This window comes from Zeugodacus cucurbitae, chromosome Y, assembly GCF_028554725.1.
Source record: "Zeugodacus cucurbitae isolate PBARC_wt_2022May chromosome Y, idZeuCucr1.2, whole genome shotgun sequence".
Taxonomy (NCBI): Eukaryota; Metazoa; Arthropoda; class Insecta; order Diptera; family Tephritidae; genus Zeugodacus; species Zeugodacus cucurbitae.
The window spans coordinates 3,411,837-3,483,925 of NC_071673.1; the positions used below are offsets into that span (position 1 = coordinate 3,411,837).

General features: G+C 29.7%; 4 protein-coding genes and 4 pseudogenes across 4 annotated transcripts; 6 read left to right on the plus strand and 2 right to left on the minus strand.

Annotated features, from left to right (window-relative positions):
* LOC128923444 (phosphatidylinositol 5-phosphate 4-kinase type-2 alpha-like) overlaps positions 1-65 on the plus strand; it is a 4,664-nt pseudogene extending 4,599 nt beyond the window's left edge.
* Positions 66-19,703: 19,638 nt separating this feature from the next.
* Positions 19,704-21,169, plus strand: LOC128923453 (putative nuclease HARBI1). The gene is made up of 3 exons (XM_054235722.1): positions 19,704-20,054; positions 20,105-20,488; positions 20,547-21,169. The coding sequence occupies exons 1-3, from the start codon at positions 19,821-19,823 to the stop codon at positions 21,087-21,089; spliced, it is 1,161 nt and encodes a 386-aa protein (XP_054091697.1). The 5' UTR covers positions 19,704-19,820; the 3' UTR covers positions 21,090-21,169.
* An 89-nt stretch (positions 21,170-21,258) lies between these two features.
* On the minus strand, positions 21,259-22,401 carry LOC128923463 (uncharacterized). Its single transcript, XM_054235735.1, has 2 exons — positions 22,301-22,401; positions 21,259-22,203 (listed from the first exon to the last, which is right to left on the minus strand). The coding sequence occupies exons 1-2, from the start codon at positions 22,312-22,314 to the stop codon at positions 21,408-21,410; spliced, it is 810 nt and encodes a 269-aa protein (XP_054091710.1). The 5' UTR covers positions 22,315-22,401; the 3' UTR covers positions 21,259-21,407.
* A 5,675-nt stretch (positions 22,402-28,076) lies between these two features.
* LOC128919797 (putative nuclease HARBI1) lies at positions 28,077-29,542 on the plus strand. The gene is made up of 3 exons (XM_054235721.1): positions 28,077-28,427; positions 28,478-28,861; positions 28,920-29,542. The coding sequence occupies exons 1-3, from the start codon at positions 28,194-28,196 to the stop codon at positions 29,460-29,462; spliced, it is 1,161 nt and encodes a 386-aa protein (XP_054091696.1). The 5' UTR covers positions 28,077-28,193; the 3' UTR covers positions 29,463-29,542.
* An 89-nt stretch (positions 29,543-29,631) lies between these two features.
* On the minus strand, positions 29,632-30,564 carry LOC128923486 (uncharacterized). Its single transcript, XM_054235745.1, has 2 exons — positions 30,464-30,564; positions 29,632-30,366 (listed from the first exon to the last, which is right to left on the minus strand). The coding sequence occupies exons 1-2, from the start codon at positions 30,475-30,477 to the stop codon at positions 29,781-29,783; spliced, it is 600 nt and encodes a 199-aa protein (XP_054091720.1). The 5' UTR covers positions 30,478-30,564; the 3' UTR covers positions 29,632-29,780.
* An 8,137-nt stretch (positions 30,565-38,701) lies between these two features.
* LOC128923434 (phosphatidylinositol 5-phosphate 4-kinase type-2 alpha-like) lies at positions 38,702-43,433 on the plus strand (annotated as a pseudogene).
* Positions 43,434-48,314: 4,881 nt separating this feature from the next.
* On the plus strand, positions 48,315-51,346 carry LOC128923443 (phosphatidylinositol 5-phosphate 4-kinase type-2 alpha-like; annotated as a pseudogene).
* An 18,723-nt stretch (positions 51,347-70,069) lies between these two features.
* LOC128923439 (phosphatidylinositol 5-phosphate 4-kinase type-2 alpha-like) overlaps positions 70,070-72,089 on the plus strand; it is a 3,135-nt pseudogene continuing 1,115 nt past the window's right edge.

The following is a 72,089-nucleotide window of genomic DNA, read 5'->3' on the forward strand; positions in this document are numbered from 1 at the left end:
GAATTAATGTCGATGAAATTTCTACTTATGATCCCGAACAATATGCCAAAAGATGTCTAAACTTCATGGAATTTAAGAGAATTTTATTTGAATTAACAATATAAAAAATAATAGTAACATTTGTAAGGTTCGCAATGTTGCTTTGTTAAGAAATTATTTGTCACTGTATTGAAATTGTGATTTGAATCATAAATTGAGTACGTTTTCGTCTTTATGCGTAAGAATTTTTCAGTATATTGAAAATTTTACTCTAATATAATTTAATGTAAACGTTAGCCACAGAAACGAGTGGAGGGGTCTGCTGGTATAAAATAAAGACTAATATCTGAAAATAAAATATTAATTTATTTAATAAAATAAATGTCACCATAGCCCTGCATCGATAATGATTTTTATCTAAGAAAAATATATATGAAACTCCCTAAATAATTATTGAAGTTGAACAATACAAATAATTGAAGGAAAAGCTAAGTTCGGGTGCAAAAAAAATACTTATAGTCCATAAAATGAATATCTTAAACTTTCTTAATATTATCTTTATACAACCTTTTTAGAGGGTATTTGTTTTATGCATTTTGGGTATTTATTTATTTTGGTTCTTTTCATTTGTTTGCAAAATATCTGATATGTTCACAGCCGGTGAGTGGGCCACGCCATTTGTTTGAAAACATCTGTGTTTGAAAAACACCCGACAAAATGAAAATATGCAAACAAACGTGAATATATTCAAACACTTGTACAAATACTCAAAGCTAACTACAATAAATTATACAAAAAAGAACTTTATACCTCAAAGCCGAAGAATACTTTTCCTTAGTAGTTCGAAACTTGCGTGAACAATTCAGGGTTTATGTTGACTATCGCGAGTCATTAACTCGTTCACAGTCAATTCGTATTGAATCGTCGAGTTGCACAATTTTACCACAGTTATAATACATTTTTTATCATAAAGAGCTTGACTTCGGAAGAGATCGAACTTATGCAAATTAATTCCCGTATCGCGGGAATTTATAAAAAAATATAATTTTCTATCTGCAAACGCGCAGAGAAATAAAATACGTCATATCGGTACGATTGCCGGAGACAAAATCTATCCTTTATTTTCAAGTTACTAATATTTATACATTTTCTTATTATTTACTTAGGGTTATTACATATTGAAGCTGAGTTGGAAACAAAGAAAGTGTCAATTTACATTAATATCATATTCAGCATTTTTAGGCAGAACGTTAAGTGTTCTGTTTTAATTTTATTATGCCTTCTTGTGAGGTCTACAAATATTGTTTGTATAAGAATGGATTATTCTAATGCGAACGGAAAAAGTATATCGAATTCTTAAATAAGCAAAGATTTTAATTTACGATCCCGCACAAGTACAAAGTGTAAAGATTCAATATTGTTTACAGTTATGTTCAAGTGGCTCCTCCCCCCTTCCTAAGATGAATCGTTCCCGATTCACTATTATTTTGAGTTAATTTATATATTTGATCTAAAAGAGCATTATATGTGACTTCTTGTAGTTGCACATTTTCTATTGGTTTGGGAATTTCGCGAGATTTTTTTAATTTTAATATTATGTAAATTATGAAAAGTATTCCCAAGATTAAAATGATGTACCAAAAATATGAATAGACTTTGATATCCTTATTCCGTTCTGCTAAAATGTTTATATTATCTAATTTTAACAGTTTATTAGTTGTTTCAATATATTCTAAAATTTCAAAATTATTGATATGGTTGTTTTTAAAATAATTCCAGATTTTTGTTTGTATATTTTCATAAGTTTGATTATTAATCACTGTATTATTTTCAAATGTTATTAAATATGTTCCATTTAATGTTTGATTGTCTACAATATTTTTTCCTGAGATTAATATTGCTCCTGGTTTTATTTCTTCTATTTTCAAATTTTTCTCTTTTAATTTTTTACATTTTCCTTGTTTTTTATTTAATATTTCTGATAAACATGTACTTTTTTTATTTAATTTGCAATATGTTTTTGTAATTTCAGTTTTACAATTTTGTATATTAAAAAAATTATTATTACAATACGTTATGTTCTGATCAATTATAAGCTTACCATCTAATTGAGCTATGGCTCTTACATCATAGTATTTACATGTTAATTCTATTTTAGGGTATTTGATATAAAGTATAATTATATCTCCTTTTTGTGCTATTTTAAATTTTGAAATGTCCATTAAGTCTGTAATGGTCATTGTACCATGTTGGTAATATGTTATATTTTTTAATTCATCAAAATGTAAAATTGTTGGATTTAAAATTCCTATTTTCCCAAATGTTATTGTATTTATTATATTTTGTAGTTCATGTATAATGTATTGATTTCTTCTTCTTTTGATTTTTCTGGCTGTGTTATCACCTTTAATATTATTTATTGTATCAGTTAATTCTGTTATTACTTTAAAAATTTCTGAATTTGTAGTAAATTGTTTATTGTTATTTATTGTTAGATCATTTAATCTATCATTTATTTTTATGAAATCGTCATGGTCTGGAGTTCCTGCTATCCATTTCCAAAGTGTACCTAATTCATTTATTCCTCTTTTTTGTCTAATATGGTTTTGTTTTAACTGTCCTAATAAAGTTTCAATTAACAATATTTCTGATTCTGTTTCTTGAGTGGTAATTTCTAAATTATCATTATTATCTATTCTATACTTCATATTGTTATAAAAACTTCTTTTTTCCTCTGCTATTATATTTTCAAAGATTGTTAAATTAATGATGTGAAATATATCTCCATATTCTTCATAAATGGAAACGTCTCCATTTTCAATAAGTACGTAGTCCTGTCGGGTATAATCTATGATATCAGCTGTCGTTAAGCCAATTAATAATGTGAAAATTGAAAGGATCATTTTGAAAACCTATAAATAATTATGATTTTATGTTATCTTTATGTATAATTCTATTTCTATTATTTATTATTATCTTATTTCCCAAGTTTTCTTTAACTTGTTGTTTCTTATACCTAGGTTCTAATTTATTTCTTTCTCCTATTATTTTTTCATAAATAATTTGTCCAGGATGATATTGCTTATCTGTCCTATGTTTATTATGAGACATTAGCATTTTTTCTTGTGCTTGCTTTAAAGTGGTTGGTAAATTTTCATGGCTTACCTTATTATAAAGTACTTCATTTGGTTTAAATTTCGTTATGAAGCTGTTCTCCTTCTTTCTCTGGAATTGGGGCTTTACCTATTGGTATTTTCTTAGGATGGCGATCATATTTATTTTTATTGCATATCATACAATTTCGAATGTATTCTTTCATTCTTTTCCTCATTTCGGGCCAATAATACAATTTCTCTATTTGTTTAAGATTTTCATTATAGCTTCGATGAGCTCTATTATGGGTTTGTTCGATTAATCCGGACTGATCTTCTCTATTAATAATATCCATTGGAAAAAGTTTGGTAAATACAAATTTGTTTTGAAAGGTTTGTTTTAGAGCTTCTTGGATTTCGTGCAAGTCTTCAACAGTGCAGTGAATCGCCGTCACTAACTTTGGTTGAATATATTCTTTCAAAATCGTCATTAAATTTTCTATTGTATCATACTCTATTAAATGCCTTTTATTCCCAAATGTTTCGATTAACTCATGAATCGTGAACCTATTTTTACTTAGTACAATTTGCTGTTTAAACTGATTTAATGGTTTTTGTGTTTCCTTTATTTGATTGTTTTCACTACTCTGTGCTGAGTGTTCTGAATCTTCCGATTCGTTTGTTAAGTGGTTTAATTGAAGACGGGAAAGTGCGTCTGCTACTACATTGGTTTTACCGGGTTGGTATACAAATTTAGGAGAGAATTCTTCTATAATTGCGTGCCATCTTTTCATTTTTGGATTCGGGTTACGGGGTGATAAAGCAAATGTTAATGGTTGATGATCAGTATGTATTTCCAAATTGGTTACACCGTAGAGGTAATTTCGTAGATTTTTTAGTGCCCAAACAATGGCATAAAGCTCTTTCTCATTAGTTGCGTAATTTCTTTCAGTTTTATTAAGAGTTTTTGAGATGAAGGTAATTGGTTTACCTCCTTGTGATAGTACCGCACCCATTGCAAAGTTAGATGCATCGGTAGTTAATACAAATATTTTTGAGTAATCAGGTTGTGTTAATTCCATTTCTGAAGCCAAATGATTCTTTAATTTATTTAATGCAGATATTCCTTCGTCATCTAGAGTTATTTCAAATTTTTTTGATTTATTTTTAGAAATCCTACCATTTTCTCCCGATAGGTATTTTGTCAAAGGTTTGGCTATCGCTGCATAGTCTTTAACAAATTTACGATAATATCCTGCAAGCCCTAAGAAACCTCTTAATTCCCGCAAGTTTCTTGGTATTGGATAATTTAATATTAATTTTATTTTATTTGGGTCTGTTTTGATAACATTTTTAGCTACTACATAACCCAAAAACTCTATTTCTTTCGCGAAAAATTTTGATTTTTCTAATGAAATTTTCATATTAGCATTTTTTAAAATTTCTGTAATTGTTTCCAAATCCTTTAAGTGTTGAGTTATATTTTTTGAAAAAATAATTATATCATCCATATAAACGTGACAAATTTTTCCAATATGTTCTCGCAATATGTCATCCATTGCTCTCTGAAAAATTCTAGGAGCATTTTTTAAACCAAAAGGCATTCTCAAAAATTCATATTTCCCATTATTAACGGAAAAGGCTGTTTTCTCAATATCATTCTTTGACATTAAAATTTGATGAAATCCTGATTCTAGATCGATGCTTGAAAAATATTTTGCTTTGCCTAAATTAGACAATATTACGTTAGTATCCGGAATAGGATAACGATCGGAAATTGTATGCTCATTTAGCTTTTTGTAATCAATTACCATTCTAAGTTTTGGTGTTCCATTCTCATTTGTACCCTTTTTTGGTACCACCCAAATAGGTGAATTATACGGACTTTTACTCGGTCTTATGATATTTTCATTAATCAATTTTTTTATTTCTTCATTAATAAATGAAATTACAGATAAGGGATATGGATATTGTCTGCTCCATATCGGATCCTCATTCTTCATTCTTATTTCCGCTTTTACTTTTGTCATAAAGGGAAAGTTTGTATTAATTCTTGAATGCATGTGAGCAATTTTTTCTTTTATATGTGTTTTAAGATCTCTCAATTCTTCATCTTGATTTTCATTGTTTGAACTTTCGGAATTATTTTCCGAATAATAATTGTCATTATCACCATTCATTTCTGAGCCACTTTCACCCAATATTGAATAGTTATCGTTCATGTTGCCGGTAAATTCATCGGCTGGCGCTTTAGAGAATTTTTCCTCTAAAATAATTTTGTTTAGATAGTTTTCCTTTTCTATATTGTCGGTAAATACATCGACTGGCGTTGTAGAACTTCTTCGTTCCACAATATTTTTTGTATATTTATTATTTTCATTCTGCTGGTATAAATCTTCAGCTGGCGTTTTAGGATCTTTTTGTCCCAAAAAAAATTTTTTTAATATAATATTGCCGGTAATTGCTTCGGCTAGTTTTACGGAATCTTTATGTTCCTTACCTTTTTTATTTATACCAATATTTTTATCGGTTGGTTGAGCGGAAACTTTTTGTTCCTTGACTTTTATATTTTCTCCATTTTTATTTTCAAAATAAATGTTCATACTGTTTGCTTCATTTTTATTATTATTTTTTTCCATATAATTTATTTTCCCATTGGGCACATCGATAAGTGCCTCAATTTTTTTAAGGAAATTGTATCCCAAAAGGAGATTCGATTCTAAACCTTCTATTTCGTAGAAAATTCCTTCGACCCCAAATATGGTTATTATATGATAATACTTTATTATGGAATAGCCGTTCACGGTTTTTATCCGTTTATAAATGGCTAGTTCGTTTTTGTTATTATAAACCCCAGGCTTAATGTAGCAAGAGGTTGCTCCTGTATCGATTAGAGCTTTATGTTGTTTATTTTTTGGGTTTTTTCTTGTGGGCGAAAGCTATAATTGCTTTCCCTTGGTCGTTTTATTCCTTGGTTGTTTTTATTTGAAATATACCTGTTTGATTGGTCCATATTGGCTTGATGGCTTGTACTGGCTAATGGTTTTCCAAAATTTTGGTATTTATGGTTATTGCTTTGTTGGGGCTTTTGGTAAGTTTCCCTTCGGTATAATCTAGACATAGATGGATCTATGTCCATTGGTTCTGGTTTTGGCATGTTGTTCCTTTGAGGAAATCGTAAATTATTACTTGGATATAACTGTTTTACTCTTGTCCTTTCATTTGCAAAATTTTGTGCAAATCGAGCTCTCTGATTATTGGACTCTAATTCCTGAGCTTTGGCCAATGCATCTGGCAAATCTTCCGGACAGAGGGAAAATATAATATCTCTTAATGGAGCGTTAAGTCCAGTTATAAAGATTCTAAGAGCCTGGTCTCTATTCTTTTTATTCAATTCTTTTGTTATTGGTGCGGCCCCTCCATAAGTCATAATGGTTTTATTAGTCATCAACGTTAGTTTTTTGTTGACTAAATTATAATATTCAATGACTGTCATTGAGCCTTGTCGTAGAACACTCATTTCCTGTTCTATGATATGTATTGGACGTTTGTCCGAATATGCAAAGTCGAGACGCGCGATTATTGCGTCAAAATTTAACACAGTACCATGGTTGGTTAATGTGTCATTTGCTTCTAGTGTAATTTTGTTACGCATAATCGTAAGGGCTGCGAAGTACTTTCGGCTACCTCTTATATATAGGCTCATAGCGTTATGTGCTGCTTCTCGCCAGCTAACATAAGCGTTTATCCTTCCCGCAAATTCTGGTAAGGATTTTATAACATCCAGTGACTCATGACACTGAATATTGTCATTTATTATTTCCGTCTGAAAATCTGTTACTCTGTGTGATTCAATTTCAACCTGAGTTTTTAATCTGTCTATTTCTTGCCTTAATGTAATATTACTTTCCGCAATCAGGCGCGTAATTAGATCTACCGTTAATCCTGCCTCATTAGCCATGATTAATTAATATTATTTTTTCTAAAGTTTAGAGAAAGAATTTTATTATTATTTTATATTTGTATAATCTCTTCTAGGAAGAGATGCTCTTCTATTCTGGAGGGTCCTTTTTTGTAGGATTCGCAGAATTGAGCTAAGTTATGAGGGTCTTTTAAATTTGTTATATGGCTGGTCGAGCCTTAATTTATATTTTTACTTATTTTTTATATAATTTTATATCATTGCGGTCTTTTTGATCTCTGTATCATAGCTATAGTTTCAGTTTCTCTCGTATCCCTATTATAATAATCTTCTAATGTGGCGTTTGGCTTTTTCCCTATATAAGAGAACACTTTGTTCATGCAATCTATCTTTTGTTTTTGTTGATAGTAATAATTAAAAACAAAACCTTCTGTATTCTCTTTATTTCCGTAATCGTTTAAATTGTCTACTATTTTGTTTATTAAGTCGTAACTCAGATGATCGGGTAGGGCGTCCGAGTCAGTCATTTCTTTAAAACAAATTTTATATAATTAGTCGTATAGACTTTAAACATTTTTATGATTCTCTGGAGGGTCCCCCCGAAGGTGGTGAATCGCAGCTTTATTTTATTTTATTATTGGTTGTACAAACCATAAATTATGTTTTATTTTTTTCTGGGGCACTTTTTCTCTTTGTGATCCCCACCGCAATTTTTGCAGTAGTATAATCTAATATACTTAGGTTTAATTTGGGTGTTCCCCATAAATATATATATATATAATTTTAATGTTATTAATCTTACTGTTTTCTATAAATTTTCCGGAACTTCCCACGTTGTCTTTTCTCCAATGTTGTCCTCTGAGTATAATTGTTTTCTTCAATGTTGTCTTCTGAGTATAATTGTTTTCTCCAATGTTGTCCTGCACTTCTCACGTTTTTTTTTTTTTTTTTTTTTTTTTTTTTTATCGGTACTTTTTATTTAAAATATATTTTATTTTAACATTAATTATTATTTTTTGTTTACGCGGCACGACCCGTGTTATATTAAAGATTTAGTTAGTTTACGTGATATAGCACGTTTTGGTTTTAACTTTTTAATTTTTAATTTTTCTCACTTTTATTGTTATGCTTTTTTTTGCATATTTATTACTTTTCTCACAAGGATTTTATTTTTTCGTTATTTGTCCTTTATAAGGATCTTTTATGTGTGAGTTCAATTTAATGACCACGATCACATATCCTTTCCTAAGGATATTTTGTTTTTCGTGGCCCCACGTTGGGCGCCAATTAATTCCCGTATCGCGGGAATTTATAAAAAAATATAATTTTCTATCTGCAAACGCGCAGAGAAATAAAATACGTCATATCGGTACGATTGCCGGAGACAAAATCTATCCTTTATTTTCAAGTTACTAATATTTATACATTTTCTTATTATTTACTTAGGGTTATTACATATTGAAGCTGATTTGGAAACAAAGAAAGTGTCAATTTACATTAATATCATATTCAGCATTTTTAGGCAGAACGTTAAGTGTTCTGTTTTAATTTTATTATGCCTTCTTGTGAGGTCTACAAATATTGTTTGTATAAGAATGGATTATTCTAATGCGAACGGAAAAAGTATATCGAATTCTTAAATAAGCAAAGATTTTAATTTACGATCCCGCACAAGTACAAAGTGTAAAGATTCAATATTGTTTACAGTTATGTTCAAGTGGCTGTGTGGAGGCTGTCGTTAACTTGCATCCATTTTTACAGCAATATCATCCATATGTGGTTAAAATGCAAAGCAAAACTCTTCTACCACAATATTTGGGAATGTATTATGGATGGGAAATACAGTTTTTGTCACAAAATGCTGTGCTCGGGTATAAAAATTTTTGGATTTCGTTATCTGCTAGACTTTCCTTTTGATAAATGCTCGCACTCCATCGACGGCTCCTTGCAAAAAAATTATATTCTAAAAAAGAGTATTTAGTATTTAATTATTTTATATAATCAACCAGGCTTTATAATATAAATTTGATTTTAAACTGAGAGCAGTTACCTTAAATAAAATAAATATTTTAGAAAAGCAACTAAAGGATTTCTTAATTTTAGTTAAGAGATTTATCAAGAAAATAATATGTCATGCGTTAACTTGTCACTTTTAAAAGCAAACGATTTTCTCCTGACAACCTAGTTGAAATGAGCACCCTTATTTTGATTTGTAAGCCTATAATTTTCGCCAAAATCTATTTGAATAGCTATTTCAGTGGAATTTAAAGTTTGGTTTTTGCTCATATGTAAATAATTAATGTAAATGTATATATTTACATACTTAAATCAATTTTATAAGACAAAAAATAATTTTCAATTTTTAAATTCCACACCTACGATGTCGCACGTGACCAATTTTAAGGAGTTACCAAAACCACAAATCTTCTGATTTTTTAACAATATTAATATTATTATATTGATTTAATATAAATAAATTTAAATATTTTCCTACGAAAATATGCAAAAACTTTGTAATTCTATTAATGTTTAATATTTTGTCTGTGGTGGACCTTCTGGCGGAAATGCTCATATCCCGAATTTCATTAAAATAGGTGGAGTGGTTTCTGAGATATGGTTTATGGCCTATAATGGGCGACGTCATTTATTTGAAAACATCTGTGTTTAAAAAACACACACACACAAACAACAAATGAACCAACATATCGTTCATTTACATGAATAGTGTCATAACCCAGAAAACACGATTTTTGCACTCAGATACACAAAGCAAACTACAATAAATTATACAAAAAATAACTTTACACTTTAAAGTCGCAGAATACTGTCCCTTAGTATATCGCGGTCGACTGTAGTATACTATCCCAAAATTTGGATGATAAAATGGGTACCGTTGGAAAGAGGTGATTCTCCAGATTAAGAGATATTCCAGATATTCGCACTTGAACGTGTATCTTGAATTTTCCCGATATATATTGAAGTTTTTATTAATATTTTGCACTCTTTATTCACTTACACTTTACCACATAGTTTCTGCACATTTATTTTTTTTTTTTAATTATGACGAAAAGAGATGTAAATAAATATTTAACATTTTACATAAATCTTCATTTCAAGAATAACAAAATGGTTGCAGGTTGACAAGTAATAAGTGTTGCTATTTTATTGCCATTATTCATATGTTAACAGAATATAGGTAAACAAAAACGGTCACCAAAGCAGCTAATAGCGTTTTTAGACAGGAGCTAATTGATCAATTTAAAGGCCTCTGCTCGATTTAAACGCTTATTAAGATCGATTTACCATGCAAAATAAAATCTCTATTTATTTTAAATTGAATTTAAATCGACTTGAAAATCAAATTCCACTCTTTGACAAAGACGTACGATATACATTCCTTGTCTGCGATTGGTTGAATCTTTTGATAAAAAGCTACGCTAGATGTCGCTGCTGAAAAATATTAATCAGCTGATCAAACTTACCAACTTCTTATGAAAAGCAAAAACAACAATGTAGAACAGCTGATCGGTTATCGAGTTCTCGGTTGCCTATAGGCAACATTGTACTTACCGGCTTCTAAAACTTGTTACTTAAATTTTTTTGACCACCAGTTTTTTCAGTTATGTAGACTTATGTGCTGTGCAAGCTTACAGTAACATTTTCTGTTATGAGCTCTGCACGTATTCATTCAGTACAGTATGTCAAGAAACAGTTTACACATAGAAAATAAATACACTTTTTCACTTTCCGCAGCAAAATTTTTACTTTTTACTTAAGTTCAACATATTTTTTTTAATCAGGGATGGTTACTTACAGTATTTGAAGAGATGTGATGTAAAAAAAGCTGCGAAAGCAATGCAAAAACCAACCAAGAACAACAAAAAACAAAAATCATTCAATTTTGTTAGTGTCAAGAAAAACTTTACACACTTCGATTATTTTACTTGTTAAGCACGTGTTATACAGTTAACCGTACTTCATCGTTACCTATTCTTCGTAAAGGCATCTACAATGAATTTGTCAATTAGTTGGTGATTAATTTTTGCTTTTTTTCATATCTGAATTACCCATTATTGTCGTTTTAATATTCCATGCAAAGGGTTTAGTTTGAAGAGGTCCAACTATTGCCCCATAATCCCCAATGGGGTAAAAACGTTTGAGATCTAACAGTAATGTTTTCTTTAACCCTCTAAATAGTGTAAAATGGCTAAAATTGATCGGATAATATGGAAATACAAGAACCAAAGCCAGAAAAAGGCCCTAAATTATAAATAAGTGGACATGTACAGTGCTTAACGTCTCGAAAACTTGACAAATTCCAAAAATTTCGATCAGTGTTCTTACGAAAGAGTTCTAGGAAGAGTGCAATATTCAGATTTCTCATGAAACTGCGCGACAAAACATGCTACGATTGATTTATTTTAAAGCAAAGTGAACTATATAAATAAGTAAAGATTAGAGAGTCATTAAAAACAAAAAATTCATGAGAAAAGTGTTAACTTTATTTATAACAATTTATTTTTGCTTATAAGCAACATCCTGTAACTAATGACCAGGATACATAGGACTTTGAAATTTTTATCACTTCATATTTTAGTTAAGTCTAATATATATCTGTACTAAACAAAATGTTAGCTCCTCACATTTTAATTCGGGCATGAGAGGGTTAATTGTGATCCCGAACAATGATGATAAACGATTTCTAGACTTCATGGAATTCAAGAGAATTTTATTTGAGTTAACAACATAAAAAAATAATAGTAATATTTGTAAGGTTCTCATTATTGCCTTATTAAGAAATTTTTGGTCATTGTATTGAAATATTTTGATACTTGTAATTGATTTGAACCATATTTAGTCCGTGTCATCGGGCTGTTATGAAAATAGTATATACCGAATTTCATTAAAATCGGTGAGATATTATCTGAGATATAGTTTTTTACCAATAAGTTGGCGACGTCATTTGTTTGGGAACATATGCGTTTGAAAAACACCCACTGTGCACAAAAACAACAAGTGTACAAACATATTTTGTCGCACCAAATCCAGCTCAATACTAACCCTGCCAGCCAGGCCTAACCACTTTACCCTCATGTTTCTTCAATTACTAACACCAACGCACACGTTTTCAAAAAAAAAATAATTATTATTATTTAATTAATCTTTTTACCTTCAATTAACTTTTTTTTAGAATTTATAATTACAAATATTTAATTACTATATTTTTTAAATTTTATAATAATTATTATATAATTAATCTTTTTTTACCTTCAATTAACATTTTTTCAGAATTTATAATTACAAATATATAATTAATTTTTTTCATATTTTATAATTATTATTGTTTAATTAATAATTTTTCAGCTTTGGCTGGCAGGGAAATTATGAGAAAAAAACAAATTTCAAAAAAAAAAAATCTTACACACACCTGCCGTAATATTTAAATGCCAACCATGAAACAACACAGAAACCGACAAATATGAAAATATACAAACAAACGTAAATATATTCAAACACTTCTCGTAATGTACAAATACGCAAAGGCAACTACAAAAAATTATACAAATAAGAACTTTATACCTCAAAGCCGTAAAATACTTTTCCTTAGTAGTTCGGACAATTCAGGGTTTATATTGACTATCGCGAGTCATTAACTCGTTCACAGTCGATACGTATTGAGTCGTCGAGTTGCACAATTTTACCAAAGTTATAATACATTTTTTATCATAAAGAGCTTGACTTCGGAAGAGATCGAACTTATGCATCCATTTTTACAGCAATATCATCCATATGTGGTTAAAATGCAAAGCAAAACTCTTCTACCACAATATTTGGGAATGTATAGAAAAAACTCTTGAAAGCGGTCAACAATAGTTTGTGGTTATGCGCAATGTATTTGGTTCTCATCTTGACTTGAACTTGAAAGGTATTGCCGTGGATCGCGAAGCGTCAGAAAAGCAATTATAAAAGTGTTTACATACTTATAAAGATTATAACGAATTTTATAAAGCTAAAAGTAAGAGTTGAAATTGAGGAGGAAGTCAAAAAGAAATTATTAGACACATTGTCAAGTGATGCTGATTCTATGCTATTCGCTCTTAGTCGACATACATGACTGCTTTCGTGTCGAAGAGGAAGCAGTGCAGGGCGAAAGGTCTCAAAAGGTCGAAAACAGCGAATACGAGGATTGTGATGATATATTTTATTGACATTAAAGCTAAAGCTGTTAAGTATAGAATTAATGTCGATGAAATTTCTACTTATGATCCCGAACAATATGCCAAAAGATGTCTAAACTTCATGGAATTTAAGAGAATTTTATTTGAATTAACAATATAAAAAATAATAGTAACATTTGTAAGGTTCGCAATGTTGCTTTGTTAAGAAATTGTTTGTCACTGTATTGAAATTGTGATTTGAATCATAAATTGAGTACGTTTTCGTCTTTATGCGTAAGAATTTTTCAGTATATTGAAAATTTTACTCTAATATAATTTAATGTAAACGTTAGCCACAGAAACGAGTGGAGGGGTCTGCTGGTATAAAATAAAGACTAATATCTGAAAATAAAATATTAATTTATTTAATAAAATAAATGTCACCATAGCCCTGCATCGATAATGATTTTTATCTAAGAAAAATATATATGAAACTCCCTAAATAATTATTGAAGTTGAACAATACAAATAATTGAAGGAAAAACTAAGTTCGGGTGCAAAAAAAAAAATACTTATAGTCCATAAAATGAATATCTTAAACTTTCTTAATATTATCTTTATACAACCTTTTTAGAGGGTATTTGTTTTATGCATTTTGGGTATTTATTTATTTTGGTTCTTTTCATATGTTTGCAAAATATCTGATATGTTCACAGCCGGTGAGTGGGCCACGCCATTTGTTTGAAAACATCTGTGTTTGAAAAACACCCACTGTGCACAAAAACAACAAATAAACAATCCAACACTAAATTATCTAAAAAAAAGTTAAGAAAAAAACATTACAAACACCTGCCGTAATGTGTAAATATTTAAAAGCCAACTATGGTACACACGCACAAACCGACAAAATGAAAATATGCAAACAAACGTGAATATATTCAAACACTTGTACAAATACTCAAAGCTAACTAGAATAAATTATACAAAAAAGAACTTTATACCTCAAAGCCGAAGAATACTTTTCCTTAGTAGTTCGAAACTTGCGTGAACAATTCAGGGTTTATGTTGACTATCGCGAGTCATTAACTCGTTCACAGTCAATTCGTATTGAATCGTCGAGTTGCACAATTTTACCACAGTTATAATACATTTTTTATCATAAAGAGCTTGACTTCGGAAGAGATCGAACTTATGCATCCATTTTTACAGCAATATCATCCATATGTGGTTAAAATGCAAAGCAAAACTCTTCTACCACAATATTTGGGAATGTATTATGGATGTGAAATACAGTTTTTGTCACAAAATGCTGTGCTCGGGTATAAAAATTTTTGGATTTCGTTATCTGCTAGACTTTCCTTTTGATAAATGCTCGCACTCCATCGACGGCTCCTTGCAAAAAAATTATATTCTAAAAAAGAGTATTTAGTATTTAATTATTTTATATAATCAACCAGGCTTTATAATATAAATTTGATTTTAAACTGAGAGCAGTTACCTTAAATAAAATAAATATTTTAGAAAAGCAACTAAAGGATTTCTTAATTTTAGTTAAGAGATTTATCAAGAAAATAATATGTCATGCGTTAACTTGTCACTTTTAAAAGCAAACGATTTTCTCCTGACAACCTAGTTGAAATGAGCACCCTTATTTTGATTTGTAAGCCTATAATTTTCGCCAAAATCTATTTGAATAGCTATTTCAGTGGAATTTAAAGTTTGGTTTTTGCTCATATGTAAATAATTAATGTAAATGTATATATTTACATACTTAAGTCAATTTTATAAGACAAAAAATAATTTTCAATTTTTAAATTCCACACCTACGATGTCGCACGTGACCAATTTTAAGGAGTTACCAAAACCACAAATCTTCTGATTTTTTAACAATATTAATATTATTATATTAATTTAATATAAATAAATTTAAATATTTTCCTACGAAAATATGCAAAAACTTTGTAATTCTATTAATGTTTAATATTTTGTCTGTGGTGGACCTTCTGGCGGAAATGCTCATATCCCGAATTTCATTAAAATAGGTGGAGTGGTTTCTGAGATATGGTTTATGACCTATAATGGGCGACGTCATTTATTTGAAAACATCTGTGTTTAAAAAACACACACACACAAACAACAAATGAACCAACATATCGTTCATTTACATGAATAGTGTCATAATAGCAAACTGTACACAAAGCAAACTACAATAAATTATACAAAAAATAACTTTACACTTTAAAGTCGCAGAATACTGTCCCTTAGTATATCGCGGTCGACTGTAGTATACTATCCCAAAATTTGGATGATAAAATGGGTACCGTTGGAAAGAGGTGATTCTCCAGATTAAGAGATATTCCAGATATTCGCACTTGAACGTGTATCTTGAATTTTCCCGATATATATTGAAGTTTTTATTAATATTTTGCACTCTTTATTCACTTACACTTTACCACATAGTTTCTGCACATTTATTTTTTTTTTTAATTATGACGAAAAGAGATGTAAATAAATATTTAACATTTTACATAAATCTTCATTTCAAGAATAACAAAATGGTTGCAGGTTGACAAGTAATAAGTGTTGCTATTTTATTGCCATTATTCATATGTTAACAGAATATAGGTAAACAAAAACGGTCACCAAAGCAGCTAATAGCGTTTTTAGACAGGAGCTAATTGATCAATTTAAAGGCCTCTGCTCGATTTAAACGCTTATTAAGATCGATTTACCATGCAAAATAAAATCTCTATTTATTTTAAATTGAATTTAAATCGACTTGAAAATCAAATTCCACTCTTCGACAAAGACGTACGATATACATTCCTTGTCTGCGATTGGTTGAATCTTTTGATAAAAAGCTACGCTAGATGTCGCTGCTGAAAAATATTAATCAGCTGATGAAACTTACCAACTTCTTATGAAAAGCAAAAACAACAATGTAGAACAGCTGATCGGTTATCGAGTTCTCGGTTGCCTATAGGCAACATTGTACTTACCGGCTTCTAAATCTTGTTACTTAAATTTTTTTGACCACCAGTTTTTTCAGTTATGTAGACTTATGTGCTGTGCAAGCTTACAGTAACATTTTCTGTTATGAGCTCTGCACGTATTCATTCAGTACTGTATGTCAAGAAACAGTTTACACATAGAAAATAAATACACTTTTTCACTTTCCGCAGCAAAATTTTTACTTTTTACTTAAGTTCAACATATTTTTTTTAATCAGGGATGGTTACTTACAGTATTTGAAGAGATGTGATGTAAAAAAAGCTGCGAAAGCAATGCAAAAACCAACCAAGAACAACAAAAAACAAAAATCATTCAATTTTGTTAGTGTCAAGAAAAACTTTACACACTTCGATTATTTTACTTGTTAAGCACGTGTTATACAGTTAACCGTACTTCACCGTTACCTATTCTTCGTAAAGGCATCTACAATGAATTTGTCAATTAGTTGGTGATTAATTTTTGCTTTTTTTCATATCTGAATTACCCATTATTGTCGTTTTAATATTCCATGCAAAGGGTTTAGTTTGAAGAGGTCCAACTATTGCCCCATAATCCCCAATGGGGTAAAAACGTTTGAGATCTAACAGTAATGTTTTCTTTAACCCTCTAAATAGTGTAAAATGGCTAAAATTGATCGGATAATATGGAAATACAAGAACCAAAGCCAGAAAAAGGCCCTAAATTATAAATAAGTGGACATGTACAGTGCTTAACGTCTCGAAAACTTGACAAATTCCAAAAATTTCGATCAGTGTTCTAACGAAAGAGTTCTAGGAAGAGTGCAATATTCAGATTTCTCATGAAACTGCGCGACAAAACATGCTACGATTGATTTATTTTAAAGCAAAGTGAACTATATAAATAAGTAAAGATTAGAGAGTCATTAAAAACAAAAAATTCATGAGAAAAGTGTTAACTTTATTTATAACAATTTATTTTTGCTTATAAGCAACATCCTGTAACTAATGACCAGGATACATAGGACTTTGAAATTTTTATCACTTCATATTTTAGTTAAGTCTAATATATATCTGTACTAAAAAAAATGTTAGCTTCTCACATTTTAATTCGTGCATGAGAGGGTTAATTGTGATCCCGAACAATGATGATAAACGATTTCTAGACTTCATGGAATTCAAGAGAATTTTATTTGAGTTAACAACATAAAAAAATAATAGTAATATTTGTAAGGTTCTCATTATTGCCTTATTAAGAAATTTTTGGTCATTGTATTGAAATATTTTGATACTTGTAATTGATTTGAACCATATTTAGTCCGTGTCATCGGGCTGTTATGAAAATAGTATATACCGAATTTCATTAAAATCGGTGAGATAGTATCTGAGATATAGTTTTTTACCAATAAGTTGGCGACGTCATTTGTTTGGGAACATATGCGTTTGAAAAACACCCACTGTGCACAAAAACCACAAGTGTACAAACATATTTTGTCGCACCAAATCCAGCTCAATACGAACCCTGCCAGCCAGGCCTAACCACTTTACCCTCATGTTTCTTCAATTACTAACACCAACGCACACGTTTTCAAAAAAAAAAAATAATTATTATTATTTAGTTAATCTTTTTACCTTCAATTAACTTTTTTTTAGAATTTATAATTACAAATATTTAATTACTATATTTTTTAAATTTTATAATAATTATTATATAATTAATCTTTTTTTACCTTCAATTAACATTTTTTCAGAATTTATAATTACAAATATATAATTAATTTTTTTCATATTTTATAATTATTATTGTTTAATTAATAATTTTTCAGCTTTGGCTGGCAGGGAAATTATGAGAAAAAAACAAATTTCAAAAAAAAAAATCTTACACACACCTGCCGTAATATTTAAATGCCAACCATGAAACAACACAGAAACCGACAAATATGAAAATATACAAACAAACGTAAATATATTCAAACACTTCTCGTAATGTACAAATACGCAAAGGCAACTACAACAAATTATACAAATAAGAACTTTATACCTCAAAGCCGTAAAATACTTTTCCTTAGTAGTTCGGACAATTCAGGGTTTATATTGACTATCGCGAGTCATTAACTCGTTCACAGTCGATACGTATTGAGTCGTCGAGTTGCACAATTTTACCAAAGTTATAATACATTTTTTATCATAAAGAGCTTGACTTCGAACTTATGCATCCATTTTTACAGCAATATCATCCATATGTGGTTAAAATGCAAAGCAAAACTCTTCTACCACAATATTTGGGAATGTATAGAAAAAACTCTTGAAAGCGGTCAACAATAGTTTGTGGTTATGCGCAATGTATTTGGTTCTCATCTTGACTTGAACTTGAAAGGTATTGCCGTGGATCGCGAAGCGTCAGAAAAGCAATTATAAAATTATAATTTTATAAAGCTAAAAGTAAGAATTGAAATTGAGGAGGAAGTCAAAAAGAAATTATTAGACACATTGTCAAGTGATGCTGATTCTATGCTATTCGCTCTTAGTCGACATACATGACTGCTTTCGTGTCGTGTCGAAGCAGGTCGAAAGGTCTCAACCGTCTGGACGCAGCGAAAACAGCGAATACGAGGATTGTGATGAAATATTTTATTGACATTAAAGCTAAAGCTGTTAAGTATAGAATTAATGTCGATGAAATTTCTACTTATGATCCCGAACAATATGCCAAAAGATGTCTAAACTTCATGGAATTTAAGAGAATTTTATTTGAATTAACAATATAAAAAATAATAGTAACATTTGTAAGGTTCGCAATGTTGCTTTGTTAAGAAATTGTTTGTCACTGTATTGAAATTGTGATTTGAATCATAAATTGAGTACGTTTTCGTCTTTATGCGTAAGAATTTTTCAGTATATTGAAAATTTTACTCTAATATAATTTAATGTAAACGTTAGCCACAGAAACGAGTGGAGGGGTCTGCTGGTATAAAATAAAGACTAATATCTGAAAATAAAATATTAATTTATTTAATAAAATAAATGTCACCATAGCCCTGCATCGATAATGATTTTTATCTAAGAAAAATATATATGAAACTCCCTAAATAATTATTGAAGTTGAACAATACAAATAATTGAAGGAAAAGCTAAGTTCGGGTGCAAAAAAAAAATACTTATAGTCCATAAAATGAATATCTTAAACTTTCTTAATATTATCTTTATACAACCTTTTTAGAGGGTATTTGTTTTATGCATTTTGGGTATTTATTTATTTTGGTTCTTTTCATATGTTTGCAAAATATCTGATATGTTCACAGCCGGTGAGTGGGCCACGCCATTTGTTTGAAAACATCTGTGTTTGAAAAACACCCACTGTGCACAAAAACAACAAATAAACAATCCAACACTAAATTATCTAAAAAAAAGTTAAGAAAAAAACATTACAAACACCTGCCGTAATGTGTAAATATTTAAAAGCCAACTATGGTACACACGCACAAACCGACAAAATGAAAATATGCAAACAAACGTGAATATATTAAAACACTTGAACAAATACTCAAAGCTAGGGCTTATTCGAGGCACTCCATAACTGCGACAATATTGCAGCCCTGATACTCAATTTGCAACACTGTTGCAGATGCTCAGCTGATACTTAAGCAAAATAATTGCAACATTTTGCGCGAATTGTTTGACCGAATTTGAACGTTAAACCATGAATTTTTTAATAAATATAGCGATAGATAATTTTGAGAGCAGTGATTATAATTTGCTGTTTAAGAATGGAAAAAATAGAAAACGAAATTTTTTAAGAAATAGAAAGTGGTTCCTCGCTGAAATTTCAAAAAAGCGGGCAGTGACGAAGATGGCAAAGGTTTGGAAAACAATTCCATTATACCATGATGATACATATTTTACGCATTTTCGCATGACTCGTGAAACGTTTGCAGTAAGTATTTTTTACTTTTTGGAAGTACTTAATAAATAAATTTGTCTTAGGACTTGAAAAATGCGTTAGAGCCTTTTTGGTCAACACCGCACGGTGAATATTCCTTGGAACATTCCTTGCATATGACACTTTGGAAGCTAAGCAACAGTAGAGTCACATATCGCGAGCTTGCCGATAGATTTAATGTTGGGCAAGGAACTGCCCACAAACTTTTCCTCAAAACAATCAAGACAATCTGCAAACTTAAAAACGAAATATATTGGCCGTCAGTTTCACAGCAGAAAAAAATAATGGAAAACTTTCAAACAAGCCGGGTAAATTCATTTCCTTTTGTTGTCGGATGCTTAGATGGAACGCATTTCAAAATTAACACTCCTCAGACAGATGCAATTAGTTATTATGACCGTAAAGGAAATTTTTCAGTTATTATGCAGGTATGTACTTGGCTTATAGATCTGTTTTAATATAGATGTTATTTATTCAATTATATAGGCCATATGCGACAGTAAGTTCTGTTTTTTAGATGTGTTCATCGGCTACCCAGGTAGCTGCCATGATGCCAATGTGTGGAAAAATAGTCCACTTTACAAAGGGATCACATCTGGACAAATAAAACTTGCGAAAGATGCAATTATTCTAGCCGATTCAGCATATCCTGTTTCAAGATACTTAATTGCTCCTTTTAGAGATAACGGACATCTTTCCAGAGAGGAAAAACAATTCAACTATTATATGAGTTCAACCCGAGTATTTATCGAGCAAACATTTGGAATTTTCAGGGCTAAGTTCAAAATATTGAATCATATTGATGTGCGAAATATAGAAGACATATCAACTGTGATATTAGCTTGCGCAATTTTACATAATTTTATACTACGAAGCAATCCGGCTCATTCTGAAGACAATCATACGAGTATGCCAGAAAATTTAGAAAACTCAAATGACCACGATATGATTGAACTACCTGAAAATATAAATGACACTAATGAAGGAATTATCAGACGAAATAACTTGAAAATGCTATTTATTTCATAAAAGTATTATTTAAATTATGTATAATGTATATATGTACATATATGTATTAGTTAATTTAATTGAAACCACCTCCCCTAGAATACTAAACCATTTTCTATTTCCTTTTTTAAATAAAACATTAATTAATTAATAAACATTTATTTTATTGAAAATAGGAACTTCTTTTTAAAATTATATGGAATAAGAATATATATTACATGAATATAAACATAAAGTTTATTAAAAAATGAACATGAATGAATGAATAGGAACTTGTTTTTACTAATAATATATATTACATGAATATAAACATAAAGTTTATTAAAAAATGAACACTTTTTATTTTTGGCACAATCCCTCCAAAACTTGCCGCAAGTCCAACATTGCTTTTATCCTCTCCTTGTCAACTAGCAATTTTTCCTTTTCGATCAGCATAGTTTCTTCGTGCCGAATCTGCTCCTTCCGCGCTTCTTCTTTAAAAAAATCCAATGTCTCAGATGCAATAGTTTTTGGTCGTTTTTTCCGGCTGACACCTTCTGCCTCGCTTTCTTCCGCGCACCTTTCCTCCTCACTCACTCCACTTTCGACTAAAGATTGCAGTGAGCTCTGGAGGTTTCTTATGGGAGGCTCAATGGAGTGCCTATTACCAAACACGCTGTCAAAATCTTTAAAATATTCCCATGTCGTGGCACCTCGACCTGTCGCGTCGTTGCGTTTTTTAATCCTCTTATACGTCGCAAACAAATTTAAAAATTTCCTTTGCATAAACTCCTTTGTTTGGGACACTTCGGGATTTATTAAACGCATATTATCGACGACCTTACCCCATAGGACGGACTCAATGGAGTGCCTATTACCAAACACGCTGTCAAAATCTTTAAAATATTCCCATGTCGTGGCACCTCGACCTGTCGCGTCGTTGCGTTTTTTAATCCTCTTATACGTCGCAAACAAATTTAAAAATTTCCTTTGCATAAACTCCTTTGTTTGGGACACTTCGGGATTTATTAAACGCATATTATCGACGACCTTACCCCATAGGACGGACTTTTTCCTCCTCCCGCCAGCAAACTCGGGCTCCAGGTCAAGCCGGGACCTTACTAGCAGTTGAGTAACCGGTGAATTTAATTTTTCACTGAAAATATAAAATACGATAATGTATTTTTCCATATTCAAGTGAATATAATAATTAATATGTATTATTAAATTCAATAAATACCAATTTTACTTACCTCTCTTCTTCCATTATTGGCGCGCAGTACAAAAATTTTTGATGCAAAATGATGACATTTGGCGCGCATCAAGTGTCAAATTTTTACTCGCTCGAACGTCTGACTTTTACACGAGTTGCCAGATTTTTACATCGAATATGATGTTTGCGCAATATTGCGCAGTATTGCCAAGCTCGAATAAGCCCCTAACTACAATAAATTATACAAAAAAGAACTTTATACCTCAAAGCCGAAGAATACTTTTCCTTAGTAGTTCGAAACTTGCGTGAACAATTCAGGGTTTATGTTGACTATCGCGAGTCATTAACTCGTTCACAGTCAATTCGTATTGAATCGTCGAGTTGCACAATTTTACCACAGTTATAATACATTTTTTATCATAAAGAGCTTGACTTCGGAAGAGATCGAACTTATGCATCCATTTTTACAGCAATATCATCCATATGTGGTTAAAATGCAAAGCAAAACTCTTCTACCACAATATTTGGGAATGTATTATGGATGTGAAATACAGTTTTTGTCACAAAATGCTGTGCTCGGGTATACAAATTTTTGGATTTCGTTATCTGCTAGACTTTCCTTTTGATAAATGCTCGCACTCCATCGACGGCTCCTTGCAAAAAAATTATATTCTAATAAAGAGTATTTAGTATTTAATTATTTTATATAATCAACCAGGCTTTATAATATAAATTTGATTTTAAACTGAGAGCAGTTACCTTAAATAAAATAAATATTTTAGAAAAGCAACTAAAGGATTTCTTAATTTTAGTTAAGAGATTTATCAAGAAAATAATATGTCATGCGTTAACTTGTCACTTTTAAAAGCAAACGATTTTCTCCTGACAACCTAGTTGAAATGAGCACCCTTATTTTGATTTGTAAGCCTATAATTTTCGCCAAAATCTATTTGAATAGCTATTTCAGTGGAATTTAAAGTTTGGTTTTTGCTCATATGTAAATAATTAATGTAAATGTATATATTTACATACTTAAGTCAATTTTATAAGACAAAAAATAATTTTCAATTTTTAAATTCCACACCTACGATGTCGCACGTGACCAATTTTAAGGAGTTACCAAAACCACAAATCTTCTGATTTTTTAACAATATTAATATTATTATATTAATTTAATATAAATAAATTTAAATATTTTCCTACGAAAATATGCAAAAACTTTGTAATTCTATTAATGTTTAATATTTTGTCTGTGGTGGACCTTCTGGCGGAAATGCTCATATCCCGAATTTCATTAAAATAGGTGGAGTGGTTTCTGAGATATGGTTTATGACCTATAATGGGCGACGTCATTTATTTGAAAACATCTGTGTTTAAAAAACACACACACACAAACAACAAATGAACCAACATATCGTTCATTTACATGAATAGTGTCATAATAGCAAACTGTACACAAAGCAAACTACAATAAATTATACAAAAAATAACTTTACACTTTAAAGTCGCAGAATACTGTCCCTTAGTATATCGCGGTCGACTGTAGTATACTATCCCAAAATTTGGATGATAAAATGGGTACCGTTGGAAAGAGGTGATTCTCCAGATTAAGAGATATTCCAGATATTCGCACTTGAACGTGTATCTTGAATTTTCCCGATATATATTGAAGTTTTTATTAATATTTTGCACTCTTTATTCACTTACACTTTACCACATAGTTTCTGCACATTTATTTTTTTTTTTAATTATGACGAAAAGAGATGTAAATAAATATTTAACATTTTACATAAATCTTCATTTCAAGAATAACAAAATGGTTGCAGGTTGACAAGTAATAAGTGTTGCTATTTTATTGCCATTATTCATATGTTAACAGAATATAGGTAAACAAAAACGGTCACCAAAGCAGCTAATAGCGTTTTTAGACAGGAGCTAATTGATCAATTTAAAGGCCTCTGCTCGATTTAAACGCTTATTAAGATCGATTTACCATGCAAAATAAAATCTCTATTTATTTTAAATTGAATTTAAATCGACTTGAAAATCAAATTCCACTCTTCGACAAAGACGTACGATATACATTCCTTGTCTGCGATTGGTTGAATCTTTTGATAAAAAGCTACGCTAGATGTCGCTGCTGAAAAATATTAATCAGCTGATGAAACTTACCAACTTCTTATGAAAAGCAAAAACAACAATGTAGAACAGCTGATCGGTTATCGAGTTCTCGGTTGCCTATAGGCAACATTGTACTTACCGGCTTCTAAATCTTGTTACTTAAATTTTTTTGACCACCAGTTTTTTCAGTTATGTAGACTTATGTGCTGTGCAAGCTTACAGTAACATTTTCTGTTATGAGCTCTGCACGTATTCATTCAGTACTGTATGTCAAGAAACAGTTTACACATAGAAAATAAATACACTTTTTCACTTTCCGCAGCAAAATTTTTACTTTTTACTTAAGTTCAACATATTTTTTTTAATCAGGGATGGTTACTTACAGTATTTGAAGAGATGTGATGTAAAAAAAGCTGCGAAAGCAATGCAAAAACCAACCAAGAACAACAAAAAACAAAAATCATTCAATTTTGTTAGTGTCAAGAAAAACTTTACACACTTCGATTATTTTACTTGTTAAGCACGTGTTATACAGTTAACCGTACTTCACCGTTACCTATTCTTCGTAAAGGCATCTACAATGAATTTGTCAATTAGTTGGTGATTAATTTTTGCTTTTTTTCATATCTGAATTACCCATTATTGTCGTTTTAATATTCCATGCAAAGGGTTTAGTTTGAAGAGGTCCAACTATTGCCCCATAATCCCCAATGGGGTAAAAACGTTTGAGATCTAACAGTAATGTTTTCTTTAACCCTCTAAATAGTGTAAAATGGCTAAAATTTGATCGGATAATATGGAAATACAAGAACCAAAGCCAGGAAAAGGACCTAAATTATAAATAAGTGGACATGTACAGTGCTTAACGTCTCGAAAACTTGACCAAATTCCAAAAATTTCGATCAGTGTTCTTACGAAAGAGTTCTAGGAAGAGTGCAATATTCAGATTTCTCATGAAACTGCGCGACAAAACATGCTACGATTGATTTATTTTAAAGCAAAGTGAACTATATAAATAAGTAAAGATTAGAGAGTCATTAAAAACAAAAAATTCATGAGAAAAGTGTTAACTTTATTTATAACAATTTATTTTTGCTTATAAGCAACATCCTGTAACTAATGACCAGGATACATAGGACTTTGAAATTTTTATCACTTCATATTTTAGTTAAGTCTAATATATATCTGTACTAAAAAAAATGTTAGCTTCTCACATTTTAATTCGTGCATGAGAGGGTTAATTGTGATCCCGAACAATGATGATAAACGATTTCTAGACTTCATGGAATTCAAGAGAATTTTATTTGAGTTAACAACATAAAAAAATAATAGTAATATTTGTAAGGTTCTCATTATTGCCTTATTAAGAAATTTTTGGTCATTGTATTGAAATATTTTGATACTTGTAATTGATTTGAACCATATTTAGTCCGTGTCATCGGGCTGTTATGAAAATAGTATATACCGAATTTCATTAAAATCGGTGAGATAGTATCTGAGATATAGTTTTTTACCAATAAGTTGGCGACGTCATTTGTTTGGGAACATATGCGTTTGAAAAACACCCACTGTGCACAAAAACCACAAGTGTACAAACATATTTTGTCGCACCAAATCCAGCTCAATACGAACCCTGCCAGCCAGGCCTAACCACTTTACCCTCATGTTTCTTCAATTACTAACACCAACGCACACGTTTTCAAAAAAAAAAAATAATTATTATTATTTAGTTAATCTTTTTACCTTCAATTAACTTTTTTTTAGAATTTATAATTACAAATATTTAATTACTATATTTTTTAAATTTTATAATAATTATTATATAATTAATCTTTTTTTACCTTCAATTAACATTTTTTCAGAATTTATAATTACAAATATATAATTAATTTTTTTCATATTTTATAATTATTATTGTTTAATTAATAATTTTTCAGCTTTGGCTGGCAGGGAAATTATGAGAAAAAAACAAATTTCAAAAAAAAAAATCTTACACACACCTGCCGTAATATTTAAATGCCAACCATGAAACAACACAGAAACCGACAAATATGAAAATATACAAACAAACGTAAATATATTCAAACACTTCTCGTAATGTACAAATACGCAAAGGCAACTACAACAAATTATACAAATAAGAACTTTATACCTCAAAGCCGTAAAATACTTTTCCTTAGTAGTTCGGACAATTCAGGGTTTATATTGACTATCGCGAGTCATTAACTCGTTCACAGTCGATACGTATTGAGTCGTCGAGTTGCACAATTTTACCAAAGTTATAATACATTTTTTATCATAAAGAGCTTGACTTCGAACTTATGCATCCATTTTTACAGCAATATCATCCATATGTGGTTAAAATGCAAAGCAAAACTCTTCTACCACAATATTTGGGAATGTATAGAAAAAACTCTTGAAAGCGGTCAACAATAGTTTGTGGTTATGCGCAATGTATTTGGTTCTCATCTTGACTTGAACTTGAAAGGTATTGCCGTGGATCGCGAAGCGTCAGAAAAGCAATTATAAAATTATAATTTTATAAAGCTAAAAGTAAGAATTGAAATTGAGGAGGAAGTCAAAAAGAAATTATTAGACACATTGTCAAGTGATGCTGATTCTATGCTATTCGCTCTTAGTCGACATACATGACTGCTTTCGTGTCGTGTCGAAGCAGGTCGAAAGGTCTCAACCGTCTGGACGCAGCGAAAACAGCGAATACGAGGATTGTGATGAAATATTTTATTGACATTAAAGCTAAAGCTGTTAAGTATAGAATTAATGTCGATGAAATTTCTACTTATGATCCCGAACAATATGCCAAAAGATGTCTAAACTTCATGGAATTTAAGAGAATTTTATTTGAATTAACAATATAAAAAATAATAGTAACATTTGTAAGGTTCGCAATGTTGCTTTGTTAAGAAATTGTTTGTCACTGTATTGAAATTGTGATTTGAATCATAAATTGAGTACGTTTTCGTCTTTATGCGTAAGAATTTTTCAGTATATTGAAAATTTTACTCTAATATAATTTAATGTAAACGTTAGCCACAGAAACGAGTGGAGGGGTCTGCTGGTATAAAATAAAGACTAATATCTGAAAATAAAATATTAATTTATTTAATAAAATAAATGTCACCATAGCCCTGCATCGATAATGATTTTTATCTAAGAAAAATATATATGAAACTCCCTAAATAATTATTGAAGTTGAACAATACAAATAATTGAAGGAAAAGCTAAGTTCGGGTGCAAAAAAAAAAATACTTATAGTCCATAAAATGAATATCTTAAACTTTCTTAATATTATCTTTATACAACCTTTTTAGAGGGTATTTGTTTTATGCATTTTGGGTATTTATTTATTTTGGTTCTTTTCATATGTTTGCAAAATATCTGATATGTTCACAGCCGGTGAGTGGGCCACGCCATTTGTTTGAAAACATCTGTGTTTGAAAAACACCCACTGTGCACAAAAACAACAAATAAACAATCCAACACTAAATTATCTAAAAAAAAGTTAAGAAAAAAACATTACAAACACCTGCCGTAATGTGTAAATATTTAAAAGCCAACTATGGTACACACGCACAAACCGACAAAATGAAAATATGCAAACAAACGTGAATATATTAAAACACTTGAACAAATACTCAAAGCTAGGGCTTATTCGAGGCACTCCATAACTGCGACAATATTGCAGCCCTGATACTCAATTTGCAACACTGTTGCAGATGCTCAGCTGATACTTAAGCAAAATAATTGCAACATTTTGCGCGAATTGTTTGACCGAATTTGAACGTTAAACCATGAATTTTTTAATAAATATAGCGATAGATAATTTTGAGAGCAGTGATTATAATTTGCTGTTTAAGAATGGAAAAAATAGAAAACGAAATTTTTTAAGAAATAGAAAGTGGTTCCTCGCTGAAATTTCAAAAAAGCGGGCAGTGACGAAGATGGCAAAGGTTTGGAAAACAATTCCATTATACCATGATGATACATATTTTACGCATTTTCGCATGACTCGTGAAACGTTTGCAGTAAGTATTTTTTACTTTTTGGAAGTACTTAATAAATAAATTTGTCTTAGGACTTGAAAAATGCGTTAGAGCCTTTTTGGTCAACACCGCACGGTGAATATTCCTTGGAACATTCCTTGCATATGACACTTTGGAAGCTAAGCAACAGTAGAGTCACATATCGCGAGCTTGCCGATAGATTTAATGTTGGGCAAGGAACTGCCCACAAACTTTTCCTCAAAACAATCAAGACAATCTGCAAACTTAAAAACGAAATATATTGGCCGTCAGTTTCACAGCAGAAAAAAATAATGGAAAACTTTCAAACAAGCCGGGTAAATTCATTTCCTTTTGTTGTCGGATGCTTAGATGGAACGCATTTCAAAATTAACACTCCTCAGACAGATGCAATTAGTTATTATGACCGTAAAGGAAATTTTTCAGTTATTATGCAGGTATGTACTTGGCTTATAGATCTGTTTTAATATAGATGTTATTTATTCAATTATATAGGCCATATGCGACAGTAAGTTCTGTTTTTTAGATGTGTTCATCGGCTACCCAGGTAGCTGCCATGATGCCAATGTGTGGAAAAATAGTCCACTTTACAAAGGGATCACATCTGGACAAATAAAACTTGCGAAAGATGCAATTATTCTAGCCGATTCAGCATATCCTGTTTCAAGATACTTAATTGCTCCTTTTAGAGATAACGGACATCTTTCCAGAGAGGAAAAACAATTCAACTATTATATGAGTTCAACCCGAGTATTTATCGAGCAAACATTTGGAATTTTCAGGGCTAAGTTCAAAATATTGAATCATATTGATGTGCGAAATATAGAAGACATATCAACTGTGATATTAGCTTGCGCAATTTTACATAATTTTATACTACGAAGCAATCCGGCTCATTCTGAAGACAATCATACGAGTATGCCAGAAAATTTAGAAAACTCAAATGACCACGATATGATTGAACTACCTGAAAATATAAATGACACTAATGAAGGAATTATCAGACGAAATAACTTGAAAATGCTATTTATTTCATAAAAGTATTATTTAAATTATGTATAATGTATATATGTACATATATGTATTAGTTAATTTAATTGAAACCACCTCCCCTAGAATACTAAACCATTTTCTATTTCCTTTTTTAAATAAAACATTAATTAATTAATAAACATTTATTTTATTGAAAATAGGAACTTCTTTTTAAAATTATATGGAATAAGAATATATATTACATGAATATAAACATAAAGTTTATTAAAAAATGAACATGAATGAATGAATAGGAACTTGTTTTTACTAATAATATATATTACATGAATATAAACATAAAGTTTATTAAAAAATGAACACTTTTTATTTTTGGCACAATCCCTCCAAAACTTGCCGCAAGTCCAACATTGCTTTTATCCTCTCCTTGTCAACTAGCAATTTTTCCTTTTCGATCAGCATAGTTTCTTCGTGCCGAATCTGCTCCTTCCGCGCTTCTTCTTTAAAAAAATCCAATGTCTCAGATGCAATAGTTTTTGGTCGTTTTTTCCGGCTGACACCTTCTGCCTCGCTTTCTTCCGCGCACCTTTCCTCCTCACTCACTCCACTTTCGACTAAAGATTGCAGTGAGCTCTGGAGGTTTCTTATGGGAGGCTCAATGGAGTGCCTATTACCAAACACGCTGTCAAAATCTTTAAAATATTCCCATGTCGTGGCACCTCGACCTGTCGCGTCGTTGCGTTTTTTAATCCTCTTATACGTCGCAAACAAATTTAAAAATTTCCTTTGCATAAACTCCTTTGTTTGGGACACTTCGGGATTTATTAAACGCATATTATCGACGACCTTACCCCATAGGACGGACTTTTTCCTCCTCCCGCCAGCAAACTCGGGCTCCAGGTCAAGCCGGGACCTTACTAGCAGTTGAGTAACCGGTGAATTTAATTTTTCACTGAAAATATAAAATACGATAATGTATTTTTCCATATTCAAGTGAATATAATAATTAATATGTATTATTAAATTCAATAAATACCAATTTTACTTACCTCTCTTCTTCCATTATTGGCGCGCAGTACAAAAATTTTTGATGCAAAATGATGACATTTGGCGCGCATCAAGTGTCAAATTTTTACTCGCTCGAACGTCTGACTTTTACACGAGTTGCCAGATTTTTACATCGAATATGATGTTTGCGCAATATTGCGCAGTATTGCCAAGCTCGAATAAGCCCCTAACTACAATAAATTATACAAAAAAGAACTTTATACCTCAAAGCCGAAGAATACTTTTCCTTAGTAGTTCGAAACTTGCGTGAACAATTCAGGGTTTATGTTGACTATCGCGAGTCATTAACTCGTTCACAGTCAATTCGTATTGAATCGTCGAGTTGCACAATTTTACCACAGTTATAATACATTTTTTATCATAAAGAGCTTGACTTCGGAAGAGATCGAACTTATGCATCCATTTTTACAGCAATATCATCCATATGTGGTTAAAATGCAAAGCAAAACTCTTCTACCACAATATTTGGGAATGTATTATGGATGTGAAATACAGTTTTTGTCACAAAATGCTGTGCTCGGGTATACAAATTTTTGGATTTCGTTATCTGCTAGACTTTCCTTTTGATAAATGCTCGCACTCCATCGACGGCTCCTTGCAAAAAAATTATATTCTAATAAAGAGTATTTAGTATTTAATTATTTTATATAATCAACCAGGCTTTATAATATAAATTTGATTTTAAACTGAGAGCAGTTACCTTAAATAAAATAAATATTTTAGAAAAGCAACTAAAGGATTTCTTAATTTTAGTTAAGAGATTTATCAAGAAAATAATATGTCATGCGTTAACTTGTCACTTTTAAAAGCAAACGATTTTCTCCTGACAACCTAGTTGAAATGAGCACCCTTATTTTGATTTGTAAGCCTATAATTTTCGCCAAAATCTATTTGAATAGCTATTTCAGTGGAATTTAAAGTTTGGTTTTTGCTCATATGTAAATAATTAATGTAAATGTATATATTTACATACTTAAGTCAATTTTATAAGACAAAAAATAATTTTCAATTTTTAAATTCCACACCTACGATGTCGCACGTGACCAATTTTAAGGAGTTACCAAAACCACAAATCTTCTGATTTTTTAACAATATTAATATTATTATATTAATTTAATATAAATAAATTTAAATATTTTCCTACGAAAATATGCAAAAACTTTGTAATTCTATTAATGTTTAATATTTTGTCTGTGGTGGACCTTCTGGCGGAAATGCTCATATCCCGAATTTCATTAAAATAGGTGGAGTGGTTTCTGAGATATGGTTTATGACCTATAATGGGCGACGTCATTTATTTGAAAACATCTGTGTTTAAAAAACACACACACACAAACAACAAATGAACCAACATATCGTTCATTTACATGAATAGTGTCATAACCCAGAAAACACGATTTTTGCACTCAGATACACAAAGCAAACTACAATAAATTATACAAAAAATAACTTTACACTTTAAAGTCGCAGAATACTGTCCCTTAGTATATCGCGGTCGACTGTAGTATAATATCCCAAAATTTGGATGATGAAATGGGTACCGTTGGAAAGAGGTGATTCTCCAGATTAAGAGATATTCCAGATATTCGCACTTGAACGTGTATCTTGAATTTTCCCGATATATATTAAAGTTTTTATTAATATTTTGCACTCTTTATTCACTTACACTTTACCACATAGTTTCTGCACATTTATTTTTTTTTTAATTATGACGAAAAGAGATGTAAATAAATATTTAACATTTTACATAAATCTTCATTTCAACAATAACAAAATGGTTGCAGGTTGACAAGTAATAAGTGTTGCTATTTTATTGCCATTATTCATATGTTAACAGAATATAGGTAAACAAAAACGGTCACCAAAGCAGCTAATAGCGTTTTTAGACAGAAGCTAATTGATCATTTTAAAGGCCTCTGCTCGATTTAAACGCTTATTAAGATCGATTTACCATGCAAAATAAAATCTCTATTTATTTTAAATTGAATTTAAATCGACTTGAAAATCAAATTCCACTCTTCGACAAAGACGTACGATATACATTCCTTGTCTGCAACAAACAACAAGTGTACAAACATATTTTGTCGCACCAAATCCAGCTCAATACTAACCCTGCCAGCCAGGCCTAACCACTTTACCCTCATGTTTCTTCAATTACTAACACCAACGCACACGTTTTCAAAAAAAATAATTATTATTATTTAATTAATCTTTTTACCTTCAATTAACTTTTTTTTAGAATTTATAATTACAAATATTTAATTACTATATTTTTTAAATTTTATAATAATTATTATATAATTAATCTTTTTTTACCTTCAATTAACATTTTTTCAGAACTTATAATTACAAATATATAATTAATTTTTTTCATATTTTATAATTATTATTGTTTAATTAATAATTTTTCAGCTTTGGCTGGCAGGGAAATTATGAGAAAAAAAACAAATTTCAAAAAAAAAAAATCTTACACACACCTGCCGTAATATTTAAATGCCAACCATGAAACAACACAGAAACCGACAAATATGAAAATATACAAACAAACGTAAATATATTCAAACACTTCTCGTAATGTACAAATACGCAAAGGCAACTACAACAAATTATACAAATAAGAACTTTATACCTCAAAGCCGTAGAATACTTTTCCTTAGTAGTTCGGACAATTCAGGGTTTATATTGACTATCGCGAGTCATTAACTCGTTCACAGTCGATACGTATTGAGTCGTCGAGTTGCACAATTTTACCAAAGTTATAATACATTTTTTATCATAAAGAGCTTGACTTCGGAAGGGATCGAACTTATGCATCCATTTTTACAGCAATATCATCCATATGTGGTTAAAATGCAAAGCAAAACTCTTCTACCACAATATTTGGGAATGTATAGAAAAAACTCTTGAAAGCGGTCAACAATAGTTTGTGGTTATGCGCAATGTATTTGGTTCTCATCTTGACTTGAACTTGAAAGGTAATCCGTGGATCGCGAAGCGTCAGAAAAGCAATTATAAAAGTGTTTACATACTTATAAAGATTATAACGAATTTTATAAAGCTAAAAGTAAGAATTGAAATTGAGGAGGAAGTCAAAAAGAAATTATTAGACACATTGTCAAGTGATGCTGATTCTATGCTATTCGCTCTTAGTCGACATACATGACTGCTTTCGTGTCGTGTCGAAGCAGGGCGAAAGGTCTCAACCGTCTGGACGCAGCGAAAACAGCGAATACGAGGATTGTGATGATATATTTTATTGACATTAAAGCTAAAGCTGTTAAGTATAGAATTAATGTCGATGAAATTTCTACTTATGATCCCGAACAATATGCCAAAAGATGTCTAAACTTCATGGAATTTAAGAGAATTTTATTTGAATTAACAATATAAAAAATAATAGTAACATTTGTAAGGTTCGCAATGTTGCTTTGTTAAGAAATTGTTTGTCACTGTATTGAAATTGTGATTTGAATCATAAATTGAGTACGTTTTCGTCTTTATGCGTAAGAATTTTTCAGTATATTGAAAATTTTACTCTAATATAATTTAATGTAAACGTTAGCCACAGAAACGAGTGGAGGGGTCTGCTGGTATAAAATAAAGACTAATATCTGAAAATAAAATATTAATTTATTTAATAAAATAAATGTCACCATAGCCCTGCATCGATAATGATTTTTATCTAAGAAAACTAAATATGAAACTCCCTAAATAATTATTGAAGTTGAACAATACAAATAATTGAAGGAAAAGCTAAGTTCCGGTGCAAAAAAAAATACTTATAGTCCATAAAATGAATATCTTAAACTTTCTTAATATTATCTTTATACAACCTTTTTAGAGGGTATTTGTTTTATGCATTTTGGGTATTTATTTATTTTGGTTCTTTTCATTTGTTTGCAAAATATCTGATATGTTCACAGCCGGTGAGTGGGCCACGCCATTTGTTTGAAAACATCTGTGTTTGAAAAACACCCACTGTGCACAAAAACAACAAATAAACAATCCAACACTAAATTATCTAAAAAAAGTTAAGAAAAAAACATTACAAACACCTGCCGTAATGTGTAAATATTTAAAAGCCAACTATGGTACGCACGCACAAACCGACAAAATGAAAATATGCAAACAAACGTGAATATATTCAAACACTTGTACAAATACTCAAAGTTAACTACAATAAATCAAAAAAGAACTTTATACCTCAAAGCCGAAGAATACTTTTCCTTAGTAGTTCGAAACTTGCGTGAACAATTCAGGGTTTATGTTGACTATCGCGCGTCATTAACTCGTTCACAGTCAATTCGTATTGAATCGTCGAGTTGCACAATTTTACCACAGTTATAATACATTTTTTATCATAAAGAGCTTGACTTCGGAAGAGATCGAACTTATGCATCCATTTTTACAGCAATATCATCCATATGTGGTTAAAATGCAAAGCAAAACTCTTCTACCACAATATTTGGGAATGTATTATGGATGTGAAATACAGTTTTTGTCACAAAATGCTGTGCTCGGGTATACAAATTTTTGGATTTCGTTATCTGCTAGACTTTCCTTTTGATAAATGCTCGCACTCCATCGACGGCTCCTTGCAAAAAAATTATATTCTAATAAAGAGTATTTAGTATTTAATTATTTTATATAATCAACCAGGCTTTATAATATAAATTTGATTTTAAACTGAGAGCAGTTACCTTAAATAAAATAAATATTTTAGAAAAGCAACTAAAGGATTTCTTAATTTTAGTTAAGAGATTTATCAAGAAAATAATATGTCATGCGTTAACTTGTTTCTTTTAAAAGCAAACGATTTTCTCCTGACAACCTAGTTGAAATGAGCACCCTTATTTTGATTTGTAAGCCTATAATTTTCGCCAAAATCTATTTGAATAGCTATTTCAGTGGAATTTAAAGTTTGGTTTTTGCTCATATGTAAATAATTAATGTAAATGTATATATTTACATACTTAAGTCAATTTTATAAGACAAAAAATAATTTTCAATTTTTAAATTCCACACCTACGATGTCGCACGTGACCAATTTTAAGGAGTTACCAAAACCACAAATCTTCTGATTTTTTAACAATATTAATATTATTATATTAATTTAATATAAATAAATTTAAATATTTTCCTACGAAAATATGCAAAAACTTTGTAATTCTATTAATGTTTAATATTTTGTCTGTGGTGGACCTTCTGGCGGAAATGCTCATATCCCGAATTTCATTAAAATAGGTGGAGTGGTTTCTGAGATATGGTTTATGACCTATAATGGGCGACGTCATTTATTTGAAAACATCTGTGTTTAAAAAACACACACACACAAACAACAAATGAACCAACATATCGTTCATTTACATGAATAGTGTCATAACCCAGAAAACACGATTTTTGCACTCAGATACACAAAGCAAACTACAATAAATTATACAAAAAATAACTTTACACTTTAAAGTCGCAGAATACTGTCCCTTAGTATATCGCGGTCGACTGTAGTATAATATCCCAAAATTTGGATGATGAAATGGGTACCGTTGGAAAGAGGTGATTCTCCAGATTAAGAGATATTCCAGATATTCGCACTTGAACGTGTATCTTGAATTTTCCCGATATATATTAAAGTTTTTATTAATATTTTGCACTCTTTATTCACTTACACTTTACCACATAGTTTCTGCACATTTATTTTTTTTTTAATTATGACGAAAAGAGATGTAAATAAATATTTAACATTTTACATAAATCTTCATTTCAACAATAACAAAATGGTTGCAGGTTGACAAGTAATAAGTGTTGCTATTTTATTGCCATTATTCATATGTTAACAGAATATAGGTAAACAAAAACGGTCACCAAAGCAGCTAATAGCGTTTTTAGACAGAAGCTAATTGATCATTTTAAAGGCCTCTGCTCGATTTAAACGCTTATTAAGATCGATTTACCATGCAAAATAAAATCTCTATTTATTTTAAATTGAATTTAAATCGACTTGAAAATCAAATTCCACTCTTCGACAAAGACGTACGATATACATTCCTTGTCTGCAACAAACAACAAGTGTACAAACATATTTTGTCGCACCAAATCCAGCTCAATACTAACCCTGCCAGCCAGGCCTAACCACTTTACCCTCATGTTTCTTCAATTACTAACACCAACGCACACGTTTTCAAAAAAAATAATTATTATTATTTAATTAATCTTTTTACCTTCAATTAACTTTTTTTTAGAATTTATAATTACAAATATTTAATTACTATATTTTTTAAATTTTATAATAATTATTATATAATTAATCTTTTTTTACCTTCAATTAACATTTTTTCAGAACTTATAATTACAAATATATAATTAATTTTTTTCATATTTTATAATTATTATTGTTTAATTAATAATTTTTCAGCTTTGGCTGGCAGGGAAATTATGAGAAAAAAAACAAATTTCAAAAAAAAAAAATCTTACACACACCTGCCGTAATATTTAAATGCCAACCATGAAACAACACAGAAACCGACAAATATGAAAATATACAAACAAACGTAAATATATTCAAACACTTCTCGTAATGTACAAATACGCAAAGGCAACTACAACAAATTATACAAATAAGAACTTTATACCTCAAAGCCGTAGAATACTTTTCCTTAGTAGTTCGGACAATTCAGGGTTTATATTGACTATCGCGAGTCATTAACTCGTTCACAGTCGATACGTATTGAGTCGTCGAGTTGCACAATTTTACCAAAGTTATAATACATTTTTTATCATAAAGAGCTTGACTTCGGAAGGGATCGAACTTATGCATCCATTTTTACAGCAATATCATCCATATGTGGTTAAAATGCAAAGCAAAACTCTTCTACCACAATATTTGGGAATGTATAGAAAAAACTCTTGAAAGCGGTCAACAATAGTTTGTGGTTATGCGCAATGTATTTGGTTCTCATCTTGACTTGAACTTGAAAGGTAATCCGTGGATCGCGAAGCGTCAGAAAAGCAATTATAAAAGTGTTTACATACTTATAAAGATTATAACGAATTTTATAAAGCTAAAAGTAAGAATTGAAATTGAGGAGGAAGTCAAAAAGAAATTATTAGACACATTGTCAAGTGATGCTGATTCTATGCTATTCGCTCTTAGTCGACATACATGACTGCTTTCGTGTCGTGTCGAAGCAGGGCGAAAGGTCTCAACCGTCTGGACGCAGCGAAAACAGCGAATACGAGGATTGTGATGATATATTTTATTGACATTAAAGCTAAAGCTGTTAAGTATAGAATTAATGTCGATGAAATTTCTACTTATGATCCCGAACAATATGCCAAAAGATGTCTAAACTTCATGGAATTTAAGAGAATTTTATTTGAATTAACAATATAAAAAATAATAGTAACATTTGTAAGGTTCGCAATGTTGCTTTGTTAAGAAATTGTTTGTCACTGTATTGAAATTGTGATTTGAATCATAAATTGAGTACGTTTTCGTCTTTATGCGTAAGAATTTTTCAGTATATTGAAAATTTTACTCTAATATAATTTAATGTAAACGTTAGCCACAGAAACGAGTGGAGGGGTCTGCTGGTATAAAATAAAGACTAATATCTGAAAATAAAATATTAATTTATTTAATAAAATAAATGTCACCATAGCCCTGCATCGATAATGATTTTTATCTAAGAAAACTAAATATGAAACTCCCTAAATAATTATTGAAGTTGAACAATACAAATAATTGAAGGAAAAGCTAAGTTCCGGTGCAAAAAAAAAATACTTATAGTCCATAAAATGAATATCTTAAACTTTCTTAATATTATCTTTATACAACCTTTTTAGAGGGTATTTGTTTTATGCATTTTGGGTATTTATTTATTTTGGTTCTTTTCATTTGTTTGCAAAATATCTGATATGTTCACAGCCGGTGAGTGGGCCACGCCATTTGTTTGAAAACATCTGTGTTTGAAAAACACCCACTGTGCACAAAAACAACAAATAAACAATCCAACACTAAATTATCTAAAAAAAGTTAAGAAAAAAACATTACAAACACCTGCCGTAATGTGTAAATATTTAAAAGCCAACTATGGTACGCACGCACAAACCGACAAAATGAAAATATGCAAACAAACGTGAATATATTCAAACACTTGTACAAATACTCAAAGTTAACTACAATAAATCAAAAAAGAACTTTATACCTCAAAGCCGAAGAATACTTTTCCTTAGTAGTTCGAAACTTGCGTGAACAATTCAGGGTTTATGTTGACTATCGCGAGTCATTAACTCGTTCACAGTCAATTCGTATTGAATCGTCGAGTTGCACAATTTTACCACAGTTATAATACATTTTTTATCATAAAGAGCTTGACTTCGGAAGAGATCGAACTTATGCATCCATTTTTACAGCAATATCATCCATATGTGGTTAAAATGCAAAGCAAAACTCTTCTACCACAATATTTGGGAATGTATTATGGATGTGAAATACAGTTTTTGTCACAAAATGCTGTGCTCGGGTATACAAATTTTTGGATTTCGTTATCTGCTAGACTTTCCTTTTGATAAATGCTCGCACTCCATCGACGGCTCCTTGCAAAAAAATTATATTCTAATAAAGAGTATTTAGTATTTAATTATTTTATATAATCAACCAGGCTTTATAATATAAATTTGATTTTAAACTGAGAGCAGTTACCTTAAATAAAATAAATATTTTAGAAAAGCAACTAAAGGATTTCTTAATTTTAGTTAAGAGATTTATCAAGAAAATAATATGTCATGCGTTAACTTGTTTCTTTTAAAAGCAAACGATTTTCTCCTGACAACCTAGTTGAAATGAGCACCCTTATTTTGATTTGTAAGCCTATAATTTTCGCCAAAATCTATTTGAATAGCTATTTCAGTGGAATTTAAAGTTTGGTTTTTGCTCATATGTAAATAATTAATGTAAATGTATATATTTACATACTTAAGTCAATTTTATAAGACAAAAAATAATTTTCAATTTTTAAATTCCACACCTACGATGTCGCACGTGACCAATTTTAAGGAGTTACCAAAACCACAAATCTTCTGATTTTTTAACAATATTAATATTATTATATTAATTAAATATAAATAAATTTAAATATTTTCCTACGAAAATATGCAAAAACTTTGTAATTCTATTAATGTTTAATATTTTGTCTGTGGTGGACCTTCTGGCGGAAATGCTCATATCCCGAATTTCATTAAAATAGGTGGAGTGGTTTCTGAGATATGGTTTATGACCTATAATGGGCGACGTCATTTATTTGAAAACATCTGTGTTTAAAAAACACACACACACAAACAACAAATGAACCAACATATCGTTCATTTACATGAATAGTGTCATAACCCAGAAAACACGATTTTTGCACTCAGATACACAAAGCAAACTACAATAAATTATACAAAAAATAACTTTACACTTTAAAGTCGCAGAATACTGTCCCTTAGTATATCGCGGTCGACTGTAGTATACTATCCCAAAATTTGGATGATAAAATGGGTACCGTTGGAAAGAGGTGATTCTCCAGATTAAGAGATATTCCAGATATTCGCACTTGAACGTGTATCTTGAAATTTCCCGATATATATTAAAGTTTTTATTAATATTTTGCACTCTTTATTCACTTACACTTTACCACATAGTTTCTGCACATTTATTTTTTTTTTAATTATGACGAAAAGAGATGTAAATAAATATTTAACATTTTACATAAATCTTCATTTCAACAATAACAAAATGGTTGCAGGTTGACAAGTAATAAGTGTTGCTATTTTATTGCCATTATTCATATATTAACAGAATATAGGTAAACAAAAACGGTCACCAAAGCAGCTAATAGCGTTTTTAGACAGGAGCTAATTGATCAATTTAAAGGCCTCTGCTCGATTTAAACGCTTATTAAGATCGATTTACCATGCAAAATAAAATCTCTATTTATTTTAAATTGAATTTAAATCGACTTGAAAATCAAATTCCACTCTTCGACAAAGACGTACTATATACATTCCTTGTCTGCGATTGGTTGAATCTTTTGATAAAAAGCTACGCTAGATGTCGCTGCTGAAAAATATTAATCAGTTGATGAAACTTACCAACTTCTTATGAAAAGCAAAAACAACAATGTAGAACAGCTGATCGGTTATCGAGTTCTCGGTTGCCTATAGGCAACATTGTACTTACCGGCTTCTAAATCTTGTTACTTAAATTTTTTTGACCACCAGTTTTTTCAGTTATGTAGACTTATGTGCTGTGCAAGCTTACAGTAACTTTTTCTGTTATGAGCTCTGCACGTATTCATTCAGTACAGTATGTCAAGAAACAGTTTACACATAGAAAATAAATACACTTTTTCACTTTCCGCAGCAAAATTTTTACTTTTTACTTAAGTTCAACATATTTTTTTTAATCAGGGATGGTTACTTACAGTATTTGAAGAGATGTGATGTAAAAAAAGCTGCGAAAGCAATGCAAAAACCAACCAAGAACAACAAAAAACAAAAATCATTCAATTTTGTTAGTGTCAAGAAAAACTTTACACACTTCGATTATTTTACTTGTTAAGCACGTGTTATACAGTTAACCGTACTTCACCGTTACCTATTCTTCGTAAAGGCATCTACAATGAATTTGTCAATTAGTTGGTGATTAATTTTTGCTTTTTTTCATATCTGAATTACCCATTATTGTCGTTTTAATATTCCATGCAAAGGGTTTAGTTTGAAGAGGTCCAACTATTGCCCCATAATCCCCAATGGGGTAAAAACGTTTGAGATCTAACAGTAATGTTTTCTTTAACCCTCTAAATAGTGTAAAATGGCTAAAATTGATCGGATAATATGGAAATACAAGAACCAAAGCCAGAAAAAGGCCCTAAATTATAAATAAGTGGACATGTACAGTGCTTAACGTCTCGAAAACTTGACAAATTCCAAAAATTTCGATCAGTGTTCTAACGAAAGAGTTCTAGGAAGAGTGCAATATTCAGATTTCTCATGAAACTGCGCGACAAAACATGCTACGATTGATTTATTTTAAAGCAAAGTGAACTATATAAATAAGTAAAGATTAGAGAGTCATTAAAAACAAAAAATTCATGAGAAAAGTGTTAACTTTATTTATAACAATTTATTTTTGCTTATAAGCAACATCCTGTAACTAATGACCAGGATACATAGGACTTTGAAATTTTTATCACTTCATATTTTAGTTAAGTCTAATATATATCTGTACTAAAAAAAATGTTAGCTCCTCATATTTTAATTCGGGCATGAGAGGGTTAATTGTGATCCCGAACAATGATGATAAACGATTTCTAGACTTCATGGAATTCAAGAGAATTTTATTTGAGTTAACAACATAAAAAAATAATAGTAATATTTGTAAGGTTCTCATTATTGCCTTATTAAGAAATTTTTGGTCATTGTATTGAAATATTTTGATACTTGTAATTGATTTGAACCATATTTAGTCCGTGTCATCGGGCTGTTATGAAAATAGTATATACCGAATTTCATTGAAATCGGATAGATAGTATCTGAGATATAGTTTTTTACCAATAAGTTGGCGACGTCATTTGTTTGGGAACATATGCGTTTGAAAAACACCCACTGTGCACAAAAACAACAAGTGTACAAACATATTTTGTCGCACCAAATCCAGCTCAATACTAACCCTGCCAGCCAGGCCTAACCACTTTACCCTCATGTTTCTTCAATTACTAACACCAACGCACACGTTTTCAAAAAAAATAATTATTATTATTTAATTAATCTTTTTACCTTCAATTAACTTTTTTTTAGAATTTATAATTACAAATATTTAATTACTATATTTTTTAAATTTTATAATAATTATTATATAATTAATCTTTTTTTACCTTCAATTAACATTTTTTCAGAATTTATAATTACAAATATATAATTAATTTTTTTCATATTTTATAATTATTATTGTTTAATTAATAATTTTTCAGCTTTGGCTGGCAGGGAAATTATGAGAAAAAAACAAATTTCAAAAAAAAAAAAATCTTACACACACCTGCCGTAATATTTAAATGCCAACCATGAAACAACACAGAAACCGACAAATATGAAAATATACAAACAAACGTAAATATATTCAAACACTTCTCGTAATGTACAAATACGCAAAGGCAACTACAACAAATTATACAAATAAGAACTTTATACCTCAAAGCCGTAGAATACTTTTCCTTAGTAGTTCGGACAATTCAGGGTTTATATTGACTATCGCGAGTCATTAACTCGTTCACAGTCGATGCGTATTGAGTCGTCGAGTTGCACAATTTTACCAAAGTTATAATACATTTTTTATCATAAAGAGCTTGACTTCGGAAGAAATCGAACTTATGCATCCATTTTTACAGCAATATCATCCATATGTGGTTAAAATGCAAAGCAAAACTCTTCTACCACAATATTTGGGAATGTATAGAAAAAACTCTTGAAAGCGGTCAACAATAGTTTGTGGTTATGCGCAATGTATTTGGTTCTCATCTTGACTTGAACTTGAAAGGTATTGCCGTGGATCGCGAAGCGTCAGAAAAGCAATTATAAAAGTGTTTACATACTTATAAAGATTATAACGAATTTTATAAAGCTAAAAGTAAGAATTGAAATTGAGGAGGAAGTCAAAAAGAAATTATTAGACACATTGTCAAGTGATGCTGATTCTATGCTATTCGCTCTTAGTCGACATACATGACTGCTTTCGTGTCGTGTCGAAGCAGGGCGAAAGGTCTCAACCGTCTGGACGCAGCGAAAACAGCGAATACGAGGATTGTGATGATATATTTTATTGACATTAAAGCTAAAGCTGTTAAGTATAGAATTAATGTCGATGAAATTTCTACTTATTATCCCGAACAATATGCCAAAAGATGTCTAAACTTCATGGAATTTAAGAGAATTTTATTTGAATTAACAATATAAAACATAATAGTAACATTTGTAAGGTTCGCAATGTTGCTTTGTTAAGAAATTGTTTGTCACTGTATTGAAATTGTGATTTGAATCATAAATTGAGTACGTTTTCGTCTTTATGCGTAAGAATTTTTCAGTATATTGAAAATTTTACTCTAATATAATTTAATGTAAACGTTAGCCACAGAAACGAGTGGAGGGGTCTGCTGGTATAAAATAAAGACTAATATCTGAAAATAAAATATTAATTTATTTAATAAAATAAATGTCACCATAGCCCTGCATCGATAATGATTTTTATCTAAGAAAAATATATATGAAACTCCCTAAATAATTATTGAAGTTGAACAATACAAATAATTGAAGGAAAAGCTAAGTTCGGGTGCAAAAAAAAAAATACTTATAGTCCATAAAATGAATATCTTAAACTTTCTTAATATTATCTTTATACAACCTTTTTAGAGGGTATTTGTTTTATGCATTTTGGGTATTTATTTATTTTGGTTCTTTTCATATGTTTGCAAAATATCTGATATGTTCACAGCCGGTGAGTGGGCCACGCCATTTGTTTGAAAACATCTGTGTTTGAAAAACACCCACTGTGCACAAAAACAACAAATAAACAATCCAACACTAAATTATCTAAAAAAAGTTAAGAAAAAAACATTACAAACACCTGCCGTAATGTGTAAATATTTAAAAGCCAACTATGGTACGCACGCACAAACCGACAAAATGAAAATATGCAAACAAACGTGAATATATTCAAACACTTGTACAAATACTCAAAGCTAACTACAATAAATTATACAAAAAAGAACTTTATACCTCAAAGCCGAAGAATACTTTTCCTTAGTAGTTCGAAACTTGCGTGAACAATTCAGGGTTTATGTTGACTATCGCGAGTCATTAACTCGTTCACAGTCAATTCGTATTGAATCGTCGAGTTGCACAATTTTACCACAGTTATAATACATTTTTTATCATAAAGAGCTTGACTTCGGAAGAGATCGAACTTATGCATCCATTTTTACAGCAATATCATCCATATGTGGTTAAAATGCAAAGCAAAACTCTTCTACCACAATATTTGGGAATGTATTATGGATGTGAAATACAGTTTTTGTCACAAAATGCTGTGCTCGGGTATACAAATTTTTGGATTTCGTTATCTGCTAGACTTTCCTTTTGATAAATGCTCGCACTCCATCGACGGCTCCTTGCAAAAAAATTATATTCTAATAAAGAGTATTTAGTATTTAATTATTTTATATAATCAACCAGGCTTTATAATATAAATTTGATTTTAAACTGAGAGCAGTTACCTTAAATAAAATAAATATTTTAGAAAAGCAACTAAAGGATTTCTTAATTTTAGTTAAGAGATTTATCAAGAAAATAATATGTCATGCGTTAACTTGTTTCTTTTAAAAGCAAACGATTTTCTCCTGACAACCTAGTTGAAATGAGCACCCTTATTTTGATTTGTAAGCCTATAATTTTCGCCAAAATCTATTTGAATAGCTATTTCAGTGGAATTTAAAGTTTGGTTTTTGCTCATATGTAAATAATTAATGTAAATGTATATATTTACATACTTAAGTCAATTTTATAAGACAAAAAATAATTTTCAATTTTTAAATTCCACACCTACGATGTCGCACGTGACCAATTTTAAGGAGTTACCAAAACCACAAATCTTCTGATTTTTTAACAATATTAATATTATTATATTAATTTAATATAAATAAATTTAAATATTTTCCTACGAAAATATGCAAAAACTTTGTAAATCTATTAATGTTTAATATTTTGTCTGTGGTGGACCTTCTGGCGGAAATGCTCATATCCCGAATTTCATTAAAATAGGTGGAGTGGTTTCTGAGATATGGTTTATGACCTATAATGGGCGACGTCATTTATTTGAAAACATCTGTGTTTAAAAAACACACACACACAAACAACAAATGAACCAACATATCGTTCATTTACATGAATAGTGTCATAACCCAGAAAACACGATTTTTGCACTCAGATACACAAAGCAAACTACAATAAATTATACAAAAAATAACTTTACACTTTAAAGTCGCAGAATACTGTCCCTTAGTATATCGCGGTCGACTGTAGTATACTATCCCAAAATTTGGATGATAAAATGGGTACCGTTGGAAAGAGGTGATTCTCCAGATTAAGAGATATTCCAGATATTCGCACTTGAACGTGTATCTTGAATTTTCCCGATATATATTAAAGTTTTTATTAATATTTTGCACTCTTTATTCACTTACACTTTACCACATAGTTTCTGCACATTTATTTTTTTTTTAATTATGACGAAAAGAGATGTAAATAAATATTTAACATTTTACATAAATCTTCATTTCAACAATAACAAAATGGTTGCAGGTTGACAAGTAATAAGTGTTGCTATTTTATTGCCATTATTCATATGTTAACAGAATATAGGTAAACAAAAACGGTCACCAAAGCAGCTAATAGCGTTTTTAGACAGAAGCTAATTGATCATTTTAAAGGCCTTTGCTCGATTTAAACGCTTATTAAGATCGATTTACCATGCAAAATAAAATCTCTATTTATTTTAAATTGAATTTAAATCGACTTGAAAATCAAATTCCACTCTTCGACAAAGACGTACGATATACATTCCTTGTCTGCAACAAACAACAAGTGTACAAACATATTTTGTCGCACCAAATCCAGCTCAATACTAACCCTGCCAGCCAGGCCTAACCACTTTACCCTCATGTTTCTTCAATTACTAACACCAACGCACACGTTTTCAAAAAAAATAATTATTATTATTTAATTAATCTTTTTACCTTCAATTAACTTTTTTTTAGAATTTATAATTACAAATATTTAATTACTATATTTTTTAAATTTTATAATAATTATTATATAATTAATCTTTTTTTACCTTCAATTAACATTTTTTCAGAATTTATAATTACAAATATTTAATTAATTTTTTTCATATTTTATAATTATTATTGTTTAATTAATAATTTTTCAGCTTTGGCTGGCAGGGAAATTATGAGAAAAAAACAAATTTCAAAAAAAAAAAAAATCTTACACACACCTGCCGTAATATTTAAATGCCAACCATGAAACAACACAGAAACCGACAAATATGAAAATATACAAACAAACGTAAATATATTCAAACACTTCTCGTAATGTACAAATACGCAAAGGCAACTACAACAAATTATACAAATAAGAACTTTATACCTCAAAGCCGTAGAATACTTTTCCTTAGTAGTTCGGACAATTCAGGGTTTATATTGACTATCGCGAGTCATTAACTCGTTCACAGTCGATGCGTATTGAGTCGTCGAGTTGCACAATTTTACCAAAGTTATAATACATTTTTTATCATAAAGAGCTTGACTTTGGAAGAGATCGAACTTATGCATCCATTTTTACAGCAATATCATCCATATGTGGTTAAAATGCAAAGCAAAACTCTTCTACCACAATATTTGGGAATGTATAGAAAAAACTCTTGAAAGCGGTCAACAATAGTTTGTGGTTATGCGCAATGTATTTGGTTCTCATCTTGACTTGAACTTGAAAGGTATTGCCGTAGATCGCGAAGCGTCAGAAAAGCAATTATAAAAGTGTTTACATACTTATAAAGATTATAACGAATTTTATAAAGCTAAAAGTAAGAATTGAAATTGAGGAGGAAGTCAAAAAGAAATTATTAGACACATTGTCAAGTGATGCTGATTCTATGCTATTCGCTCTTAGTCGACATACATGACTGCTTTCGTGTCGTGTCGAAGCAGGGCGAAAGGTCTCAACCGTCTGGACGCAGCGAAAACAGCGAATACGAGGATTGTGATGATATATTTTATTGACATTAAAGCTAAAGCTGTTAAGTATAGAATTAATGTCGATGAAATTTCTACTTATGATCCCGAACAATATGCCAAAAGATGTCTAAACTTCATGGAATTTAAGAGAATTTTATTTGAATTAACAATATAAAAAATAATAGTAACATTTGTAAGGTTCGCAATGTTGCTTTGTTAAGAAATTGTTTGTCACTGTATTGAAATTGTGATTTGAATCATAAATTGAGTACGTTTTCGTCTTTATGCGTAAGAATTTTTCAGTATATTGAAAATTTTACTCTAATATAATTTAATGTAAACGTTAGCCACAGAAACGAGTGGAGGGGTCTGCTGGTATAAAATAAAGACTAATATCTGAAAATAAAATATTAATTTATTTAATAAAATAAATGTCACCATAGCCCTGCATCGATAATGATTTTTATCTAAGAAAAATATATATGAAACTCCCTAAATAATTATTGAAGTTGAACAATACAAATAATTGAAGGAAAAGCTAAGTTCGGGTGCAAAAAAAAAATACTTATAGTCCATAAAATGAATATCTTAAACTTTCTTAATATTATCTTTATACAACCTTTTTAGAGGGTATTTGTTTTATGCATTTTGGGTATTTATTTATTTTGGTTCTTTTCATATGTTTGCAAAATATCTGATATGTTCACAGCCGGTGAGTGGGCCACGCCATTTGTTTGAAAACATCTGTGTTTGAAAAACACCCACTGTGCACAAAAACAACAAATAAACAATCCAACACTAAATTATCTAAAAAAAAGTTAAGAAAAAAACATTACAAACACCTGCCGTAATGTGTAAATATTTAAAAGCCAACTATGGTACACACGCACAAACCGACAAAATGAAAATATGCAAACAAACGTGAATATATTCAAACACTTGTACAAATACTCAAAGCTAACTACAATAAATTATACAAAAAAGAACTTTATACCTCAAAGCCGAAGAATACTTTTCCTTAGTAGTTCGAAACTTGCGTGAACGATTCAGGGTTTATGTTGACTATCGCGAGTCATTAACTCGTTCACAGTCAATTCGTATTGAATCGTCGAGTTGCACAATTTTACCACAGTTATAATACATTTTTTATCATAAAGAGCTTGACTTCGGAAGAGATCGAACTTATGCATCAATTTTTACAGCAATATCATCCATATGTGGTTAAAATGCAAAGCAAAACTCTTCTACCACAATATTTGGGAATGTATTATGGATGTGAAATACAGTTTTTTTCACAAAATGCTGTGCTCGGGTATACAAATTTTTGGATTTCGTTATCTGCTAGACTTTCCTTTTGATAAATGCTCCCACTCCATCGACGGCTCCTTGTAAAAAAATTATATTCTAATAAAGAGTATTTAGTATTTAATTATGTTATATAATCAACCAGGCTTGATAATATAAATTTGATTTTAAACTGAGAGCAGTTACCTTAAATAAAATAAGTATTTTAGAAAAGCAACTAAAGGATTTCTTAATTTTAGTTGAGAGATTTATCAAGAAAATAATATGTCATGCGTTAACTTGTCACTTTTAAAAGCAAACGATTTTCTCCTGACAACCTAGTTGAAATGAGCACTTTTATTTTGATTTGTAAGCCTATAATTTTCGCCAAAATCTATTTGAATAGCTATTTCAGTGGAATTTAAACTTTGGTTTTTGCTCATATGTAAATAATTAATGTAAATGTATATACTTAAGTCAATTTTATAAGACAAAAAATAATTTTCAATTTTTAAATTCCACACCTACGATGTCACCCCTGACCAATTTTAAGGAGTTACCAAAACCACAAATCTTCTGATTTTTGAACAAGGTTTTTTTATTTTAAATGTATACAAATTTACTGTTTATACCCAAAATTTGCCGAGCTTGCTGCTTATATTTGCGATGCAGTGGGAACAAGTGTTGTTTTTTAATGGAAATGCGATGCAGTGGGAACAAGTGTTGTTTTTTAATGTCGCACGGGACATTAAATAATAGGATAATAAGAGAGCAAAAACTTACAGTTATTTGCAATCGCATGCTTTCTTATGTATTTTATTTTGCTCTTTGTTTATAAAGGTTTTACACAAAGCAAAAAATTATACATGATATGTTTCTTTAACAATTTTGACGAAAAAAACAAATGTAGTGGAAAAATCGAAATGAGAAAAGTAGCTCATATTCGACTTGGCTTTGGTATATCTCGTAATTGGTTATGAATTAATTTAAAATTAATTTAATATATATAAATTTAAATATTTTCCTACGAAAATATGCAAAAAATTGGTAATTCTAATAATGTTTAATATTTTGTCTGTGTTGGACCTTCTGGCGGAAATGCCCATATACCGAATTTCATTAAAATAGGTAGGGTGTTTTCTGAGATATGGTTTATGACCTATAATGAGCGACGTCATTTATTTGAAAACATCTGTGTTTAAAAAAACGAATAGTGTCATAACTCAGAAAACACGATTTTTGCACTCAGATACACAAAGCAAACTACAATAAATTATACAAAAAATAACTTTACACTTTAAATGAGTGAGAAAGAGAAGACATAATTGTCATTAGTGAAACCAAAAAATTCCCATAAAGGGAAATAAAAAATATTGAAAAACGCGAGTCATTTGCGCTCATACAACCAAAAAGGTAAGTTGAATGGATTTGTTGATATGTTTTATTATAATTTATATATAATTAATTAATTTATAACATTATTCCAGCAGCATACAACAATCAAACATATAACCAAAAAGATAAGTTGAATGGATTTGTTGATATAATTATTATTATTTATTAATAAATATTTTTTCAGATTTTATAATTATTATTATTTAATTAATCTTTTTACCTTCAATTAACCTTTTTTTAGAATTTATAATTACAAATATTAAATTACTATATTTTTTAAATTTTATAATAATTATTATATAATTAATCTTTTTTTGCCTTCAATTGACTTTTTTTCAGAATTTATAATTACAAATATTTAATTAATTTTTTTTCCAGATTTTATAATTATTATTGTTTAATTAATAATTTTTCAGCTTTGGCTGGCAGGGAAATTATGAAAAAAAAAAACAAATTTCAAAAAAAAAACTCTTACACACACCTGCCGTAATATTTAAAAGCCAACCATGAAACAACACAGAAACCGACAAATATGAAAATATACAAACAAACGTAAATATATTCAAACACTTGTCGTAATGTGCAAATACGCAAAGGCAACTACAACAAATTATACAAATAAGAACTTTATACCTCAAAGCCGTAGAATACTTTTCCTTAGTAGTTCGAACAATTCAGGGTTTATATTGACTATCGCGAGTCATTAACTCGTTCACAGTCGATACGTATTGAGTCGTCGAGTTGCACAATTCTACCAAAGTTATAATACATTTTTTATCATAAAGAGCTTGACTTCGGAAAAGATCGAACTTATGCATCCATTTTTACAGCAATATCATCCATATGTGGTTCAAATGCAAGGCAAAACTCTTCTACCACAATATTTGGGAATGTATAGAAAAAACTCTTGAAAGCAGTCAACAATAGTTTGTGGTTATGCGCAATGTATATGGTTCTCATCTTGACTTGAACTTGAAAGGTATTGCCGTGGATCGCGAAGCGTCAGAAAAGCAATTATAAAAGTGTTTACATACTTATAAAGATTATAACGAATTTTATAAAGCTAAAAGTAAGAATTGAAATTGAGGAGGTAGTCAAAAAGAAATTATTAGACACATTGTCAAGTGATGCTGATTCTATGCTATTCGCTCTTAGTCGACATACATGACTGCTTTCGTGTCGAAGAGGAAGCAGTGCAGGGCGAAAGGTCTCAACCGTCTGGACGCAGCGAAAACAGCGAATACGAGGATTGTGATGATATATTTTATTGACATTAAAGCTAAAGCTGTTAAGTATAGAATTAATGTCGATGAAATTTCTACTTATGATCCCGAACAATATGCCAAAAGATGTCTAAACTTCATGGAATTTAAGAGAATTTTATTTGAATTAACAACATAAAAAATAATAGCAACATTTGCAAGGTTCGCAATGTTGCTTTGTTAAGAAATTGTTTGTCACTGTATTGAAATAGTGATTTGAATCATAAATAGAGTAAATTAAATTTCAAATTAATCGGCTATACGTTTTCATCTTTATGCGTAAGAATTTTGCACTATATTGAAAATTTAACTCTAATATGCGTTAACTTGTCACTTTTAAAAGCAAACGATTTTCTCCTGACAACCTAGTTGAAATGAGCACTTTTATTTTGATTTGTAAGCCTATAATTTTCGCCAAAATCTATTTGAATAGCTATTTCAGTGGAATTTAAACTTTGGTTTTTGCTCATATGTAAATAATTAATGTAAATGTATATACTTAAGTCAATTTTATAAGACAAAAAATAATTTTCAATTTTTAAATTCCACACCTACGATGTCGCCCCTGACCAATTTTAAGGAGTTACCAAAACCACAAATCTTCTGATTTTTGAACAAGGTTTTTTTTATTTTAAATGTATACAAATTTACTGTTTATACCCAAAATTTGCCGAGCTTGCTGCTTATATTTGCGATGCAGTGGGAACAAGTGTTGTTTTTTAATGGAAATGCGATGCAGTGGGAACAAGTGTTGTTTTTTAATGTCGCACGGGACATTAAATAATAGGATAATAAGAGAGCAAAAACTTACAGTTATTTGCAATCGCATGCTTTCTTATGTATTTTATTTTGCTCTTTGTTTATAAAGGTTTTACACAAAGCAAAAAATTATACATGATATGTTTCTTTAACAATTTTGACGAAAAAAACAAATGTAGTGGAAAAATCGAAATGAGAAAAGTAGCTCATATTCGACTTGGCTTTGGTATATCTCGTAATTGGTTATGAATTAATTTAAAATTAATTTAATATATATAAATTTAAATATTTTCCTACGAAAATATGCAAAAACTTGGTAATTCTAATAATGTTTAATATTTTGTCTGTGTTGGACCTTCTGGCGGAAATGCCCATATACCGAATTTCATTAAAATAGGTGGAGTGTTTTCTGAGATATGGTTTATGACCTATAATGGGCGACGTCATTTATTTGAAAACATCTGTGTTTAAAAAACACACACACACACAAACAACAAATGAACCAACATATCGTTCATTTACATGAATAGTGTCATAACTCAGAAAACACGATTTTTGCACTCAGATACACAAAGCAAACTACAATAAATTATACAAAAAATAACTTTACACTTTAAATGAGTGAGAAAGAGAAGACATAATTGTCATTAGTGAAACCAAAAAAATCACATAAAGGGAAATAAAAAATATTGAAAAACGCGAGTCATTTGCGCTCATACAACCAAAAAGGTAAGTTGAATGGATTTGTTGATATGTTTTATTATAATTTATATATAATTAATTAATTTATAACATTATTCCAGCAGCATACAACAATCAAACATATAACCAAAAAGATAAGTTGAATGGATTTGTTGATATAATTATTATTATTTATTAATAAATATTTTTTCAGATTTTATAATTATTATTATTTAATTAATCTTTTTACCTTCAATTAACCTTTTTTTAGAATTTATAATTATTATTGTTTAATTAATAATTTTTCAGCTTTGGCTGGCAGGGAAATTATGAAAAAAAAAAACAAATTTCAAAAAAAAAACGCTTACACACACCTGCCGTAATATTTAAAAGCCAACCATGAAACAACACAGAAACCGACAAATATGAAAATATACAAACAAACGTAAATATATTCAAACACTTGTCGTAATGTGCAAATACGCAAAGGCAACTACAAAAAATTATACAAATAAGAACTTTATACCTCAAAGCCGTAGAATACTTTTCCTTAGTAGTTCGAACAATTCAGGGTTTATATTGACTATCGCGAGTCATTAACTCGTTCACAGTCGATACGTATTGAGTCGTCGAGTTGCACAATTCTACCAAAGTTATAATACATTTTTTATCATAAAGAGCTTGACTTCGGAAAAGATCGAACTTATGCATCCATTTTTACAGCAATATCATCCATATGTGGTTCAAATGAAAGGCAAAACTCTTCTACCACAATATTTGGGAATGTACAGAAAAAACTCTTGAAAGCAGTCAACAATAGTTTGTGGTTATGCGCAATGTATATGGTTCTCATCTTGACTTGAACTTGAAAGGTATTGCCGTGGATCGAAGCGTCAGAAAAGCAATTATAAAAGTGTTTACATACTTATAAAGATTATAACGAATTTTATAAAGCTAGAAGTAAGAATTGAAATTGAGGAGGTAGTCAAAAAGAAATTATTAGACACATTGTCAAGTGATGCTGATTCTATGCTATTCGCTCTTAGTCGACATACATGACTGCTTTCGTGTCGAAGAGGAAGCAGTGCAGGGCGAAAGGTCTCAACCGTCTGGACGCAGCGAAAACAGCGAATACGAGGATTGTGATGATATATTTTATTGACATTAAAGCTAAAGCTGTTAAGTATAGAATTAATGTCGATGAAATTTCTACTTATGATCCCGAACAATATGCCAAAAGATGTCTAAACTTCATGGAATTTAAGAGAATTTTATTTGAATTAACAACATAAAAAATAATAGCAACATTTGTAAGGTTCGCAATGTTGCTTTGTTAAGAAATTGTTTGTCACTGTATTGAAATAGTGATTTGAATCATAAATAGAGTAAATTAAATTTCAAATTACTCGGCTATACGTTTTCGTCTTTATGCGTAAGAATTTTGCACTATATTGAAAATTTAACTCTAATATAATTTAATGTAAACGTTAGCCACAGAAACGAGTGGAGGGGTCTGCTGGTATAAAATAAAGACTAATATCTGAAAATAAAATATTAATTTCTTTAATAAAATTAATGTCACCAAAGCCCTGCATCGATAATGATTTTTATCTAAGAAAAATATATATCAAACTCCCTAAATAATTATTGAAGTTGAACAATACAAATAATTGAAGGAAAAACTAAGTTCGGGTGCAAAAAAATATACTTATAGTCCATTAAGTGAATATCTTAAACTTTCTTAATATTATCTTTATACAATCTTTTTAGAGGCTATTTGTTTTATGCATTTTGAGTATTTATTTATTTTGGTTCTTTTCATTTGTTTGCAAAATATCTGATATGTTCACAGCCGGTGAGTGGGCCACGCCATTTGTTTGAAAACATCTGTGTTTGAAAAACACCCACTGTGCAAAAAAACAACAAATAAACAATCCAACACTAAATTATCTAAAAAAAAGTTAAGAAAAAACATTACAAACACCTGCCGTAACGTAAAAATATTTAAAAGCCAACTATGGTACGCACACATAAACCGACAAAAATGAAAACATGCAAACAAACGTGAATATATTCAAACACTTGTACAAATACTCAAAGCTAACTACAATAAATTATACAAAAAAGAACTTTATACCTCAAAGCCGAGGAATACTTTTCCTTAGTAGTTCGAAACTTGCGTGAACGATTCAGGGTTTATGTTGACTATCGCGAGTCATTAACTCGTTCACAGTCAATTCGTATTGAATCGTCGAGTTGCACAATTTTACCACAGTTATAATACATTTTTTATCATAAAGAGCTTGACTTCGGAAGAGATCGAACTTATGCATCAATTTTTACAGCAATATCATCCATATGTGGTTAAAATGCAAAGCAAAACTCTTCTACCACAATATTTGGGAATGTATTATGGATGTGAAATACAGTTTTTTTCACAAAATGCTGTGCTCGGGTATACAAATTTTTGGATTTCGTTATCTGCTAGACTTTCCTTTTGATAAATGCTCCCACTCCATCGACGGCTCCTTGTAAAAAAATTATATTCTAATAAAGAGTATTTAGTATTTAATTATGTTATATAATCAACCAGGCTTGATAATATAAATTTGATTTTAAACTGAGAGCAGTTACCTTAAATAAAATAAGTATTTTAGAAAAGCAACTAAAGGATTTCTTAATTTTAGTTGAGAGATTTATCAAGAAAATAATATGTCATGCGTTAACTTGTCACTTTTAAAAGCAAACGATTTTCTCCTGACAACCTAGTTGAAATGAGCACTTTTATTTTGATTTGTAAGCCTATAATTTTCGCCAAAATCTATTTGAATAGCTATTTCAGTGGAATTTAAACTTTGGTTTTTGCTCATATGTAAATAATTAATGTAAATGTATATACTTAAGTCAATTTTATAAGACAAAAAATAATTTTCAATTTTTAAATTCCACACCTACGATGTCGCCCCTGACCAATTTTAAGGAGTTACCAAAACCACAAATCTTCTGATTTTTGAACAAGGTTTTTTTATTTTAAATGTATACAAATTTACTGTTTATACCCAAAATTTGCCGAGCTTGCTGCTTATATTTGCGATGCAGTGGGAACAAGTGTTGTTTTTTAATGGAAATGCGATGCAGTGGGAACAAGTGTTGTTTTTTAATGTCGCACGGGACATTAAATAATAGGATAATAAGAGAGCAAAAACTTACAGTTATTTGCAATCGCATGCTTTCTTATGTATTTTATTTTGCTCTTTGTTTATAAAGGTTTTACACAAAGCAAAAAATTATACATGATATGTTTCTTTAACAATTTTGACGAAAAAAACAAATGTAGTGGAAAAATCGAAATGAGAAAAGTAGCTCATATTCGACTTGGCTTTGGTATATCTCGTAATTGGTTATGAATTAATTTAAAATTAATTTAATATATATAAATTTAAATATTTTCCTACGAAAATATGCAAAAAATTGGTAATTCTAATAATGTTTAATATTTTGTCTGTGTTGGACCTTCTGGCGGAAATGCCCATATACCGAATTTCATTAAAATAGGTAGGGTGTTTTCTGAGATATGGTTTATGACCTATAATGAGCGACGTCATTTATTTGAAAACATCTGTGTTTAAAAAAACGAATAGTGTCATAACTCAGAAAACACGATTTTTGCACTCAGATACACAAAGCAAACTACAATAAATTATACAAAAAATAACTTTACACTTTAAATGAGTGAGAAAGAGAAGACATAATTGTCATTAGTGAATCCAAAAAATTCCCATAAAGGGAAATAAAAAATATTGAAAAACGCGAGTCATTTGCGCTCATACAACCAAAAAGGTAAGTTGAATGGATTTGTTGATATGTTTTATTATAATTTATATATAATTAATTAATTTATAACATTATTCCAGCAGCATACAACAATCAAACATATAACCAAAAAGATAAGTTGAATGGATTTGTTGATATAATTATTATTATTTATTAATAAATATTTTTTCAGATTTTATAATTATTATTATTTAATTAATCTTTTTACCTTCAATTAACCTTTTTTTAGAATTTATAATTACAAATATTAAATTACTATATTTTTTAAATTTTATAATAATTATTATATAATTAATCTTTTTTACCTTCAATTAACTTTTTTTTCAGAATTTATAATTACAAATATTTAATTAATTTTTTTTCCAGATTTTATAATTATTATTGTTTAATTAATAATTTTTCAGCTTTGGCTGGCAGGGAAATTATGAAAAAAAAACAAATTTAAAAAAAAAAACTCTTACACACACCTGCCGTAATATTTAAAAGCCAACCATGAAACAACACAGAAACCGACAAATATGAAAATATACAAACAAACGTAAATATATTCAAACACTTGTCGTAATGTGCAAATACGCAAAGGCAACTACAACAAATTATACAAATAAGAACTTTATACCTCAAAGCCGTAGAATACTTTTCCTTAGTAGTTCGAACAATTCAGGGTTTATATTGACTATCGCGAGTCATTAACTCGTTCACAGTCGATACGTATTGAGTCGTCGAGTTGCACAATTCTACCAAAGTTATAATACATTTTTTATCATAAAGAGCTTGACTTCGGAAAAGATCGAACTTATGCATCCATTTTTACAGCAATATCATCCATATGTGGTTCAAATGAAAGGCAAAACTCTTCTACCACAATATTTGGGAATGCACAGAAAAAACTCTTGAAAGCAGTCAACAATAGTTTGTGGTTATGCGCAATGTATATGGTTCTCATCTTGACTTGAACTTGAAAGGTATTGCCGTGGATCGAAGCGTCAAAAAAGCAATTATAAAAGTGTTTACATACTTATAAAGATTATAACGAATTTTATAAAGCTAAAAGTAAGAATTGAAATTGAGGAGGAAGTCAAAAAGAAATTATTAGACACATTGTCAAGTGATGCTGATTCTATGCTATTCGCTCTTAGTCGACATACATGACTGCTTTCGTGTCGAAGAGGAAGCAGTGCAGGGCGAAAGGTCTCAACCGTCTGGACGCAGCGAAAACAGCGAATACGAGGATTGTGATGATATATTTTATTGACATTAAAGCTAAAGCTGTTAAGTATAGAATTAATGTCGATGAAATTTCTACTTATGATCCCGAACAGTATGCCAAAAGATGTCTAAACTTCATGGAATTTAAGAGAATTTTATTTGAATTAACAACATAAAAAATAATAGCAACATTTGTAAGGTTCGCAATGTTGCTTTGTTAAGAAATTGTTTGTCACTGTATTGAAATAGTGATTTGAATCATAAATAGAGTAAATTAAATTTCAAATTAATCGGCTATACGTTTTCGTCTTTATGCGTAAGAATTTTGCACTATATTGAAAATTTAACTCTAATATAATTTAATGTAAACGTTAGCCACAGAAACGAGTGGAGGGGTCTGCTGGTATAAAATAAAGACTAATATCTGAAAATAAAATATTAATTTCTTTAATAAAATAAATGTCACCAAAGCCCTGCATCGATAATGATTTTTATCTAAGAAAAATATATATCAAACTTCCTAAATAATTATTGAAGTTGAACAATACAAATAATTGAAGGAAAAACTAAGTTCGGGTGCAAAAAAATATACTTATAGTCCATTAAGTGAATATCTTAAACTTTCTTAATATTAACTTTATACAATCTTTTTAGAGGCTATTTGTTTTATGCATTTTGAGTATTTATTTATTTTGGTTCTTTTCATTTGTTTGCAAAATATCTGATATGTTCACAGCCGGTGAGTGGGTCACGCCATTTGTTTGAAAACATCTGTGTTTGAAAAACACCCACTGTGCACAAAAACAACAAATAAACAATCCAACACTAAATTATCTAAAAAAAAGTTAAGAAAAAAACATTACAAACACCTGCCGTAACGTGAAAATATTTTAAAGCCAACTATGGTAAGCACACACAAACCGACAAAAATGAAAATATGCAAACAAACGTGAATATATTCAAACACTTGTACAAATACTCAAAGCTAACTACAATAAATTATACAAAAAAGAACCTTATACCTCAAAGCCGAGGAATACTTTTCCTTAGTAGTTCGAAACTTGCGTGAACAATTCAGGGTTTATGTTGACTATCGCAAAAAAATTATATTCTAATAAAGAGTATTTAGTATTTAATTATGTTATATAATCAACCAGGCTTGATAATATAAATTTGATTTTAAACTGAGAGCAGTTACCTTAAATAAAATAAGTATTTTAGAAAAGCAACTAAAGGATTTCTTAATTTTAGTTGAGAGATTTATCAAGAAAATAATATGTCATGCGTTAACTTGTCACTTTTAAAAGCAAACGATTTTCTCCTGACAACCTAGTTGAAATGAGCACTTTTATTTTGATTTGTAAGCCTATAATTTTCGCCAAAATCTATTTGAATAGCTATTTCAGTGGAATTTAAAATTTGGTTTTTGCTCATATGTAAATAATTAATGTAAATGTATATACTTAAGTCAATTTTATAAGACAAAAAATAATTTTCAATTTTTAAATTCCACACCTACGATGTCGCCCCTGACCAATTTAAAGGAGTTACCAAAACCACAAATCTTCTGATTTTTGAACAAGGTTTTTTTTATTTTAAATGTATACAAATTTACTGTTTATACCCAAAATTTGCCGAGCTTGCTGCTTATATTTGCGATGCAGTGGGAACAAGTGTTGTTTTTTAATGGAAATGCGATGCAGTGGGAACAAGTGTTGTTTTTTAATGTCGCACGGGACATTAAATAATGGGATAATAAGAGAGCAAAAACTTACAGTTATTTGCAATCGCATGCTTTCTTATGTATTTTATTTTGCTCTTTGTTTATAAAGGTTTTACACAAAGCAAAAAATTATACATGATATGTTTCTTTAACAATTTTGACGAAAAAAACAAATGTAGTGGAAAAATCGAAATGAGAAAAGTAGCTCATATTCGACTTGGCTTTGGTATATCTCGTAATTGGTTATGAATTAATTTAAAATTAATTTAATATATATAAATTTAAATATTTTCCTACGAAAATATGCAAAAAATTGGTAATTCTAATAATGTTTAATATTTTGTCTGTGTTGGACCTTCTGGCGGAAATGCCCATATACCGAATTTCATTAAAATAGGTAGGGTGTTTTCTGAGATATGGTTTATGACCTATAATGGGCGACGTCATTTATTTGAAAACATCTTTGTTTAAAAAAACACACACACACACAAACAACAAATGAACCAACATATCGTTCATTTACATGAATAGTGTCATAACTCAGAAAACACGATTTTTGCACTCAGATACACAAAGCAAACTACAATAAATTATACAAAAAATAACTTTACACTTTAAATGAGTGAGAAAGAGAAGACATAATTGTCATTAGTGAATCCAAAAAATTCCCATAAAGGGAAATAAAAAATATTGAAAAACGCGAGTCATTTGCGCTCATACAACCAAAAAGGTAAGTTGAATGGATTTGTTGATATGTTTTATTATAATTTATATATAATTAATTAATTTATAACATTATTCCAGCAGCATACAACAATCAAACATATAACCAAAAAGATAAGTTGAATGGATTTGTTGATATAATTATTATTATTTATTAATAAATATTTTTACAGATTTTATAATTATTATTATTTAATTAATCTTTTTACCTTCAATTAACCTTTTTTTAGAATTTATAATTACAAATATTAAATTACTATATTTTTTAAATTTTATAATAATTATTATATAATTAATCTTTTTTACCTTCAATTAACTTTTTTTCAGAATTTATAATTACAAATATTTAATTAATTTTTTTTTCCAGATTTTATAATTATTATTGTTTAATTAATAATTTTTCAGCTTTGGATGGCAGGGAAATTATGAAAAAAAAAAACAAATTAAAAAAAAAAAACTCTTACACACACCTGCCGTAATATTTAAAAGCCAACCATGAAACAACACAGAAACCGACAAATATGAAAATATACAAACAAACGTAAATATATTCAAACACTTGTCGTAATGTGCAAATACGCAAAGGCAACTACAACAAATTATACAAATAAGAACTTTATACCTCAAAGCCGTAGAATACTTTTCCTTAGTAGTTCGAACAATTCAGGGTTTATATTGACTATCGCGAGTCATTAACTCGTTCACAGTCGATACGTATTGAGTCGTCGAGTTGCACAATTCTACCAAAGTTATAATACATTTTTTATCATAAAGAGCTTGACTTCGGAAAAGATCGAACTTATGCATCTATTTTTACAGCAATATCATCCATATGTGGTTCAAATGAAAGGCAAAACTCTTCTACCACAATATTTGGGAATGTACAGAAAAAACTGTTGAAAGCAGTCAACAATAGTTTGTGGTTATGCGCAATGTATATGGTTCTCATCTTGACTTGAACTTGAAAGGTATTGCCGTGGATCGAAGCGTCAGAAAAGCAATTATAAAAGTGTTTACATACTTATAAAGATTATAACGAATTTTATAAAGCTAAAAGTAAGAATTGAAATTGAGGAGGAAGTCAAAAAGAAATTATTAGACACATTGTCAAGTGATGCTGATTCTATGCTATTCGCTCTTAGTCGACATACATGACTGCTTTCGTGTCGAAGAGGAAGCAGTGCAGGGCGAAAGGTCTCAACCGTCTGGACGCAGCGAAAACAGCGAATACGAGGATTGTGATGATATATTTTATTGACATTAAAGCTAAAGCTGTTAAGTATAGAATTAATGTCGATGAAATTTCTACTTATGATCCCGAACAGTATGCCAAAAGATGTCTAAACTTCATGGAATTTAAGAGAATTTTATTTGAATTAACAACATAAAAAATAATAGCAACATTTGTAAGGTTCGCAATGTTGCTTTGTTAAGAAATTGTTTGTCACTGTATTGAAATAGTGATTTGAATCATAAATAGAGTAAATTAAATTTCAAATTAATCGGCTATACGTTTTCGTCTTTATGCGTAAGAATTTTGCACTATATTGAAAATTTAACTCTAATATAATTTAATGTAAACGTTAGCCACAGAAACGAGTGGAGGGGTCTGCTGGTATAAAATAAAGACTAATATCTGAAAATAAAATATTAATTTCTTTAATAAAATTAATGTCACCAAAGCCCTGCATCGATAATGATTTTTATCTAAGAAAAATATATATCAAACTCCCTAAATAATTATTGAAGTTGAACAATACAAATAATTGAAGGAAAAACTAAGTTCGGGTGCAAAAAAATATACTTATAGTCCATTAAGTGAATATCTTAAACTTTCTTAATATTATCTTTATACAATCTTTTTAGAGGCTATTTGTTTTATGCATTTTGAGTATTTATTTATTTTGGTTCTTTTCATTTGTTTGCAAAATATCTGATATGTTCACAGCCGGTGAGTGGGCCACGCCATTTGTTTGAAAACATCTGTGTTTGAAAAACACCCACTGTGCACAAAAACAACAAATAAACAATCCAACACTAAATTATCTAAAAAAAAGTTAAGAAAAAAACATTACAAACACCTGCCGTAACGTGAAAATATTTTAAAGCCAACTATGGTACGCACACACAAACCGACAAAAATGAAAATATGCAAACAAACGTGAATATATTCAAACACTTGTACAAATACTCAAAGCTAACTACAATAAATTATACAAAAAAGAACTTTATACCTCAAAGCCGAGGAATACTTTTCCTTAGTAGTTCGAAACTTGCGTGAACAATTCAGGGTTTATGTTGACTATCGCGAGTCATTAACTCGTTCACAGTCAATTCGTATTGAATCGTCGAGTTGCACAATTTTACCACAGTTATAATACATTTTTTATCATAAAGAGCTTGACTTCGGAAGAGATCGAACTTATGCATCAATTTTTACAGCAATATCATCCATATGTGGTTAAAATGCAAAGCAAAACTCTTCTACCACAATATTTGGGAATGTATTATGGATGTGAAATACAGTTTTTTTCACAAAATGCTGTGCTCGGGTATACAAATTTTTGGATTTCGTTATCTGCTAGACTTCCCTTTTGATAAATGCTCCCACTCCATCGACGGCTCCTTGCAAAAAAATTATATTCTAATAAAGAGTATTTAGTATTTAATTATGTTATATAATCAACCAGGCTGGATAATATAAATTTGATTTTAAACTGAGAGCAGTTACCTTAAATAAAATAAGTATTTTAGAAAAGCAACTAAAGGATTTCTTAATTTTAGTTGAGAGATTTATCAAGAAAATAATATGTCATGCGTTAACTTGTCACTTTTAAAAGCAAACGATTTTCTCCTGACAACCTAGCACTTTTATTTTGATTTGTAAGCCTATAATTTTCGCCAAAATCTATTTGAATAGCTATTTCAGTGGAATTTAAAGTTTGGTTTTTGCTCATATGTAAATAATTAATGTAAATGTATATACTTAAGTCAATTTTATAAGACAAAAAATAATTTTCAATTTTTAAATTCCACACCTACGATGTCGCCCCTGACCAATTTAAAGGAGTTACCAAAACCACAAATCTTCTGATTTTTGAACAAGGTTTTTTTATTTTAAATGTATACAAATTTACTGTTTATACCCAAAATTTGCCGAGCTTGCTGCTTATATTTGCGATGCAGTGGGAACAAGTGTTGTTTTTTAATGTCGCACGGGACATTAAATAATAGGATAATAAGAGAGCAAAAACTTACAGTTATTTGCAATCGCATGCTTTCTTATGTATTTTATTTTGCTCTTTGTTTATAAAGGTTTTACACAAAGCAAAAAATTATACATGATATGTTTCTTTAACAATTTTGACGAAAAAAACAAATGCAGTGGAAAAATCGAAATGAGAAAAGTAGCTCATATTCGACTTGGCTTTGGTATATCTCGTAATTGGTTATGAATTAATTTAAAATTAATTTAATATATATAAATTTAAATATTTTCCTACGAAAATATGCAAAAAATTGGTAATTCTAATAATGTTTAATATTTTGTCTGTGTTGGACCTTCTGGCGGAAATGCCCATATACCGAATTTCATTAAAATAGGTAGGGTGTTTTCTGAGATATGGTTTATGACCTATAATGGGCGACGTCATTTATTTGAAAACATCTGTGTTTAAAAAAACACACACACACACAAACAACAAATGAACCAACATATCGTTCATTTACATGAATAGTGTCATAACTCAGAAAACACGATTTTTGCACTCAGATACACAAAGCAAACTACAATAAATTATACAAAAAATAACTTTACACTTTAAATGAGTGAGAAAGAGAAGACATAATTGTCATTAGTGAATCCAAAAAATTCCCATAAAGGGAAATAAAAAATATTGAAAAACGCGAGTCATTTGCGCTCATACAACCAAAAAGGTAAGTTGAATGGATTTGTTGATATGTTTTATTATAATTTATATATAATTAATTAATTTATAACATTATTCCAGCAGCATACAACAATCAAACATATAACCAAAAAGATAAGTTGAATGGATTTGTTGATATAATTATTATTATTTATTAATAAATATTTTTTCAGATTTTATAATTATTATTATTTAATTAATCTTTTTACCTTCAATTAACCTTTTTTTAGAATTTATAATTACAAATATTAAATTACTATATTTTTTAAATTTTATAATAATTATTATATAATTAATCTTTTTTACCTTCAATTAACTTTTTTTCAGAATTTATAATTACAAATATTTAATTAATTTTTTTTTCCAGATTTTATAATTATTATTGTTTAATTAATAATTTTTCAGCTTTGGCTGGCAGGGAAATTATGAAAAAAAAACAAATTAAAAAAAAAACTCTTACACACACCTGCCGTAATATTTAAAAGCCAACCATGAAACAACACAGAAACCGACAAATATGAAAATATACAAACAAACGTAAATATATTCAAACACTTGTCGTAATGTGCAAATACGCAAAGGCAACTACAACAAATTATACAAATAAGAACTTTATACCTCAAAGCCGTAGAATACTTTTCCTTAGTAGTTCGAACAATTCAGGGTTTATATTGACTATCGCGAGTCATTAACTCGTTCACAGTCGATACGTATTGAGTCGTCGAGTTGCACAATTATACCAAAGTTATAATACATTTTTTATCATAAAGAGCTTGACTTCGGAAAAGATCGAACTTATGCATCTATTTTTACAGCAATATTATCCATATGTGGTTCAAATGAAAGGCAAAACTCTTCTACCACAATATTTGGGAATGTACAGAAAAAACTCTTGAAAGCAGTCAACAATAGTTTGTGGTTATGCGCAATGTATATGGTTCTCATCTTGACTTGAACTTGAAAGGTATTGCCGTGGATCGAAGCGTCAGAAAAGCAATTATAAAAGTGTTTACATACTTATAAAGATTATAACGAATTTTATAAAGCTAAAAGTAAGAATTGAAATTGAGGAGGAAGTCAAAAAGAAATTATTAGACACATTGTCAAGTGATGCTGATTCTATGCTATTCGCTCTTAGTCGACATACATGACTGCTTTCGTGTCGAAGAGGAAGCAGTGCAGGGCGAAAGGTCTCAACCGTCTGGACGCAGCGAAAACAGCGAATACGAGGATTGTGATGATATATTTTATTGACATTAAAGCTAAAGCTGTTAAGTATAGAATTAATGTCGATGAAATTTCTACTTATGATCCCGAACAGTATGCCAAAAGACGTCTAAACTTCATGGAATTTAAGAGAATTTTATTTGAATTAACAACATAAAAAATAATAGCAACATTTGTAAGGTTCGCAATGTTGCTTTGTTAAGAAATTGTTTGTCACTGAATTCATGTCACCAAAGCCCTGCATCGATAATGATTTTTATCTAAGAAAAATATATATCAAACTCCCTAAATAATTATTGAAGTTGAACAATACAAATAATTGAAGGAAAAACTAAGTTCGGGTGCAAAAAAATATACTTATAGTCCATTAAGTGAATATCTTAAACTTTCTTAATATTATCTTTATACAATCTTTTTAGAGGCTATTTGTTTTATGCATTTTGAGTATTTATTTATTTTGGTTCTTTTCATTTGTTTGCAAAATATCTGATATGTTCACAGCCGGTGAGTGGGCCACGCCATTTGTTAAAAACATCTGTGTTTGAAAAACACCCACTGTGCACAAAAACAACAAATAAACAATCCAACACTAAATTATCTAAAAAAAAGTTAAGAAAAAAACATTACAAACACCTGCCGTAACGTGAAAATATTTTAAAGCCAACTATGGTACGCACACACAAACCGACAAAAATGAAAATATGCAAACAAACGTGAATATATTCAAACACTTGTACAAATACTCAAAGCTAACTACAATAAATTATACAAAAAAGAACTTTATACCTCAAAGCCGAGGAATACTTTTCCTTAGTAGTTCGAAACTTGCGTGAACAATTCAGGGTTTATGTTGACTATCGCGAGTCATTAACTCGTTCACAGTCAATTCGTATTGAATCGTCGAGTTGCACAATTTTACCACAGTTATAATACATTTTTTATCATAAAGAGCTTGACTTCGGAAGAGATCGAACTTATGCATCAATTTTTACAGCAATATCATCCATATGTGGTTAAAATGCAAAGCAAAACTCTTCCACCACAATATTTGGGAATGTATTATGGATGTGAAATACAGTTTTTTTCACAAAATGCTGTGCTCGAGTATACAAATTTTTGGATTTCGTTATCTGCTAGACTTTCCTTTTGATAAATGCTCCCACTCCATCGACGGCTCCTTGCAAAAAAATTATATTCTAATAAAGAGTATTTAGTATTTAATTATGTTATATAATCAACCAGGCTTGATAATATAAATTTGATTTTAAACTGAGAGCAGTTACCTTAAATAAAATAAGTATTTTAGAAAAGCAACTAAAGGATTTCTTAATTTTAGTTGAGAGATTTATCAAGAAAATAATACACTTTTAAAAGCAAACGATTTTCTCCTGACAACCTAGTTGAAATGAGCACTTTTATTTTGATTTGTAAGCCTATAATTTTCGCCAAAATCTATTTGAATAGCTATTTCAGTGGAATTTAAAGTTTGGTTTTTGCTCATATGTAAATAGTTAATGTAAATGTATATACTTAAGTCAATTTTATAAGACAAAAAATAATTTTCAATTTTTAAATTCCACACCTACGATGTCGCCCCTGACCAATTTAAAGGAGTTACCAAAACCACAAATCTTCTGATTTTTGAACAAGGTTTTTTTTATTTTAAATGTATACAAATTTACTGTTTATACCCAAAATTTGCCGAGCTTGCTGCTTATATTTGCGATGCAGTGGGAACAAGTGTTGTTTTTTAATGGAAATGCGATGCAGTGGGAACAAGTGTTGTTTTTTAATGTCGCACGGGACATTAAATAATAGGATAATAAGAGAGCAAAAACTTACAGTTATTTGCAATCGCATGCTTTCTTATGTATTTTATTTTGCTCTTTGTTTATAAAGGTTTTACACAAAGCAAAAAATTATACATGATATGTTTCTTTACCAATTTTGACGAAAAAAACAAATGTAGTGGAAAAATCGAAATGAGAAAAGTAGCTCATATTCGACTTGGCTTTGGTATATCTCGTAATTGGTTATGAATTAATTTAAAATTAATTTAATATATATAAATTTAAATATTTTCCTACGAAAATATGCAAAAAATTGGTAATTCTAATAATGTTTAATATTTTGTCTGTGTTGGACCTTCTGGCGGAAATGCCCATAGGTAGGGTGTTTTCTGAGATATGGTTTATGACCTATAATGGGCGACGTCATTTATTTGAAAACATCTGTGTTTAAAAAAACACACACACACACACAAACAACAAATGAACCAACATATCGTTCATTTACATGAATAGTGTCATAACTCAGAAAACACGATTTTTGCACTCAGATACACAAAGCAAACTACAATAAATTATACAAAAAAAAAACTTTACACTTTAAATGAGTGAGAAAGAGAAGACATAATTGTCATTAGTGAATCCAAAAAATTCCCATAAAGGGAAATAAAAAATATTGAAAAACGCGAGTCATTTGCGCTCATACAACCAAAAAGGTAAGTTGAATGGATTTGTTGATATGTTTTATTATAATTTATATATAATTAATTAATTTATAACATTATTCCAGCAGCATACAACAATCAAACATATAACCAAAAAGATAAGTTGAATGGATTTGTTGATATAATTATTATTATTTATTAATAAATATTTTTTCAGATTTTATAATTATTATTATTTAATTAATCTGTTTACCTTCAATTAACCTTTTTTTAGAATTTATAATTACAAATATTAAATTACTATATTTTTTAAATTTTATAATAATTATTATATAATTAATCTTTTTTACCTTCAATTAACTTTTTTTCAGAATTTATAATTACAAATATTTAATTAATTTTTTTTTCCAGATTTTATAATTATTATTGTTTAATTAATAATTTTTCAGCTTTGGCTGGCAGGGAAATTATGAAAAAAAAAAACAAATTTAAAAAAAAAACTCTTACACACACCTGCCGTAATATTTAAAAGCCAACCATGAAACAACACAGAAACCGACAAATATGAAAATATACAAACAAACGTAAATATATTCAAACACTTGTCGTAATGTGCAAATACGCAAAGGCAACTACAACAAATTATACAAATAAGAACTTTATACCTCAAAGCCGTAGAATACTTTTCCTTAGTAGTTCGAACAATTCAGGGTTTATATTGACTATCGCGAGTCATTAACTCGTTCACAGTCGATACGTATTGAGTCGTCGAGTTGCACAATTCTACCAAAGTTATAATACATTTTTTATCATAAAGAGCTTGACTTCGGAAAAGATCGAACTTATGCATCCATTTTTACAGCAATATCATCCATATGTGGTTCAAATGAAAGGCAAAACTCTTCTACCACAATATTTGGGAATGTACAGAAAAAACTCTTGAAAGCAGTCAACAATAGTTTGTGGTTATGCGCAATGTATATGGTTCTCATCTTGACTTGAACTTGAAAGGTATTGCCGTGGATCGAAGCGTCAGAAAAGCAATTATAAAAGTGTTTACATACTTATAAAGATTATAACGAATTTTATAAAGCTAAAAGTAAGAATTGAAATTGAGGAGGAAGTCAAAAAGAAATTATTAGACACATTGTCAAGTGATGCTGATTCTATGCTATTCGCTCTTAGTCGACATACATGACTGCTTTCGTGTCGAAGAGGAAGCAGTGCAGGGCGAAAGGTCTCAACCGTCTGGACGCAGCGAAAACAGCGAATACGAGGATTGTGATGATATATTTTATTGACATTAAAGCTAAAGCTGTTAAGTATAGAATTAATGTCGATGAAATTTCTACATATGATCCCGAACAATATGCCAAAAGATGTCTAAACTTCATGGAATTTAAGAGAATTTTATTTGAATTAACAACATAAAAAATAATAGCAACATTTGTAAGGTTCGCAATGTTGCTTTGTTAAGAAATTGTTTGTCACTGTATTGAAATAGTGATTTGAATCATAAATAGAGTAAATTAAATTTCAAATTACTCGGCTATACGTTTTCGTCTTTATGCGTAAGAATTTTGCACTATATTGAAAATTTAACTCTAATATAATTTAATGTAAACGTTAGCCACAGAAACGAGTGGAGGGGTCTGCTGGTATAAAATAAAGACTAATATCTGAAAATAAAATATTAATTTCTTTAATAAAATTAATGTCACCAAAGCCCTGCATCGATAATGATTTTTATCTAAGAAAAATATATATCAAACTCCCTAAATAATTATTGAAGTTGAACAATACAAATAATTGAAGGAAAAACTAAGTTCGGGTGCAAAAAAATATACTTATAGTCCATTAAGTGAATATCTTAAACTTTCTTAATATTATCTTTATACAATCTTTTTAGAGGCTATTTGTTTTATGCATTTTGAGTATTTATTTATTTTGGTTCTTTTCATTTGTTTGCAAAATATCTGATATGTTCACAGCCGGTGAGTGGGCCACGCCATTTGTTTGAAAACATCTGTGTTTGAAAAACACCCACTGTGCACAAAAACAACAAATAAACAATCCAACACTAAATTATCTAAAAAAAGTTAAGAAAAAAACATTACAAACACCTGCCGTAATGTGTAAATATTTAAAAGCCAACTATGGTACGCACGCACAAACCGACAAAATGAAAATATGCAAACAAACGTGAATATATTCAAACACTTGTACAAATACTCAAAGTTAACTACAATAAATCAAAAAAGAACTTTATACCTCAAAGCCGAAGAATACTTTTCCTTAGTAGTTCGAAACTTGCGTGAACAATTCAGGATTTATGTTGACTATCGCGAGTCATTAACTCGTTCACAGTCAATTCGTATTGAATCGTCGAGTTGCACAATTTTACCACAGTTATAATACATTTTTTATCATAAAGAGCTTGACTTCGGAAGAGATCGAACTTATGCATCCATTTTTACAGCAATATCATCCATATGTGGTTAAAATGCAAAGCAAAACTCTTCTACCACAATATTTGGGAATGTATTATGGATGTGAAATACAGTTTTTGTCACAAAATGCTGTGCTCGGGTATACAAATTTTTGGATTTCGTTATCTGCTAGACTTTCCTTTTGATAAATGCTCGCACTCCATCGACGGCTCCTTGCAAAAAAATTATATTCTAATAAAGAGTATTTAGTATTTAATTATTTTATATAATCAACCAGGCTTTATAATATAAATTTGATTTTAAACTGAGAGCAGTTACCTTAAATAAAATAAATATTTTAGAAAAGCAACTAAAGGATTTCTTAATTTTAGTTAAGAGATTTATCAAGAAAATAATATGTCATGCGTTAACTTGTCACTTTTAAAAGCAAACGATTTTCTCCTGACAACCTAGTTGAAATGAGCACCCTTATTTTGATTTGTAAGCCTATAATTTTCGCCAAAATCTATTTGAATAGCTATTTCAGTGGAATTTAAAGTTTGGTTTTTGCTCATATGTAAATAATTAATGTAAATGTATATATTTACATACTTAAGTCAATTTTATAAGACAAAAAATAATTTTCAATTTTTAAATTCCACACCTACGATGTCGCACGTGACCAATTTTAAGGAGTTACCAAAACCACAAATCTTCTGATTTTTTAACAATATTAATATTATTATATTAATTTAATATAAATAAATTTAAATATTTTCCTACGAAAATATGCAAAAACTTTGTAATTCTATTAATGTTTAATATTTTGTCTGTGGTGGACCTTCTGGCGGAAATGCTCATATCCCGAATTTCATTAAAATAGGTGGAGTGGTTTCTGAGATATGGTTTATGACCTATAATGGGCGACGTCATTTATTTGAAAACATCTGTGTTTAAAAAACACACACACACAAACAACAAATGAACCAACATATCGTTCATTTACATGAATAGTGTCATAACCCAGAAAACACGATTTTTGCACTCAGATACACAAAGCAAACTACAATAAATTATACAAAAAATAACTTTACACTTTAAAGTCGCAGAATACTGTCCCTTAGTATATCGCGGTCGACTGTAGTATACTATCCCAAAATTTGGATGATAAAATGGGTACCGTTGGAAAGAGGTGATTCTCCAGATTAAGAGATATTCCAGATATTCGCACTTGAACGTGTATCTTGAATTTTCCCGATATATATTAAAGTTTTTATTAATATTTTGCACTCTTTATTCACTTACACTTTACCACATAGTTTCTGCACATTTATTTTTTTTTTAATTATGACGAAAAGAGATGTAAATAAATATTTAACATTTTACATAAATCTTCATTTCAACAATAACAAAATGGTTGCAGGTTGACAAGTAATAAGTGTTGCTATTTTATTGCCATTATTCATATGTTAACAGAATATAGGTAAACAAAAACGGTCACCAAAGCAGCTAATAGCGTTTTTAGACAGAAGCTAATTGATCATTTTAAAGGCCTCTGCTCGATTTAAACGCTTATTAAGATCGATTTACCATGCAAAATAAAATCTCTATTTATTTTAAATTGAATTTAAATCGACTTGAAAATCAAATTCCACTCTTCGACAAAGACGTACGATATACATTCCTTGTCTGCAACAAACAACAAGTGTACAAACATATTTTGTCGCACCAAATCCAGCTCAATACTAACCCTGCCAGCCAGGCCTAACCACTTTACCCTCATGTTTCTTCAATTACTAACACCAACGCACACGTTTTCAAAAAAAATAATTATTATTATTTAATTAATCTTTTTACCTTCAATTAACTTTTTTTTA

Bases quoted from the DNA above. Each gene is read 5' to 3' on its own strand.
- LOC128919797 (XM_054235721.1), top strand. From the start codon at position 28,194: ATGAATTTTTTAATAAATATAGCGATAGATAATTTTGAGAGCAGTGAT. The intron at 28,428-28,477 runs GTAAGTATTTTT...AATTTGTCTTAG, and splicing joins TGACTCGTGAAACGTTTGCA to GACTTGAAAAATGCGTTAGA. The intron at 28,862-28,919 runs GTATGTACTTGG...TCAATTATATAG, and splicing joins ATTTTTCAGTTATTATGCAG to GCCATATGCGACAGTAAGTT.
- LOC128923453 (XM_054235722.1), top strand. From the start codon at position 19,821: ATGAATTTTTTAATAAATATAGCGATAGATAATTTTGAGAGCAGTGAT. The intron at 20,055-20,104 runs GTAAGTATTTTT...AATTTGTCTTAG, and splicing joins TGACTCGTGAAACGTTTGCA to GACTTGAAAAATGCGTTAGA. The intron at 20,489-20,546 runs GTATGTACTTGG...TCAATTATATAG, and splicing joins ATTTTTCAGTTATTATGCAG to GCCATATGCGACAGTAAGTT.